A 72,089-nucleotide genomic window follows, 5' to 3' on the forward strand; every position below is an offset into this window, starting at 1 on the left:
GCATAGCCAAGAGCTGTGTAACATTTCGGTTATAATCTCTACAACCATCCCATGCACATAGTACATTCCCACTGCATGATTGTTAATTGATCAATAGTCCATGTGAAAATTCTTTCAATAGTTAGACATGACATATAATTATTAAATATTATTTTATATTTGTAAACATATGAACATTTCATGGTTGTTTTTTTAAAATAGATCTTGATTAATACAATTTATTTTCAAATACACACAGGATGCACTAATGAAAAATTACAAGAGCACAAGCAACACAAGCCAAAAGACAGACTTTCAGCCACATTTGGACTGCACCATGGAGCTGCCAAAATAGCCGCTAGGAGCTAGATGTCACTGCTGAGGAAATACTTTCACTCCCATGCATTTAATTCTTACATTACTAATTAGCCTTAGCCCACACAGAACTAAAATTATCCCCTGAGAAAGATGCTTTGCCTACTTTAGTTACATTTAAATTTCACACTGTCTGCTATTGCTTTTGTTGCTGCATCTTCTGCTTTTTGTGCTTCCTTCCTCTCTGCCTCCATTCTTTACTCAGCTGTTTGTGGGTGGACCTGACAAAATGTCCTTGTCTCCACTTGGGTATTAGTAGTCCTCTCAAATTTAGCGAGTCCAAACACAGCTTCTGAGTCTACGCCCATCCCAAGCTGTTCCCACACTCAATATATAACAACTTCATCGTTTCCACTTTTCAGAGACAATAAATCCTTTGAAGCACTCTTACTTTTTATTTATTTCCTTGATGACAGTCAACACATTCAAACATTTTACTCTAGAAAAATATTCTGGAAACTGAAAACTCCTATTGTCTGGATTACTGCAAGAGACTAAGTCATGTGATGAGAAAAAAAATTGAGTTGCTTGTTAGTCATTTTGCAGTAGGCAACTCTGCTCACACTTGGAGTCTTAAATGAGGACCTGAGCTTAAGATTGTGGCCACAAGTTTCTATTGTGCTTTTACCTGAGCACCTTTTAAAATAACCACTTGAGAGTTGAGCCAGCAAAACGTTCGTGACCTCCACCCCAACCACCTTTTAAATAATGTGTGTTTGTTACCTGTTCTCTATCTCCTTCTCCTTGTGACCTGGGATGGAGGACTGCCCTTCCCCTTGATCATTGCACCTCCTCATTTCTGGGGTATGTAAGCAATAAATCTTGTGACTTTACTTTCTTTGTGAGAGAACACTAAAGCTCTGCTTTTAATGAAAATCATCCTAGGGTTTTCATTTTCCCAAAGTAGGACCTCTGAGCTGATGAAACTCCTTGCCCACTCATATGGGTGGTTTGTGCCTCATTCAGCAGGTCATAACCTGCATATTCTTAATCTAATACTGGAGCTCTGGCTTCCCAGATATTACCTCATGCTCTATTCTCAACTCTAAAAATATTGGCCTTTGAACATTTCAGTGGCTTTTGCCATTCCTTCTCTCATAATCCTCATTTGGATTCTCTTCTCAAAGAAACACAGCCTCAAGATTGTTGTGAGAATGAAATAAGAAACCTTTATGAAATTGGGGTAGGTATATCTGGGACACGCTAAAACCCAAGGGCTGTTCTAGTTTGTTATGATGACTGGTGAGTAGTCACGGCCAATCTCTCCTAATATTTACCCCCATTTTCTGGTCAACTCCACCTCTCCCTTGGACCCTTTCTACCTAATCAGTGTGCATATCCAATGATCATTGAACATTTTGATTATCATCTAATTACAACAATGCTATGCACACAATACATGCCCAGTGAATGATTGCCAATGGGTCACTATCTGTGTGGAAAGTACCTTTAATAATGATACATGACATATGATTATTAAATATTATTTTATATTTGTGTATGTAAAGTAAATTTGAGGGGAGAAACCAAATCCTCTATTATACCCTATGAGGGCATCTCTGCATTTTTCCACTGGCTTTCTCCCACTCTGCAGGGAGCTCCTCATTCTTCCTGATACCAGCTAAGCACACCCTTGGTACTTGCTATTTTTATGTATTAGATATTTTCCCCCAGACAGAATCACTTTCCTCAGATACCCATTCAAATGTCACTTTAAAGACAAGGCCTTTCTTCTCTACCCTACACATAACACTGAGCCCCCACATAGCAATGCATAACCTTCCCCATGCTTTATCTTTTCCAGAATGCTTATAACTATCTCAAATATTATATAAGTACTTATTTGTAAATTTTTTAGATTTCTGTTTTTCTAATAGAATATAAGCCCCAGGAAAGAAGGCAATTGTTTGTTGTTGTTGTTGTTGTTGTTGTTTTTACTGCTCTATTCTCAGTGCTTAAAACAAAGCCTGTCATATAGTAATCAATTAGTAAATATTGTTAAATGATGATGTCAATTGCCCACACATATTAAGTATCTTACTTGGTTCTAGGGTTACAGCAATTACAGAAAATGACCTTTTCTCTCACGGTGCTCATAGGTTGCTCTCCCTTGGTCTGTGCTTGGAAGAAGAGAATCATACTTTGTCTGTCTATCCTACTATACACTGGGCTAGTTTTCTGAAAGAAGATGCACCTAGTGTGTACCCCTCAACAAATGGTGCTGACCAGACATGATTCTATTGTAAAGTTGAATGAGTTCTTTGGACAATTTTGAACAGAGAAAATGGGAAATGATTAAATACATTTATTCTTACAAATGTGTTCACAAAATGGATTAAATCACCTCAATAATAGTCAATAAATAATTATAAAAGAAACTAGAGGCCTGGTACATGAATTCATGCACAAGTGGAGTCCCTCAGCCTGGTCGGCGATCAGGGCCTATCATGGCTGTGGGAGGTTGGCCAGCTGGGTGGAGGGGCTGCAAGAGGTTGGCTGTGAGAATGCACTGACCACTAGGGGTAGCTCCTGTGCTGAGCGTCTGCCCCCTGGTGATCAGTGCACATCATAGCGACTGGTAAATCGGTCATTCACTTATTCAGTCGTTCTGTTGCTTAGGCTTTTATATATATACTAGAGGCCCAGTGCATGAAATTCGTGCACGGGGGTGTGTGTCCCTCAGCCCAGACTGCACCCTCTCCAATCTGGGACCCCTTGAGGGATGTCCGACTGCCCAGGTAAGATCGGGCCTAAACGGGCAGTCGGACATCCCTCTCACAATCCAGGACTGCTGGCTCCCAACTACTCACCTGTCTGCCTTCCTGATTGCCCCTAACCGCTTTTGCCTCCCAGCCTGACCACCCCCTAACCACTCCCCTGCCAGCCTGATTGATGACCTAACTGTTCCCCTGCCAGCCTGTTTGCCCCTAACTGCCCTCCCCTGCAGGCCTGCCTCCCCCAACTGCTCTCCCCTGCAGGCTTGGGTCCCCCTCAACTGCCCTTCCCTGCAAGCCTGGTTGCCCCCAACTTCCTTCCTCTGCCGGCCCGGTTACTCCTAACTGCCCTCCCCTGCAGGCTTGATTGCCCTCAAATGCCCTCCCTTGCAGACCTGGTCCCTCCCAACTGCCCTCCCCTGCTGGCCATCTTGTGGTGGCCATCTTGTGTCCACATGGGGTCAGTCATCTTTGTCCACATGGGGGCAGCCATCTTGTGTGTTGGAGTGATGGTCTATTTGCATATTACTCTTTTATTAGATATAATTATTAGATAGGATAGAGGCCTGGTACACGGGTGGTGGCCAGCTGGTTTGCCCTGAAGGGTGTCCAGGATCAGGGTGGGTGTTCCCTTGGGGTGTGGGGTGGCCTGGGAAAGGGTCCTGTGATGGTTTGCAGGCTGACCACACCCCCTGGCACACCCAAGCGGAGGCCCTGGTATCTGGGGTTTATTTATCTTCTATAATTGAAACTTTGTAGCCTTGAGTGGAGCCAAGCCTCCTGCTCGCTATGTGGCAGCAGCTATTTTTGTTGGGATTTATTTATCTTCTATAATTTAAACTTTGTAGCCTTAAGAGGAGGCCAAGGTAGGCCAGGGCTGCAGAAACTTGGCTTCCTCTATCACCAGGGGCAAGTCAAGCCTCCTGCTCTCTCCAGCTCTGTGACTGCCACCATTTTTGTTGGGATTTATTTATCTTCTATAATTGAAACTTTGTAGCCTTAAGCGGAGGCCAAGGCAGGCCCGGGCAGGCAGAAAGCTTGGCTTCCTCCATTGCTGGGGAAACCTAAGCCTCCTGCTCTCTCTGTGGCTGCAGCCATCTTGGTTGGGTTAATTTGCATACTTGCTCCTGATTGGCTGGTGGGCGTGGCTTGTGAGTGTAGCAGAGGCATGGTCAATTTGCATATTGATCTTTTATTAGATAGGATAGATTGAAAATATTAAAGCAAATGATATTTGAATATTTGTCGAGGACATGTTTATTTACACAGCTAGTTAAAAGAAAAAAATAAATGTGAATGGAATACTAGATCCGAGTATGCTTCCTCACAAGGTTCTTTTGTGGGTTCCTGACACTGGTTGTGAGAAACTTCAACTTAAAATACTAGAAAAACGATTGTGGGGTCATAGGTTGTATATAATTAGGAAGAACCTGGTCAAATTGGACATGTAGAAGCAGTCACACCAATAATTATTTAATTCAGCATCCAATGTTGAATCTATCAGTCATTCAATCAAGAAGTATGTCCAAAAACCCTCCTTTGACAGTAAACCACTATTTTTAATTCAACTGTTAGTTATTTTTCTTAAATAGACAATGTCTGAATTGAACGTAGGCAACATAAGCATTATGAATTTGCAAAATAAGTTTGCCATTTTTTCTAAGTGAGAAATAATAAAATTGCTATTTTACATTGCCAATGAGTTCTGTAAATCAAAATAAAATTACTTTAAATAATAATGTATTACTATTAAGCTAACCACATTAATTTTGTACATATTTGCAATTTATAGCAAAACCTATGTTCATTTTTGCCACTCAGTTTCCTTAGCACAGTTCCTAAATATGCCTTAAAATATTCAGACAAGATTGAGCACCTGATTAATTCAAATACCTAAACATCATTGCCTGATCTTAGCTAATTTTTCTTGTATTAACAAAATCAAAATACTTAAGAAATAAGCATACAGAATGTTACTTACCATATTGTAAATGCCAACCTTATTAGAGGCAATATTATGTTTGGAATGCTTGCTTGATTCAAATTTCCTAGCATAATTAAAAATGTTTTAAAATAAATCTTACATATTAAAAATAATCTGGTTACAACAAGATAAGGAAAATTACTCTTTTCATAGCATTCTCATTTAAATATTTAGCACTACACTTGTACTCAATGATTGTATCAAGTAAATACTCCAAATTGGCAGTAAAAATGTAATTGCCTGAAAAATAATATAATAAAAAAACCGAAAAGCAAATATATGGAGTCTTCATTATAACTTTAGAACACTTCAGAAACAAAAAGAATGACAGTGTTTCTTCTTTCTTGATATTTTAGAGGTATCATTTTACACTGCTTAGGTTGCAGCTATGTAAATTTATGGGTGATATAAAAAACTGCAATGTTAGATAATGCATTCCTTTCTATACCTTAAAAGCACAGATTAAATTGTCAAACGCTTACTTATGAAGTAATTAAAGAAAATACATTCTTCTTAGGAAAACATAGATTCAATAAAATTCCCTGTATTTGGTTTAACTCTACCCACATATCTGTTCCTTGATCTTTGCTTCTCATGAAAGGGAATCAATTCTTGTTAATATCTTGAAAGTAGATTCCATCCTCAACTTTGACAAGCTGACTAATTTCACTTTACAACTGGACCTTGGAGTAACAGAAAATCCCTCAGAACCTTTCATCTGAGCCTTCTAAGAGAATCACACGTTTTCTTGCCTCTGTAAGAGTACAATTACTAAAGCACCAATTACACTATATTTTAATTTACAGTGAGGCCTTTGAAAGGGTGTACCAAGTGTTTAGAGGTATTTCAATACCAAATGGGAAACTTGTTTTTTTTTTTTTTTAATATATTTTATTGATTTTTTACAGAGAGGAAGGGAGAGGGATAGAAAGCCAGAAACATCGATGAGAGAGAAACATCGATCAGCTGCCTCCTGCACACCCCCCACTGGGGACGTGCCTGCAACCAATGTACATGCCCCCGACCGGAATCGAACCTGGGACCCTTCAGTCCGCAGGCCGATGCTCTATCCACTGAGCCAAACCGGTTTCGGCAAATGGAAAACTTGTTTTAATAATCTCTAGGTTGTTATTGAATGTATTTACTCATTCTAACAGCAGTATGCCAAAAATTATGGGTTAATAACAGTGAACAGATATCTCTCAGACTTGAGTGATAGGATAACAAAATGCAAGAAAAATCTCTGCCATAAGAGCCACTGTCTTTCACTCATATATCCATTAAGAAAGCATTTTCCAAGTTCCTAATGTATGCAGGACATTGGCTCATTTCTGGCAATACAAAAACATGTCTTTCCTCAAGGGTCTTCAAACATACAGACTGTTTGCAATTATGTTACAGTATGTAGCCCACACAGGGTGCTGGGTATCTTCTATAAAGCAGCTATTTTCCCAGCACCTCATTACCAAAGTTAAATTAGAGGGACACACATAACAAGAGTATGAAATACTAAATATTGTCAAACTAAAGTCATCACTGCCAATTGGGTGTGGTAAAGGGGAAAGATTTTATTCACACAAAAAAGTAACTCAATTGTGAAATGGGTTCACTATGGAATAGCATGGCTGTGAGATAGAGCCTGGCTGTGGAGCAGCAGGACCATGGGATTAGCACAGGAGAGGAAGCCCTAGGTATTACAGTGCTGGTATTAACAGCTGAGCTCAGGTGATGCAGCACAACTCAGGGGTGGCTCAGCTCAGGGGTCCCAGCTCAGCTCAGGTGTCAGCTCAGCTCAGGTGTCTCAGCTCAGCTCAGATGCCTTAGCTCAGCTTTGGAGTTGTAGCTGTAGCCCAAGAAAAACAGTCTGATAAAAATTGAAAGCATACCCCTTAAAGGCACAAGTGAAGATGCCACAGGTAGAGAAGAGAGCCTGCCCCTGTTTCCTGATTGGTCCACTCTCATTCAAATGAGTATTCCAAATTCTCACAGTTTGATTAGTCCAAAAAGCACCATCCTGTTTGGCTGGACTAAAGCTGCTCTGATTTGTTGGTAAAGATAACTGCACAGCTCCTATTGGATGAGGAGAGTCTTAATCCTACTGGTAAAATTTTGATCCTAGGAGCTCTCTTACACACGTAAGTGCAGAGGGCAGGAGCACAGTGCAGAAGGCTTTGCTGCTGGGCCTGGGGCTTTGCCCTTAAATGCACTGAGGGGCTTCTACAAACAATGACTGCTAGACTCTGGTTAGGAATTTAAGCCCAATTAACAGTGAGGGGTCCTTTTTAGCAGGCATATTCTTTTTGGGGTCACTAATATAAATTTGTAGACTGATATGGATCCTGAAAATTTCCAGTAAACCTGGGGCTTTCAATAATCATGGCTTTCCTCACCAACATGGTTTCCCCACACAAACTCAATTAGCAGATGCTGACTCTCTGTGGACCAGAGAGCCTTCTACTACTCTGCTCACCAGGCCTCAATCCGGACAGTCCCATCTCAGCAGGAAGCTCTCTCTAGCCTTCCGGTTGCTTCTTAGGGAGAGGACAAGGACAGTTCCCCCAGCTGGCCCCTCCCTTTCTTCAATGACTCCTTACCTTTTTGCTGGACACATGGCCTCTGATGCTCCAAGACTTTGGGTGCAGAATTTTCAATAAAGGCATTCAGTACTAACACCACTCTGTCTTCACTCTGTGTGTCCATGTGTTGGATCATTGGCTTTTCTTTTGTCCTAGGAACAGTTGTTGAATACAGGCAGAGAAATGAGCAGGATAGGAAGTGACCTCTGCTTCTATGATATATGAATTTTTTGAACACAAAGAGCATTGTAGGGCTATTTGCCTTTGCTCCACTATGTTCTCTCTTCTTTGTATTATTTTAAAAGCTAAACACAAATGCCCACTACTGACAAGTGTGTGTGTGTGTGTGTGTGTGTACACACATGTGTGTGCATGTGCATTTGATACCATGTCTATCTTCCAAACACACACACACAAGTACATAATCCTAATAAAGTAAATATATTTCTTTTTTTTTTAATAAATCTTTATTCAGATTATTACAATTATTTCTCCTTTTTCCCCCCATAGCTCCCCTCCACCCATTTCCCACCCCACCTTCTGCCCTTACCTCCCCCCCACTGTCCTCATCCATAGGTGTATGATTTTTGTCCAGTCTCTTCATGAACCCCCCATACCCCTTTCCCCCTGAGAATTATCAGTCCACTCCCTTTCTATGCCCCTGATTCTATTATATTCACCAGATTATTCTGTCCCTCAGGTTTTTAATTCACTTGATTTTTAGGTTCACTTGTTGATAGATATGTATTTGTTGTTCATAATTTTTATCTTTACTTTTTTCTTCTTCCTCTTCTTTAAGAATACCTTTCAGCATTTCATATAATACTGGTTTGGTGGTGATGAACTCCTTTAGCTTTTTCTTGTCTGTGAAACTCTTTATCTGCCCTTCAATTCTGAATGATAGCTTTGCTGGGTAGAGTAATCTTGGTTGTAGGTTCTTGCTATTCATCACATTGAAAATTTCTTGCCACTCCCGTCTGGCCTGCATAGTTTCTGTTGAAAAGTCAGCTGACAGTAGTATGGGTGCTCCCTTGTAGGTAACTAACTGTTTTTCTCTTGCTGCTTTTAATATTCTCTCTTTGTCTTTTGCTCTTGGCATTTTAACTATGATGTGTCTTGGTGTGGTCCTCTTTGGATTCCTTTTGTTTGGGGTTCTGTGGGCTTCCTGGACTTGTAAGTCTATTTCTTTCACCAGGTGGGGGAAGTTTTCAGTCATTATTTCTTCAAATAGGTTTTCAGTATCTTGCTCTCTCTCTTCTTCTGGCACCCCCATAATTCTGATGTTGGTACGCTTGAAGTTGTCCCAGAGTCTTCTTAGATTATCTTCAACTTTTTGGATTTTTTTTTTGCTTTTTGCTTTTTCGGTTGAGTGTTTTTTGCTTCTTTGTAATTCAATTCTTTGACTTGATTTTTGTGTTCCTCTTGTCTGTTTTTGGTCTCTGTATAATATTTTTTATTTCAGTCAGTGTATGTTTAATTTCTAGTTGGTCCTTTTTCATATCTTCCAGGGTCTCGTTATATTTATCGGCCTTTTCTAGGATATTCTTAAAAAGCCTTATAACCGTGGTTTTGAATTCTATATCCAGTCGTTTGTTTTCCTCCATTTCTTTCGTTTGTGATCTGATTCTTTGACGCCGCATTTTCACTGCTTCCCTGAGTTGGTAAGGTAGATTTGTGTGCTAGGTTTCCAATATGGCCCAGTGGGTCTGCCTCCCCAGTTAACCTGAGGTGGACACTCTTGGTGCACCCCTTTGTGGACTGTGTGTACAGCCTTGTTGTAATTAAGTCTTTATTGTTGTTGGTATCACTAGGAAGAATTGACCTCCAGGCCAGTTGGCTGTAAGGATCAGCTGTGTCTATGCTGGGAGAAGTTCGGTGCTGGAGACAGCCTTATAGGATTAGACTTGCCAAATTGCAATAGCCTCTGTGCTCAGCTTGGATGGGGTGGAGTCTCAGTCTTGGCTTCCTGTCAGATTTGCCCTTGCGCGCACGTGCGTGCCTTCAGACCTCTGCTTTCCCGGCTCCCGAGTCTCCGCCCGAGAGTCCAGACTCCCCCCACAAGAGCATGGGTCCCCAGGGGCTCGCCTGGAACTGGGGTTCACTGCAGTCAGAACTGGGGCTCAGTGCATTCAGGAGCCTCTGACTCCCTTCCACTAGGGAAAGCCTGTGGCAACCTCCGCAGCCTTTGTGTGCACTGGCGCGCGCGCGCTTTCAGTCCTCCGCCTTTCCTGGCTCCCGAGTCTCCGCCCGAGAGTCCAGACTCCCCCTGTAAGAGCGTGGGTCCCCAGGGGCTCACCCGGAACTGGGGTTCAGTGCAGTCAGAACTGGGGTTCAGTGCGGTCGGGGGGTCCCTTCCCCCTTCCACCAGAGAAAGTCAGCCAGGCTCTCAGCCGCCCTTCCTCTCTGCGTGCACAAAGACCCTTTGCAGTACCTCCAATTCTCCATGAGCTTTTCTCTTTTCTTCTAATTGTAGAATTTTCACTCAGCCAGCTTTCCTGTGGTTCTGGATGGTGTCCGTTCTGTCTTTTAGTTGTAGTTTTGAAATTGTTGTGCGAGGCAGCAGTTTAGGTGTTTACCTATGCCACCATCTTGGTTTCTCCCTCTTTTTCTATAAAAGTTTTCTCACTACATGTAGATCACATTTTCTTTCTCTTTTTCCCATTACAGGATATAACACAGTATCTGGAACATAGTAATTCTTCCATGAGCACCTGATGAGTGATGAATCTACACTAATAAAAGAGAAATATGTAAACTGACCTGACCGTTACTTCGTGACACCAATCAGACAATCAGGAGTGAGTATGAAAATTAGTGGGACTAAGATGGCGGCGGCCATGGAGCCAGCCAGAGCGGGCGGGAGGCTTGGGTTGACCTGGCAATGGAGGAAGCCAAGCTTCCCACCTGCCTGGGCTGGCCGCCAAAGGAGAGGCCTGTGGACGGTGGCCATGGAGCCAACCTGAGCACAGAAGGCTTGGGTCACCTGGGCCAGCTGCTGAGGGAGGGGCCTGCAAAGGGCCCTCAGACCCTCACCCAGGCTGGCCATGCCACTATTGGTGTGAGGGTCCCCACTGGGGGGGGTGTGGCCCACTTGAAAACTGCCCTCAGCCCCTTACCCAGGTTGGTCATGGCCCCAGGTGGTAAGGTTCCCTGCTGGGGGGCTTGGCCAGCCTCCAAACAGCCATCAGCCCCTCACCCAGGCTGGCCAGGCACCCCAGCAGGGACCCCCATCCTGAAGGGGGTGTGGCCAGCCTGAAAACGGCCCTCACCCTATCACCCAGGCTGGCCACGCCCCCTCCAGAGGTGACACTCACCCCATGGGGTCATGGCTGGCCTGCAAACTGCCCCAGCCCCTTGCCCAGGCCGGCACCATCCCCACCCCCACCTAAATGGGGGCATGGCTGGCCTGCAAACTACCACAGGCCCCTTGCCCAGGCTGTCCCGCCCCTCAAGGGAACACCCACCCTGATCCAGGACACCCTTCAGGGCAAACCAGCTGGCCCCCACCCATGCACCAGACTTCTATCTATACTAATAAAAGGGTAATATGCTAATTAGACTGGGAGACCTTCTGGATGTTCTTCTGGACAAAGCCATGGTGGCGGGGCGGAGGTAGAGGCGATTAGGGGCCAAGAGGGGAGGGCAGTTGTGGGTGATCAGGCTGGTGGGGGGGCAGTTGGGGGTGAGCAGGCCAGCGGGGGGGCCAGTTGGGGGTGAGCAGACCATCAGTGGGGGTCAGTTCGAGGAGATCAGGCCAGTGGGAAGGGACATTTGGGGGCAAACAGGCCAGTGGGGAGGGCAGGTGGGAGCAAGCAGGCCAGCAGGGGGGGCAGTTGGGGGCAAACAAGCCAGCATGCAGAGTGGTTAGGGGCAATCAGGCAGGCAGGCAGGTGAGCAGTTAGGAGCCAGCAGGCCTGGATTGCGAGAGGGATGTCCGACTGCCGGTTTAGTGGGATCAGGACTATAGTTGGACATCGCTCGAGGGGTCCTAGATTGGAGAGGGTGCAGGCCAGGCTGAGGGACACCCCCTCTTCCCCATGCACGAATTTCATGCACAGGGCCACTAGTAAATAAATAAATAAACAAGTAAACAAATGATCCACCTACATTTGCAATTATGGGAGCAGTTAATTTTTTAAATAAACTTGATAATTTGTGATAGAGTACTATTTCCAAATATTGATTGTTTCTGTCTGTATGATGATTATATTTTCCCACCCCCTTGATGTCAAGCTAGGTCATATGACGCTTTTTGGCCACTAAAATTAAGTAGAAGTGGGGCTATTGACCCTTGAGCAGAAATGCTAAAAATAGATGCACATTTCCATGACCTCTCTCTTTCCTCCCTGTGATCTGTGACAAGCACGTCCCAACATTTGGTTCTAGGCTACAGGAGATATGGAACAGTGCTTCAGCTACACTCACTTGCTGTACATGTACATAGAGCAAGGATTCATGCATGAATACTGCCAGGATAGAGTCACTCTGTCCAGGGAAAGGAAATGGAGCCAGGAGGGCACAAAGTGATTGCCTATCCACACACCATTTATGAACCTTTGAATAAGCTGTGAGGCCACATCCTGACCTTGACTTTCCCCACCATGGTAACCAGACCATCTGCACTGTACAACTGAAAGGAGTCATTCAGTTCATCAGCTCCCAATCTCCATTTGCATACAGGACCTAAATGAGGTTGGAACTATCTTACTTTCTTGCTTACTGTAGAAATATATCCTGGAACTTGCTTACCCTCAGAGTCTCACCACCCAGACCCAACTAATTCATGTTTTAGTTTATTTTTATTTATTTATTGTCTAAGGTTTTACATATGTCTCCTTTTTCCCCAATTGACCCCCCTCCAGCCATTCCCACGCCAGGCAAGCCCTCACTGCCCCAGTGTCTGTGTCCATTGGTTATGCTAATATGCATGCATACAAGTCCTTTGGTTGATCTCTAACCATCCCCCTCCCCTGCTATTTATCTGTGGATCTATTCTTGTTCATCAAATTATGTTGATCATTATATCCCACATATTAGTGAAATCATGTGATATTTATCTTTCTCTGATTGGCTTATTTCTCTTAGCATAATACTCTCCAGGTTCATCCATGCTGTTTCAAATGGTAAAAGTTCCTTCTTTTTTATAGCAGCCCAGTATTCCATTGTGTAGATGTACCACAGGTTTTTAATCCACTCATCTGCTGATGGGCACTTAGGTTGTTTCCTATCTTAGCTATTGTAAATTGTGCTTCTATGAACATAGGGGTGCATATGTCCTTTCTGATTGGTGTTTCTGGTTTCTTGGGATATAATCCTAGGAGTGGGATTACTGGGTCAAATGGGAGTTCCATTTTTCACTTTTTGAGGAAACTCCATACCATCTTCCACAGTGGCTGCACCAGTCTGCATTCCCACCAGTAGAGCACGAGGGTTCTTTTTTCTCCACATCCTGGCCAGCACTTGTCGTTTGTTGATTTGTTGATGATAGCCATTTTGACAGGTGTGAGATGGTATCTCATTGTTGTTTTGATTTGCATCTCTCAGATGATTAGTGACTTTAGCATGTTTTTATATGTCTCTTGGCCTTTTTTATGTCCTCTTTTGAAAAGTGTCTATTTAGTTCCTTTGCCCATTTTTTTTTATTGGATTGTTTATCTCCCTTTTGTTAAGTTGTATGAGTTCTCTGTAATTTTGGAGATTAAACGCTTATCTGAAATATCATTGGCAAATATGTTCTCTCATGCAGTGGGCTTTCTTGTTGTTTTGTTGATGGTTTCTTTTGCTGTGCAGAAGCTTTTAATTTTTATGTAGTCCCATTTGTTTATTTTCTCCTTAGTCTCCATTGCCCTAGGAGCTGTATTGGTAAAGATATTGCTATGACATGTCTGCTATTTTGCTGCCTATGGAGTCTTTTAGGATTTTTATGGTTTCCCATCTTACATTCAAGTCCTTTATCCATTTTGAGTTTGTTTTTGTGTATGGTGTAAGTTGATGATCTAGTTTCCTTTTTTTGCATGTATCTGACTAAATTTCCCAACACCATTTATTGAAAAGACTGTTTTAACTCCATTGTATGCTCTTGCCTCCTTTGTAAAATATTAATTGAGCATAATGGCATGGGTCGATTTCTGGGTTCTCTGTTCTGTTTCATTGGTCTATATGTCTGTTCTTATGCCAGTACCAGGCAGTTTTGAGAACCGTGGCTTGGTAATATAGCTTGATATCTGGTATTGTGATCCCTCCAACGTTGTTCTTCTTTCTCAGGATTGCTGTGGCTATTCAGGGATTCCAGATGAATTTTTGGAGAGTTTGTTCTAGAACTTTGAAGCATGCCATTGGTATTTTAATGGGGATTGCATTGAATCTGTAGATTTCTTTGGGTAGTATGGACATTTTAATGATGTTGATTGTACCAATACATGAACATGGTATGTTCTTCCATTTGTTTATGCCTTCCTCTATGTCTTTTTCCAATGTCCTGTAGTTTTCCAAGTACAGGTCTTTTAGCTCCTTAGTTAAGTTTATTCCTAGATATCTTATTTTTTTTTTTGGTGCAATTGTAAATGGGATTGTTTTTTGTTTGTTTGTTTGTTTCTCTTCCTGTGAGTGCTTTTTGGTGTATAAAAAGGCCATAGAATTCTGGGTGTTAATTTTGTATCCTGCTATATTGCCGAATTCATTTATTAGGTCTAGTGGTTTTTTAATAGAGTCTTTGGGATTTTCTATGTATAATATCATGTCATCTGCAAAGAAGGACAGTTTTACTTCTTTTCCAATTTGGATGCCTTTTATTTCTTCTTCTTGTCTGATTGCTATGGCTAGCACTTCCAGTACTATATCAAACAAGAGTGGTGAAAGTAGGCATCCCTGTCTTTTTCCCGTTCTCAGGGGAAATGAGCTTAGTTTTTGCCCGTTGAGTATGATGTTGGCTATAGGTTTGTCATATAAGGCTTTTATTATATTGAGGCATGATCCCTCTATTCCCACTTTTCTCAGAGTCTTTATCAAAAAAGGATGTTGAATTTTGTCAAATGCTTTTTCTGCATCATTGATATGATTATGTGATTTTGGTCTCTCAATTTGTTTATCTGATGTATCACATGTATTGATTTGTGGATATTGTACCATCCTTGTATCCCTGGAATAAATCCCACTTGGTCATTGTGTATGATATTTCTAAAGTAATGCTGAATCTGATTTGCTAGAATTTTGTTGAGGACTTTAGCATCTATGTTCATCAAGGATATTGGCCTGTAGTTCTCCTTTTTTGTGGTGTCTTTATCTGGTTTTGGAATTAGGGTAATGCTGGCTTCATAGAAAGAGCTTGGAAGTGTGCCTTCCTTTTGAACTTTTTGGAATAGTCTGAAGAGAATAGGCTTTAGTTCTTCTTTGAATGCTTGGTAGAACTCTCCTATAAAGCTGTCTGGACCAGGGCTTTTGTTTGCTGGAAGATTTTTTATTACTGCTTCAATTTCTTCAGTAGTTATCGGCCTATTCAGGTTTTTTTATTCTTCCTGATTGAGTTTTGGGAGCTTGTATTTTTCTAAAAATATGTCCATTTCATCTAGGTTGTCCATTTTGTTGGAATAGAGTTTGTTCATAGTATTTTTTTCATAATCTTTGGCATTCCTGTGAGATCAGTTGTTACTTCACCTCTTTCATTTCTGATTTTGCCCTCTCTCTTTGCTTATTGATGAGCCAGGCTATAGGTTCATCAATCTTGTTTTTCCTTTCAAAGAACCAGCTCTTGGTTTTGTTGATCTTTTGTATTGTGGGTTTTTTTGTGTTTTTTTGTCTCTATGTCATTTTTTCCCCACTCTGATCTTTATTTCCTTCCTTCTGCTTATGGTGGGCTTTTGTTGTTGCTCTCTTTCTAATTCTTTGAGTTGCAGGGTTAGATAATTTATTACCATTTTTTCTTGTTTTTGTTGTTGTTGTTTTTTGTTTGTTTTTGTTTTTTTTTGTTTTGTTTTTTTGAAATAGGCCTGTAGAGCTATGAACATCCCTCTCAAGACTGCTTTCACAGTGTTCCATAGATTTTGGATTATTGTGTTTTCATTGTCATTTGTTGCCATGATTCTTTTTATTTCTTCTTTGTTCTCTTTGGTAATCCAATCATTGTTTAATTGCTTGCTATTTAGCCTCCAGGTGTTTGGGTTTTTTTTTTCATTTTTATGCCATTGTGATCTGAGAAGAAGCTTGATATGATTTCTATCTTCTTGAATTTGAAGAGACTTTGTTTGTGTCCCATTATGTGGTCTGTCTTTGAAAATGACCCATGGGCACTTGAGAATAATGTATATTCTGTGGCTTTGGGGTGAAATGTTCTGAAGATGTCAATTAATTCCATCTGACCTAGTAAGTCATTTAGGATTGATGTTTCTTTGTTGATTTTCTATTTAGAGGATTTATCCAGTGGTGTTAATGGGGTATTAACATCCCCTACTATGACTGTATTGCTGTCAATCTCTCCCTTGACATCCTCCAGAAGTTGTTTTTGTTTTTTCTTTATGTATTTGGGTGCCTCCTGTGTTAGGTGCATATATGTTTACCAGAGTTATATCTTCGTGTTGAATTGCTCCATTTAGTATTATGAAGTGGCATTCCTTATCTCTTGTTATGGCCTTCACTTTGAGGTCTAATTTGTCAGATATAAGTATTGCTACCCCAGTTTTTTTGTGTTTTTTTTTTCATTTCCATTAGCCTGAAAAAACATTTTTTGATCCCTTTACCATCAGTCTGTGTGAGTTCTTTGTTCTGATGTGGGCCTCTTGTAGACAGTATATATATGTGTCATGTTTTCTTATCCATTCAACTACCCTATCTTTCATTGGAGCATTTAATCCATTTACATTTAATGTTATTATTGATAGGTGTTTTTTTTATAGCCTATTTTTATTCTATATGCCTGTATTCCTTCTTCCCTTCTTATTTCTTCTTTTTACAGAAGTCCCTTTAGAATTTATTGCATTGCTGGTTTGGTAGTAATAAACTCCCTTAGTCCTTTTTTGTCTGTGAAGCTCCTGATTTCAGCCTCAACTTTGATTGATAGCCTTGCTGGGTACAGTATTTTTGGATTCAGACCCTTGCTTTGCATGACTTTGTATATTTCATTTCATTCCCTTCTGGCCTGATGTGTTTCTGATGAGAATTCAGTGAATAGTCTGATGGGAGATCCCTTGTAGGTAACTTTCTGTCTATCTCTGGCAGCCTTTAAGATTCTTACTTTGTCATTGGTGTTTGCCAATTTAATTATAATGTGTCTTGGGTTGGTCTTTTTGAGTTCATCTTGTTTGGGACTCTGTGAGCTTCTTGGACTTGTGTGAGTTTTTCTTCTTCCCAATATCAGGGAAGTTTTCTGTCATTTCTCCAGTTTCCTCTCCTTCTGGTACCCCTATTATGCGGATGTTGTTTTATTTCATGTTGTCCCAAAGTTCCCTTAGACTCTCCTCCTGTTTTTTTAAGTTGTTGTTGTTTTTTTTTGTTTGTTTGTTTTTTGTTGTTTTTTTTTTTCTCCAGTTGCTGCTCTGCTTGGGTATTTTTTCCTACCTTTTCTTAGCTCACTGCTGTGATCCTCTGCTTCTTCTAGTATACTGTTGATATTTTCTATTGTGTTCTTTATTGCAGCAATGTCATTTTTCATTTCTCCTTTGTTCTTTATTTCCTCTTGGTTCTTACACATATTATTGAATTTGTCTTCCATCCTTTTCAGCGTCCTTATGACCATTGCTCTGAATTCTTTCTCTGACATATTGCTTGCTTCTATTTCGTTTACTTCCTTTTCCAGTGACTCCTCCTTTCCTTTCATATGGGGTCTGTTTCTTTGTCTCTCCATGTTCGCTCCTCTCAGGGTGTCTGGTTATGTAGCTCTCTCTCTTTCCTGTGTTGACTTAGAAGCACAAAATAGAACATGACAAGACACAACACACAGAGCACCAAATACAAATGTATTCATGATACCAATAACCCTAAATAAAGATGGCCACCAGAGAAAAGAGAATTAGGGGAGAAGAAAGAGTGCAAAAATGATATTGAAAAAAAAGGAAAAAATGTAAGATAGAAAAGAAAGAGAAGAAAAAAAGAAGGGGGAAAATATATGTATATGTGGAGAAAACTCCACAAAACCAACAGATAATCCCAAAAAATGCAAACAACAAACACCCAGCTGAATCTGAGGAGGCAGAGTTCTCTCTCCAGTGGTTCTCAACCTTTCTAATGCCACAACCCTTTAATACAGTTCCTCATGTTGTGGTGACCCCCAACCATAAAATTATTTTTGTTGCTACTTCATAACTGTAATTTTGCTACTGTTAATGAATCGTAATGTAAATATCTGTGTTTTCCGATGGTCTTAGGTGACCCTGATAGCAGTTCTCAACCTGTGGGTCCAACCCACAGGTTGAGAACCACTGCTGTAGAGCCTAAGACCATCGGAAAACACAGATATTTACATTATGATTCATAACAGTAGCAAAATTACAGTTATGAAGTAGCAACGAAAATAATTTTATGGTTGGTGGTCACCACAACATGAGGAACTGTATTAAAGGTCGTGGCATCAGAAAGGTTGAGAACCACTGCTCTAGGCCCATGGTTGGCAAACTGTGGCTCATGAGCCACATGCGGCTCTTTGGCCCCTTGAGTGTGGCTCTTCCACAAAATACCACAGCCTGGGTGAGTCTATTTTGAAGAAGTGGCATTAGAAGAAGTTTAAGCTTAAAAAATTTGGCTCTCAAAAGAAATTTCAATCGTTGTACTGTTGATATTTGGCTCTGTTGACTAATGAGTTTGCCGACCACTGCTCTACGTGATCTCTGACCTTTCCGTCAACAGATTGCCTCACCAGCTGTGTTTAATTAACCAATTCTGGGTGGATGTTGTTTGATTCAGCTGTTTCTTCTATTTGCTCTGTGAGAAGGCTCAGGGCCCGTCTGCGTATTTGGTGCCACTTTGTCTCCCCCTGGACAAAGTTTTGAGGTGCCTGTGGTTGGGGAGGCTGATGTCTTGGTGTTCATGGGTGATGTGGTTGTAGGGTCCTGGGAGGTATCTGAAGTCTCCCCGGTTGAAGGTAAGGCTGGGCTTCTAATCACAGCTGCTTTCCCATTCAAGATGGCATGGTCTCTGTGGCAGAGCTGGCCACTCTGGGAGAGATTTCAGCAGTAGTAGAGGATGCCCAGCCAGGGGAGCCTGGTCCACCAGTCCCCAACAGTCCTGTGGATTATAGCTGTCCCTCACTCATAAATACACACACTCCCCACATGTCCACACACTCTCCTTTTGCTCTCTCAATTACACACTATATCTTTCAGCCTGCTGTCCCATCGACTTCCATCTTCACAGCTCTTGACCAATTAATTTTTTTAAATATATTTTATTGATTTTTTACAGAGAGGAAGGGAGAGGGATAGAGAGCCAGAAACATCGATGAGAGAGAAACATCGATCAGCTGCCTCCTGCACACCTCCTACTGGGATGTGCCCGCAACCAAGTTACATGCCCTTGACCGGAATCGAACCTGGGACCTTTCAGTCCGCAGGCTGACGCTCTATCCACTGAGCCAAACCGGTTTTGGCCCAATTAATTTTTAACTACTCATCACACCACAGTAGATAGCAAATAGGAGAAGTTTCTTTTGTTACAAACTTTCTGTGTTTTCCTATATAAACCCTGCTATTTTTGTCTTCCCCAGAGTACAGTTCGAGTTGTTACATGAATCTGTGTCTATTGGATTGCAATCCTTTGCTCAAATAAATGCTTTTTATTCTTTATTATAGCATAATTTTTTTTTTTTTTTTTTGGTTGACAAAGTAAACCTTTGCTGTTTTAAGCCATTAAGATTTGGAGGGTTGTTTTTTACTGTAGCACAATTGAGTCTATGCCAAATGATTAATGGAATATCAGGGACTTATTTATTTGACTGATGAATTATCCAGAACTCCTAACAGTCTAAGACCTTCAAATTGCTTAAAGGGAAAACATATTAATATTCCCTGAGAATGTACTGGGCATCAAGCATATTAGACACTTTTATATTTATAATTCTTACAAATACATTGAGTGAGGATCTATCATAATTTATAGATGAAAATGCAGGAACAATTAATAAGGGTAATTACATTTAGACCCAGCCAGTATTGCTCAGTGGTTTAGCATCGACCTGTGAACCAAGAGGTTATCATTCAATTCCCAGTCAGGTCACATGCCCAATTGTGAGTTTAATCCCCAGTGGGGGCCATATAGGAGGCAGCTGATCAATGATTCTCTTTCATCATTGATGTTTCTATCTCTCTCTCCCTCTCCCTTCCTCTCTAAAATCAATAAAAATATACATATTTTTTAAAAAGAATAATTACATTGTTGAGCTTTTGCTATGTTTCTATTCTATATAAGTTTTGATTTTTAAAATTATTGTAGAGGTTCTGACTTACATAAATACAGAGCCTCTATTCCTTAGCTCCGTGTTTGGCAAACTGCGGCTCACGAGCCACATGCGGCTCTTTGGCCCCTTGAGTGTGGCTCTTCCACAAAATACCATGGCCTGGGTGAGTCTATTTTGAAGAAATGGCATTAGAAGAAGTTTAAGCTTAAAAAATTTGGCTCTCAAAAGAAATTTCAATCGTACTGTTGATATTTGGCTCTGTTGACTAATGAGTTTGCCGACCACTGCCTTAGCTATACATTCTGTATGCTTGTGAAGTATGTGTCTGTGTGTGGATAAGGGCTTGTGGGGGAGGCATACAACCATGGCTACTTATGCCCATAACACTATGGATTTTGTAGAGTAGTTACTGTTACATACTTTGGTTTTTTTAATGGGTAATGGTATTTCCTACATCATAACACAATTGTGAAAATAAATACCAAATACTACATGTAAAAATCTTTTGAAGATACAATTTATCCTATGTATGTTGTGTTCCTTTGTTTTTATTAACAAGGGAGAAGGAACATGTCACTTCTGATTTTTCCTAGTATTTTCAGCTTAGCATAGACAGAAAAAGGCAAACATTTTTACATGTGCATGTCCCTCATGGAGCAAAAACGTAAATATAATTTAAATTTAAAAGTAGTTCCAAGAAATTATAACTTCCCAATATCAAATAGATAGAAAAGGATGATTCGTGAAATATTTTATATTTAAAAAAGGGGAAACAGAAAGCAAATAAAATTGTAGCCTTCAATGGCATACTAGCTGAAGGAAATCTCATTGGGACTTACCAATGTCAGCATTGGGAAATACATTTGAGACTCACAGACCGATATCGTCATTTCATAGTGTGGAAAACTAAGGAATAAAGAGAGGAAAGTGTCATTCTAGTAATTATTTCACGTAAGATATTTTAACAAATTTCATGACATCAGAGTTTGGTTGAGCTGGAATTTTAGCCTTGATAAAATAGCATTAAATTAAGTTTTATTTTTCTGTCACTGGCAGTAATACAAGAAATGGTTACAAGTTATTTGAGTTCTGTACTTCTTGAAATTCACACCATTCAATTTATATATTTTATGCACTCTAATATCTGTCCAGTTAAATTCTAATTTATTACATCATGTAGGAACAGAATTCTATTAGGCAAATGGGTACCATATCATGAGGCAAAGGAATACTTAAACAATAATGCTCCTGTGTTTACTTTTTATAATCCTGTTTTCAACTCTTGATTACATTAGATTAATAGTCTAACTTTAGAGCTTAGATGACAAATTTATTTTATGCCAACACAGCTAAGAAGCTACTTAAACAGAGGTTAAGTTTTAATGAACATTAAGCAGGCTCCTCTGAATGAGAATACGTGAAAAGAATTATTGAGTATTTTAAGTGAACATGTTTGCATTGATTGATTACAGTAAAGCATCAGATGCCTGATTTCCTTTGAATTTTATTAGAGCATCAGGCAAGTGGGCATCCACTAACACTGTAGTGTGAATTCATGTGCTCTGTTAAAATACTAATAACACCTCAAAAGTTGTCTCTGCAAAGGGAACCAAACACTAGACCTTTTAGAAAAGGCAAGTCTGGATCAGATTCTAGAGTGGAGGCTCCTGCAAGGTAGTCAGCAAATGCCAGGACATAGGAGAGGACCACAACAGCAAAGTTGGGATGGGGTTAAAGAAAAACTTCAAAGATTTGTCTAATCTCTCTCAACATGAGGAAATCTAACTAAAATAACTTAGCCACAAAACATTCAAGTAGCCCTGGCCAGTGTGGCTCAGTTGGTTAGAACACTGCCCTGTATATCAGAAGGTCGTGGCAGAAAGTCTCGGTTCAAATCCCTGTCAGAACACATACCTGGGTTGCTGGCAATGGCAACTGATCGGTGTATCTCTCTCACATCAATGTTCCTCTCTCTCTCTCCCTATCTCTCTCTCTCTCCCTATTTCTCTCTCTCTCTCCACTCCTTCCTCTCTAAAATAAATAAAGAAGCAATAAATAAAGTATTCAAGCATGCATTTTGCAGTTTTGCCTTCAAAGTAAGAACAGCCAAAGAAAGACATCCTAAGTCCTCTCATTTCAAGAACCAAGAAGAATAGTAAAATTATACAAAAAATAAAAAATAAATTGGGATCTGGGATTATTAAGGAGCTTCTTTTATTCTATTATAAATATTTATTGACATTTCTCTGTTAAAATAGAAACCACCCCTGGGTTATATTCTTAAGAGCCCTAATATAAAATGAGATGAGTATTTGATAGGAGCCAGAGGGCTGCTCCGTGAGTTCAGAGGACACAGGGAACCCTCCATGTGGATAAATCAGGGCTACTTCATGACAACAATGAAGGCACCAGTGAGGAACTATGGTGTAGTTTTCAAGAATACAGACATTTTCTGGAATCAACGTTTGTGGATCAGATACTGGTTACATAACTTAACTAGTTGTTTACCACAGGGAAATTGGATTGGTGAGTACCTTCAAAGCCCTAGAACAGTGCCAAGCATTTTTCTCCTTCACTGGGTAAGTGTCCAGCAGTCTGAAATAGTGATGTGAGTTATAGAAAAGAGGGAGATAATGACCAGAAGGTAATCTGCATAAAAATGCCCTAAGCAGAGTCTCAAAATGGCCCTCAGCAGGGAAGAAGTTGAAAATCAAGGACAGGCTGGGGTCTCTGAGCTGCTATTATATTTACCTGTTTCTTTTTTATGGGATAGCTCTCTTCTTGCTTTTCACATCACACTAGTTTATGGGTATGTCATGGCCCCTAACAAATGACACCTGAGAAAAGTTCTTCAATACTCATTGAACACATGGGGGGTACTTGTCAAATCACAATAAGACACTTGGTTAGGGCTTTGCACAACCTCCAAAGCTGAGGTCTGGACTGCCTTTTAAGCTGTATGTTTTACTTTGCTTCCTGCTCAGTTTGATTTCAGTCTTCTGCACCATTTATCCTCCCTGCTAGTTGTTCTCCTCATAGTAAGTCCTTTTCTTTACCTGCTTCCTGTTCTATTCTTCCATGTGGATGCACTTTCTTACTAAATTACGAGCCTACCCCCAAAGCTTCAGTGAAGCCCAGTTTCTCTCATAGCTGTGGTGCATATCTTCCCTTGGTCACAGCTCTGCAGGATGAATTTCCACGTGGCACAGGCGTGTACAGACTGATCTGGCCATAGCATTTTTTTGTGACTCATCTGATTCCTGTACCTGTGATTGGCCTCCTTAAGAGGTTTTGTGTGACCTTCTTTCCATTGGCTCTCTCGTGCAGACGCCAGGGCAGGGTGGCTCAAAGAGATGAATGTGAAGTATCTGTCTGTTCTCTCAGCAATGCAGCTAGATACTGCATAGGTAGGCCAATAGTAGGGTCTAATTTCAAACTTTAGTAGCAGCTCAATATATAAAAAGAGCCATAAAAGTCCCTAGAGTTTCACCATTTTTAGTTCTAATTCAAAGGAGAGCCATGTCATTGAGCATATAACACAGGCAGAGGCTCCTAGAAGCTGGCCTTTGCAATCAGACACTACAGTTCCTGCCCCCAAATCACAACCCCAGAAGCCCACTGCATTGTGCCAGGGGCCAAGGAAGCCCCAATCAAATGTGGGTTATCTTTTGGAGTGTCAAAGAGTTGGAGGAACTATTATTTCTTTCATTAAAATCAATTTAACCTGAAACTTAAAAGTCCTTAGATTCTAGCCCCATGTGCTCAAAATAACTTATTCCCCTTGAATGGGTAAGAAGGAGTTGGGAAGCACCCCATGGAGATGTTTCTATCATGTGGAGAATGCATTGAGTCTCCAGTTGGACAACTTCTGTTTGGTTAACTGGTATCACCAGGAGCTTCCTTGACAGCATGTGAAAAAACGGTCTTGCCCTAGAGCAGTGGTTTCAACCTTTTTAATGCCGTGACCCTTTAATACAGTTCCTCATGTTGGGGTGACCACCAACCATAAAATTGTTTTTGTTGCTACTTCATAACTGTAATTTTGCTACTGTTAATGAATTGTAATGTAAATATCTGTGTTTTCCGACGGTCTTAGGCTCTACAGCAGCGGTTCTCAGCCTATGGGTCGTGACCCACAGGTTGAGAACTGCTAGCAGGGTCGCCTAAGACCATTGGAAAACACAGATATTTACATTATGATTCATAACAGTAGCAAAATTACAGTTATGAAGTAGCAACAAAAACAATTTTATGGTTGGGGGTCACCACAACATGAGAAACTGTATTATTAAAGTGTCGCGGCATTAGAAAGGTTGAGAACCACTGCCCTAGAGAGAATATCTGAGGAAGTAATTTCAAGATAGAATCCTCCAAACCCAGCTGTGTGACTAAGTTGTTGAGCACGGACCTATGAACCAGGAGGTCATGGTTCAATTCCAGGTCAGGGCACATGCTCATGTTGTGGGCTCGATCCCCAGGAGGGGGCAGGCAAGAGGCAGCTGATCACTGATTCTCATCATTAATGTTTCTCTCTCTCTCTCCCTCTACCTTCCTCTCTGAAATTAATAAAAATCTATATATATAAAAGGTTAAGCAACCATATGACTGCCCGACTGGTAGCTATGATGTGCGTCACCGGAGAACCACCCTTTTGCAATCCGGGACCCCTCGGGGGATGTTGGAGAGCTGATTTCAGCCCGATCCCTGCAGGTCAGGCCGAGGGACCCCACATGCCAGAGGGACTCCACTCACTCCACAGACATCCTTCAAGCTGCGGTGCTGCCCCAGGTGCAGCCGGCTGGGGAGGGACTGCAGGAGGTTAGCTCCAGGGAGTGTCCAGCTCATCTCTCCCAGTCCTCCTTCTCCAGTCACCTTCTAATTGATTTCTTTTTAATGTGCATGAATGCGTGCACTGGGGCACTAATATATATATTGTCATTAGTCAAACTGTTTTTGCTTAATTAGAGTAAATATGTTTGGAATGCTGTAATTACTTGTCAGTAAGGAAGATAATTGCTCTAATTAGGTATTCGTTAAAATTTTTAAAACTACTTAATATTAGTAATTAAAACTAAGACTGTACTTTGAGATTGAATTTCCCATGTCAGTAAACTAACCAGTCCAACATGCACTGGTTTCAAAATTTGCTTAATTGACTAGAGTTCTGAGCAGAAAGTGGTGAAGGGGCGGACAGAAACAGAAAGAAACAAACTTAATTGGAAAACTGTGGTGGGTTGACCAAGATCTGGAACAGCCAATCCCCTCAGAAGTCACAAATTTGAGGGCTGGGCTGCGGTTTAGTGAACCATGTGTATAGAGCAGAGTTTGGGCAAAGCAGGGCGGGGAGGAAGTGTGAGGGAGGAGAGGAAGAAAGCAATAGTTATTCATTCAACAAATAGCATGCAGAACAGCCCATGTTCACACAGAAAGCAGACTTGCAAGAAAATCAAGACTTGGTGCAAAACAATGTGATAGCTAAAGCTTGAAAAAAGACATGGTACAGCCTTGGCAGGGATAGCTCAGTTGGTTGGGCATCCATCCCACACAGAAAGTTTGCTGGTTGGATTCCTGGTCAGGGTATATGTCCCAGTTATAGTAGGGGGTGTGCAGGAGGCAGGAAGCAGGAGGCAGGAGGCAGCCAATCAATGTTTCTCTCTCTCTAAAAATTAATAAAATTATTTTTAAATCATCGTACAATACTATAAATTGTGTTGGGTAAAATATGACAAAATGTCACTTTAGTGTTTGAGACTATGAGGATTATCAGCTATTTTCAAGGGGCAGCAGTGCCTCAGGCAGAAAACAACCAGGCAGCGTTGTCAAATGGGTAGGGGGTAGGGTGCTTGCTTTTTTTAATTGAGGGGAGAGAACACTGCATTCCCGGTAAGAACAGAGAGTCATATATATAATATATTTGGAAAACTTCTATTTTCACTTGCATTAAGAATTCAATTCATTAAAATTTTGACCAGATGGCTCCTTGCCACATTGTTTGAAAAACAATATTTGGTTTTTCTTTGAAGGACAGTTAAATATATTTTCGTAGATCTAATAAAATAGTAGCAAAGTGTAAAGCTAACTATACAAAATACAATTATGTTTGGCTGTGGGCTAACACATCTCCTAGTAAGGACTTCAATTTCCCTATTCATTTCTCCTCCTGCCCCCAACCTTCCTTCTCATAAAATCTTCCAAAGTTGCCGTATTTTTCCATGTATAAGATACTATTTTTGTCTAAAATCTTTAGACTGAAAATCGAGGGTCATCTTATACATGGAAGTTGGCCAAGGAGGGAGCCTCATGGTTGCACAGCTGCCCATACCTTGTCAAACAGGCTTCCTCCAATCACAAGCCTTATTGTTACTGATGTCAGCTGATGCCATAATTGGAGGTGGAGATGGAGAGTGTGCAGATGCAACAAGGACCAGAACGTTCTGAGCCCATAAGGATGTCAAAAAATAAAAACATAAATACCGGTAAGCGATTGTCTTACTCTGCAAAATTCAAACTGAATGTAATCAGTTATGCAAAAGAGCATGGAAATAGAGCTGCAGAGAGACCATTTGGGCCTCCTCTCACTGAGTGTATGATCAAACAGTGGATAAAACAGGAAGAACAACTCCTTAAGATGCCAAAAAAAGAAGAAGGCCTTAAGAGGAAAACCAGAAAAATGTTTAAAATATTGATTTCTTAATTTTGGGTTGGAAAAGTGGGGGACATCTTATACATGGGGGCCTTTTATACACGGAAAAATGCGGTATATGTTTCAATACCCGGAATGAAGCTAGCATATTTTGGTTTTCTTTCAAAGCTATTCAGACCTTCAAAGGCAATTCCCATTCAATAAACTGTGTTTTTTCACTTTAGACAGATGCCACATCTTTCATATTACAGGGTACTATTGTTCCATTTTCTAATTCTTCCCTTTCCATGTCATAAATCTTGGCAAAGGAAGGTTTTGTCTACATGCACACTAATTTGACTGGTTTGACTGACTGAGAGGCTATTACCTGCTTCTGATGAGTTAGTTAAATAACCAGCTGTCAACACGATCGTGTTGCCTGGGTGTGGAAGCACAGCGAGGTGCAGAGAGGCTGTGCTTACTGCTGGCTGTGGCTCCAGTGAAGGAGCCATGGGTTCTATGCAGAGGCCAGTCCTCCCTGCAGGTGTCAGCTTAAGCACCACATATTTCATGATTCAATTTCCATGCTGATTAAATGAGCATACCAAATTTTATAACTTGCCTTGATTTTAGATATTTGTTTTTCCCATACACTCACTTAGTTACTCATTTAATTAACCCTTTTCCATCTATTTCTGTTTCAAATTCTCTGCCTGCATCAAGGGACTCACAATCTAATGCAAAGAGACACTGGCCACTTCTCAGCCCCCATCCCAGGCTGTGCTTCCTCTCCTTGTCCCATAAATGCCCAGAGCTCTCAGGAGTCCCTTCTCAGCCCTTTCTTCTTATTGTTTGAAAGTTATTCCCTCAGTCATTTCAATATATCCATTACCACCTCAATGCTAATGACTCTAGCATGTGCTTCCACTCTACTCTAGCATGCATCTGGCTGTCTTGAGAACATTACTGCCTGTATGTTTCTCAGGCACTTGAAGTGTAACTCCTCTTACCTGCCCTGGCCTTCCTACCCAGACCTGCTCTTCATGGCAATGCCTGCCCCTGAGCAGCTTCTTGGCACGTGGCTCCCTCGGCCCAATCCCAGGGGAACAGCCTCAACTCTTCTCAACCTCAGGCTGCACTTTTAATGCATTGTCTTAACAATTTTATCACATCCCTTTACATATCTCAAATCTATCTGCTTGTTTCCTTCTCACTGTCATCAACTGCTTGTGCTACACTACTGCTGTTTCAGGAAACCTAAAATTTACTAACATAGTAAGCAAATTTAAAATATGCAGAGGTCTTCACAGCCTATTTATTCACCAATTCATACATTCTTCACTGTGCTGAGTATGCTTTAGCATGTGCTTAATATCATAATATTTACATTATATTTATAAACATAATGTTTGAAATGTATAAAAATGTAAGGGTCTCATAAGCAAATCTCAGGTCAAAAAGTAAGTAGAAATCTAAATTGCACAATTTCTAGAAAAAAAATGATATTAAAAACACTAACATTTCAGAACCAAGATAAAGCAAAAGAAATGCACAAAAGAAATATAACCTTAAATACTCATACAAATACAAAGTGAACGAATTATACCTAACATTTTCTAGAGATAATTATCTCCTTAGAAATTAGAACCAAAGTTGAAAAATAGCCAAATTAACTGAATAAGAGAAGAAAGAAGAGAAATAGCAAAAAGTGACTATTTTCATGAAACTAGGGACCACAAAGTTTATAATGTTTAGAAGGAATAAAAGAAAATCCTGTCATGGCTTTGCAGCTGGTACAAAGTCTGAGGACATGAATATAAGGCCAATGGACACACTGAGGAACAATCTTAGAAGCAAATTTTGAGAAAATGGTTATGAAAGTGGAAGCTTCCATGGAACATATTTTGCACTAGGAATGAGAACAGGAGGTGGGGATATAGGAGACTGTGTATAAACAAGCTGTACACTTGAAAGGTAGAGTTTGGTTAAGGGGTGGGGTGCAGAGTGAACAACACACAGTTGTGAAGGAACCTATACCTGCTCTACTGAAGACTCCCTCATACAGACACTATAACCTATTAGGCTGGACATTGGCTGTGGATTTTCATATGTACCACCTTCAAATGTGGCTCAGAATATCTTGCCTAATGCAAGATGGATAATAATAAAAATAAGTACTGGATTTATAAAAAGACAGCACCATTTACACATACACGTATTCACATTTGGCAGGAAAAATATGTGCAATAGAGTGGGTAAAACCTGTTGTTGCCACTGCTATAAAATAAAAGGGAAATATAAAAACTTTAATGAAGTATCACTTAGAAAAATTGAGGACACAAAACTGTCAAATAACATTTGAGGAAAATTATGAAGCAAAAGAAGGGCATAAAACATCATTAGGAGTACTTAAAAAGCAAAACAAAGCAAAATATTAAAATGTGAAATAAAAATATAAAATCAACAAAAATTTGAGAAAATTTTGAAAGTAGTAAAGGGGAAGAAAAATAATATAGATAAACACATATATATCTATAATAATAAAAGTGTAATATGCTAATTAGACCGGACAGCCAAACGACCTTCCAGACATCCTTCTGGACAAAGCCACAGTGGTGGGGGCCAAGTCAGAGGTGGTTAGGGGTGATCAGGCAGGCGAGTAGTTAGGGATGATGAGGCAGGCAGGCAGAGGGGTTAGAGGCCATGAGGCAGGCAGGTGAGTGGTTGGGGCGATGAGGCAGGCAGAGGGGTTAGGGGTGATCAGGCAGGCAGGCAAGTGGTTAGGGCCAATCAGGCAGGCAGGCAGGTGAGCTTAGGAGCCAGCACTCCCAGATTGTGAGAGAGATGTTTGACTGCCAGTTTAGGCCCAATCCGGACATCCCTGGAGGGGGTCCCAGATTATGAGAGGGTGCAGGCCAGGCTGAGGCCCCCCCTGCACAATTTTGTGCACCGGGCCTCTAATATATAGATCCTAAATAATAAAAGCCTGGGTGGTGTCACGCATGATGCCCTTGCATGATGTTGTCACAAGATGGCCTCCATAAGATGGCCACCACAAGATAGCTGCACACACAGTGGAGGCAGGGCCTGGTGGCTGCTCCACGTGGTAAGGCCTGGGGTTCCTGCGGCTTTGCGTGGTGCAGAGGAGGTCTGTCCCGGTGGAGGAGGAGGGTCACGGCAGGGGAGGGCAGTTGTGGGCAATTGGACCAGCAGGGAAGGGCAGTTGGATGCGATTGGGCCGGCAGGGGAGCAGTTAGGCATCAATAAGGCAGGCAGGGGAGTGGTTAGGGGGTTATCTGGCTGGCAGGGAAAAGCAGTTGGGGAAATCAGGCAATCAGGCAGGCAGGCTAGCAGTTGGGAGCCAGCAGTCCCAGATTGTGAGAGGAATGTCTGAATGGGATCAGGCAGGGATTGGGCCTAAACCAGCAGTTGGACATCCCCTGAGGGGTCCCAGATTGGAGAGAGTGCAGGCTGGGCTGAGGGACACCCCTCCGTGTATGAATTTCATGCACCGGGCCTCTAGTATATAATAAAAGGTTAATATGCAAATTGACTGAAGAGTGGAACGACTGGTCACTATGATGCGCACTGACCACCAGGTGGCAGACACTCAATGCATGAGCTGACCCCTAGTGGTCAGTGTGCTCCCACAGGGGGAGTGTGGCTCAGCTAGAAACAAGGCTTATGGCTGGCAAGTGCAGCAGCGGTAGTGGGAGCCTCTCCCACCACCACAGCAGTGCTAGGGATGTTGGACTGATGGCTTAGGCCCGCTCCCTGACATCCCCTGAGGGATCCCGGACTGCAAGAGGGTGCAGACCAGGCTGAGGGACCTCCCTCCCCCCTGAGTGCATGAATTTTGTGCACCGGGCCTCTAATATATATCACAAAATTAATGAAAATAATTAAAATTGTAAAAAGAACTAAAATGATATATGATATGGAAGTGAAATAATAATAACAGCTATACAAGACATATTCTTATATTAATTTGTTTTTTTTATGAAGAGATTTAAAAGATACAAAATATTTAAGGTATAATTTAACATAGTTCCCAGATTTAAAAGAAAACTTGATTTTAGCTCTTAAAGAGTATATTGAGTCCTGGTGGAAAAAATTGACTTATAACAACGATTAAATATATTCCAGTCAAGACACTGGATAGTAAAATAAATACAAAATCATTTAAGCTAATATTTCTTGCACTCCAATGCCTCAAATCATAAAGAAACAAACAAAAAAAGTCCTGAGCATTTTATATCAGGCATAATGGGGTTTAAGAATGAAGGACAACAAAAACCACACTGTCTTGAAGTGGGGGGAAATGATGGCTAGGAGTGCAGTGTCACCATCACCCAGACTCGCCTTATACACTACCCTGGAACCATGCAGTGAGCTGCATGCCAGTGGGACCTTGAAGGAACCCCTGCTGAAGGTTTTGGGACCCCACAGTGAGTCGCACACAACTCCCACCCCGGGCTCCAAGACCACACCTTGAGTCATACAGCTGTACACCACCCTGGCCACTGGCTCTGGGGTGATTGAGTCACACTCTAGTTGCAATCACAGGGACCCCCTTCACAGGATCCAGGACCTCAAGCATATTTACAACAGCTTCCACCACAAGGACAAGAGTGAGCCACAGAGTCAGAAAAACTGTGAGGAGACTCCATCCATGAATGGGACGATAACATTCAAGACCCAACCACATCAGGAGAACCCAAATAACTCAGGTAGGGGAGCTTTCCTAGAACACCCAGCTCAGGAGACCTGAGACACTGCATTAATGGGTCCCACAAAACACCTACTACATAGGCCCACCCCAAAAATCAGGGTGGCATAACAGTTTGATCTGACATAGAAATAAATACAAAGGGATGGCAAAATGGGGAGATAAAGAAATAATCCCCAAAGGAAAGGAAAGGAGTAATTACCTGAAAAGGAACTAAATGAAAAGGAAGCAAGTAATTTGTCAGATAAAGAATTCAAAGTAATGGTTATAAGGATGTGCAAACATCTGAATGGGATTTACTAGAAACTCAATAAGAATTATAAGGAGCTAAATGTGGATAAGAATAAAGAGGAAATGAAGAATGACATAGCTGCAATAAAGAACAAATGTAGAAGATTTCACAGTAGAAGAAGCTGAGGACCTAATCAACAACTTTGAAGACATGGTAGGATAAAACACCCAGTCTGAACAACAATTGGGAAAAAAATTAAAAAGCAGGAGTTTAAGGGAGCTTTGGGAAAACTTGAAATGAAGCAACATCTGCATAATAGGGTAAGAAGCTGAGCAAGTAATAGAAACCATGTTTGAAGAACTAATGACAGAAACTTCCCTGACTTGGGGAAGAAAAAAGTCACACAAGCACAGAAAGTCCCAAAGAAGATGAACAAAAAAAGACCCACAATAAGACACACTGTAATTAAAATGGCAAATGTCAATAACAAAGAAAGAATCTTAAGGGCTGCAAAAGAGAGACAGAAAGTTACCTACTAGGGATCTCACATTAGACTATCAAATAATTTCTCAACTGAAACACATCTGGCCAGAAAGGAATGGAATGAAGTATATAAAGTAATGAAAAACAAGGGACTGAATCCAAGAAAACTCTATCCAGCAAAGCTATCATTCAAAATTGATAGTGAAATCAGGATCTTTAAAGACAAAACAAGGCTAAAGGAGTTTATTACCACCAAATCAGCAATGCAAGAAATGCTAAGGGACTGTTGTAAGAAGAAATAGAAAAAGCAAGAAGAACACAGGCATAAAAAAGAAGAATGGCTACAAATAAGTACCTATCAACAATAACCTTAAATATAAATGGATTAAATGCTACAATAAAAAGACAGGGTATCTGAATGGATAAGGAAACATGACCCATATACTATATATGCTGTCTACAAGAGATGCACGTCAGAACAAAGTAGTCACAGAGACTGAAAGTGAAGGGATGGAAAAAAAATTCTTCAGGCAAATGGAAATTAAAAAAAAAAGCTGGGGTAGCAATACTTATATCTGACCTCAAAGTGAAGGCCATAACAGGAGATAAGAAAGGCCACTTCATAATACTAAAGGGATCAATACATCAAGAGGCTATAACTCTGGTAAACATATATGCACCCATTACAGGAGCATCCAAATAAATAAATAAATAAAACTTCTGAAATATATCAAGGGAGAAATCAACAGCAATACAGTCATAATAGGGGACTTTAATACCCCATTAATGTCACTGGATAAATCTTTCAAACAAAAAAATCATCAAGGAAACAGCAATCCTAAGTGATTCACTCAATCAGATGGAACCAATTGACATGTTCAGAACATATCACCCCAAAGCTATGGAATATACATTCTTCTCAAGTGCACATGGGATATTTTCAAAGATAAACCCCATGTTAGGACACAGGCTAAGTCTCTACAAATTCAAGAAGGTTGAAATCATCCTCCCAGATCACAATGGCATAAAATTAGAAATAAACTACAACAAAAACAGTCAAAAACAATCAAACACAATGTAGGCTAAATAGCATGTTATTAAACAATGAATGGGATACCAAAGAGATCAAAAAATAAATTAAAACAAAAACATCCTAGAAACAAATGACAATGAAAACACAACAACCCAAAATGTATGGGATGCAGTGAAAGCAATCTTGAGAGGGAAGTTTGTAGGACTATAGGCCTACCTCAAAAAAAAAAAAAAAAAAAAAAAAAAGAGAAAGAAAAACTTTTAATACATTATTGAACACTACAACTTAAATCATTAGAAATAGAGCAATAAGAAAAACCCAGAGTAAATAGAAGGAAGGAAATAATAAGGATCATAACAGAAATAAATGGCATAGAGACTAAAAACACAATACAAAAGTTCAATAAAACCAAGAGGTGGTTCTTTAAAAGGAAAAACAAGATTGATGAACCTATAGCCAGATTCACCAAGAAATAAAGAGAGAGGACTCAAATAAACAAAACCAGAAACAAAAGAGATGAAGTAACAACTGACCACACAGGAATGCAAAGCACAGTAAAAAAATAAATAAATAAAATACTATGAACAATTCTATTCCAAGAAACTGGACAAACTTGACGAAATAGACATATTCCTAGAAAAATACAATCTTCTAAAATTTAATCAGGAAGAATCAGTAAACTTGAATAGGCTTATAACTACTGATGAAATTAAAGCAGTAATAATAATAATAATAATAAAAAATAATAATAAACTTCTAGCAAATAAAAGCCCTGGTCAAGATGTCTTTAGAGGGGAATTTTACCAAATATTCAAAGAAGAACAAACACCTATTTTCCTCAAACTATTCTAAAAAATCCAAGAGGAAGGAATACTTCCAAACTCTTTTTATCAGGCTAGCATTACCTTAACCCAAAACCAGATAAAGACATTACCAAGAAAGATAATTACATACCAATGTCCCTGATGAACATAAATGCTAAAATCCTCAACAAAATATTAGCAAATTGGATCTAGCAATACACTAAAAAGATCATACAACATGACCAAGTGGGATTTACTCCAGGGATGCAAGGCAGGTACAATATCTGCAAATCAATAAATGTGATACAGCACATTAACAGATTGTAAGACAAAAATAACATGATCATATCAATTGATACAGAAAAAGTATTTGACAAAATCCAACACCCTTTTATGATTAAAAACCCTCAGTAAAGTGGAAGTAGAGAGAACATACCTCAACATAATAAAACCTTTATATGGCAAACCTATAGCCAACATCATATTCAATTGTAAAAAACTAAAACCATTTCCCCTAAAACCAGGAACAAGACAGGGATGCCTACTTTCACCACTTCTGTTCAACATGCTACTACAAGTGGTAGCCATAGTGATCAGACAAGAAGAAGAAATAAAAGGCATTCAAATTAGAAAGGAGGAAGTAAAACAGTCATTATTTGCAGATGACATGCTATTATATATAGAAAACCCTAAAGATTCCACCAAAAACTACCAGATTTAATAAATGAATTTGGCATCATTAGAAGATATAAAACTAACACAGAGACATCTATGGCATTTTTATATAACAATAATGAACTTGCAAAAAGAGAAATTAAATAAACAATTCCTTTTACCATTGCAACAAAAAAAATCAAGATACTTAAAAATAAGTCTAACCAAGGAGATAAAAGACCTGCACTTGGGAAAGTACAGGACATTGCAAAAAGAGATAGAGGAAGACATTAACATGTAGAACAATATACCATGTTCATGGATTTTCAAAATCAACATCATTAAAATGTCCATACTACTCAAAGCAATCTATAGATTCAATGCAATCCCTATGAAAATACCAAAGGCATATTTCACAGACCTAGAACAAACTCTCCAAAAATTTATATGGAACCAAAAATCCATGAATAGCAGCAACCTTGAGAAAGAAGAACAAAGTTGAAGGTATCACAACACCAGATATCAAGCTATAGTACAAAACCACGGTTCTCAAAACAGCCTGGTACTGGCACAAGAATAGGTATATAGACCAATGGAACAGAAGAGAGAACCCAAAAATTGACAAAAGCCATTAGGCTCAATTAACTTTTGACAAAGGAGGCAAGAGCATACAATGGAGTAAAGACAGTCTCTTCAATTAATGGTGTGGGGAAGTTGGATAGATACATGCAGAAAAAAAGAAAGAAACTAGACCACCAACTTACACCATACACAAAAATAAACTCAAAGTGGGCAAAATATTTAAATGTAAGACTGAAACCTTAAAAATCTTAGAAAAAACCATAGGCAGAAAAATGTCAGATATCTCTCATAGCAATATGTTTAAGGATACATCTCCTAGGACAATGGAAACTAAGGAGAAAATAAACAAATGGGACTACAACAAAATAAAAAGCTTCTGCATAGCAAAAGAAACCATCAACAAAATAACAAGAGAGCCCACTGCATAGGAGAACATATTTGCCAATGATACATCCTATAAAAGGTTAATCTCCAAAATTTATATGGAACTCATCCAACTTAACAAAGGAAAGATAAACAACCCAATTAAAAAATGGCTAAAGGACCTAAATAGATACTTCTCCAAATTGGACATACAGAAGGATAAAAGGCATATGAAAAAAAGCTCAAAGTCACTAATAATCCAAAAGATGCAAATTAAAATGACAATGAGGTACTACCTTACACCTGTCAGAATTGCTATCATCAACAAATCAACAAAGGACAAGTGTTGGCAAGGATGTGGAGAAAAGGGAACCCTAGTACATTTCTGGTGGGAATGCAGACTGGTGCAGCCGCTATGGAAAATAGTATGGAGTTTTCTCAAAAAATTAACAATGGAATGCCCATTTGACTCAGTGATCTCACTTCTAGGAATATATCCTAGAAACACCAATCAGAAAGGATATATGTACCTCTATGCTCATAGCAGAGCAATTAACAAGAGCTAATATTGGGAAACAGTATAAGTGCCCATCAGCAGATGTTTGGATTAAAAAACTATGGTGCATCTATACAATGGAATACAATGCAGTTGTGAAAATGAAAGAACTCTTATCATTTGCAACAGCGTGGATGGAACTTGAGAGCATTATGCTAAGTGAAATAAGGCAGTCAGAGAAAGATAAGTATCACATGATGTCACTCATGTGGAATCTAATGAACAACGTAAGATGATGAACACAAAATCGACTCAGAAACATAAAAACAGGGAACAAACTGTCAAACCTCAGAGGGAAGGCAGGAGAGGGTGTGTGGGTGGGAAGAGATCAACCAATGAACTTGTATGCATATATACATATCCCTTGGGCACAGACAATAGGATGGTGAAGGCCTGCAAGGCAGGGGCAGGCTGTGAGAGGTCAATGGGGGGAAAGGGGACATATGTAATATTTCCAACAGTAAAGATTTAAAATGAAAAAAGAATTAAGGTAATAGCTGGCTGGTATGTCTCAGTTGGTGGTTGAACATGGATCTATGAACCAGGAGATCATGGTTCGATTCAATCCCTACTACAGTGCATGTAGGATTTAGACAATGAATGGTTCTCTGTCATCATTGATGTTTCTCTCTCTCTCTCCCACTGCCTTCCTCTCTTTGAAATCAATAAGCACATTAAAAAAAGAATAATAGTGGTAGACATATTGTTTGGGACTTACAAGAGCAGGGTGAAGATTCCCAATGAGGCCTTGTAGGTAACTGTATGGAATAGAGAGATGGATGGAGAAATGAGTGAAGAATTAAGTGCTGAGCACTGAGTTTAGTTCACTATAGAACAAAGACTGAAACCCAGAATGTGAAGATGCTAAACTCTTGGTGTTATAGGAATACATAGCCATAGAGGAGACTTCCTTGTGTTTTATAGCAGGTCTTTAAAAAACTTACTTAAAGGAGATAAAATAACTATGAATACTTAAAAACATAAACCTAAACACACACACACACACACACACACACACACACACACACACACACTGTAATCATTAAATTTGGAGATATAGTGAGTTTTATAAGCATACAGAATAGAAATATTTTTTATATTTATGGAGAGAACATAGAAAATGTTATTTAAAAGTGGCAAATACAATACTCATAACCTCACTGTTATAAATGTAGTAACTAATTTGAAACATATATAAAGGAACATAAACAATAGCAAAGCAATCACAAAGGGCATAGTGGAAGATAAATCAAAATACATGCTCTAAATCATAAACAATAGCATTAAATAAAAAATTGTACTGAAATAAAACTACCTGTGAATCAATAAATAAAAAGGGTTAATAATGTCAATGAAAGATAAAATAAAAATAAAGTTTGAATCATAAAATTAAATTTTAAATATTATTTAAAATATATAAGACAAAGTAAGAAACACTTAAAACAAAATAAACAATGGAAAATATTTTTTGCAAAGTCAAGCTAAAGGAAGAAACATGTGCCATTTTAATATTAAAATGTGATTTCAGAAGAGAAATAATTAAATGAAAAAATGAACATAAATTTAAAGCTAAAATGGGAAATATAAAATAAAAAAATATATTTTGTAAAATATTAGTGACACAATAACATAAAATCAACAGCAATGAGTAACATGACAAAATACTTCATTCAAAATAAAAACCGTTTAATAGAAGACTTCGATTAATCATTTACAGCCCATTTAACTTAGAAATAAATGAAATTAATTAATTAAGCACTTAAGATACTTCTAAAGATATAAATTAACTAGTGACCTGGTGCACAAAATTCAGGCACATTAAAAGAGAATTAATTAGAGGAAATATTTTAACGTTATTTGCCCTTTCTCTATAATAGAAGTGTTAGAGATGAAAGAAAATTAGTAAAATGTATATGAAAATCTTCCTCCTGACAGAATCTGGGGTGCGCCATGGGAACCAGAGTCAAGGCCTTGCCCATCCATGTGCGCCTCAAAATTGCATGAGACCAGACCTGGCCGGTTCCACCTCCATCAAGCCCCGCCAGGTGCGGAGGCATGGCCTGAGGTCTCCTAGCCTGGCGCTGGGGTGGGGTGTGCAACCTCAGGACCCCCGGCCCGGTGCCAGGGCAGGGGCCATGGCCTGAGGTCCCCAGTCAAGCCCCACCAGATGAGGGGTACAGCCTCAGGTCCCCTGCTCTGTCCCAGCACCATGCAGCCTCAGGTCCCTAATAATTGCTCATTTAGGCTCATTACAAGAACTCAGCCTCCACTGTGGATGCAACCATATTGTGTTATGAAATCCCTGGCTCTGCTGTGGGCGCATCCATCTTTATGATGGCATGACAGTCAATTTGCATATTCCCTCTTTATTAGATAGGATAATGTCCATTTAACTATATACATGTCAACTTATATGACACAAATCAGAGAATATATATATACTAGGGGCCTGGTGCACGAAATTTGTGCACGGGAGAGGGGTCCCTCAGCCTAGCCTGCCCCCTCTCACATACTGGGAGCCCTTAAGGGATGTCCTACTGATGGCTTAGGCCCGCTCCCCAGTGGGAGCGGACCTAAGCCGCAGTCTTGCCTCTGTTTGTGGGAGGCGACTGGACTGATCAAGGGAAGGCACCAGCCCCATCACCCCACTGTTGCAGCTACTGCCAGTCACTGCAGCCGCCAAGGTATTTTCATCAACATGGACTCCAGTCCCTTCACCATGAAAAAATGACAACTTTCTTTAAGCATTTTCAAGATGTGTCTTTCATAGGATATGACATTTCTTCCTTTATTTTTCTTTTTATCCTCACCTGAGGATGTGTTTCCATTGATTTTTCCCCCTTCCCTCTGACCCCAGGCTTGGCCCCTGCCCAAGCCTAAAGCCTCAGCCCCAGGCTTTAGGCTTAGGAAGGGGACACCCCCACCCTTCCGATCGCAGGCTCGGCCCCTTCCCCCGCCCCTCCGATGGCCAGCTGGGAGTGACCTGGGTGATGAGGAGGTTCCCAGGACCCAGATATGTATGCAAATTAACCGCCATCTTTGTTGGGTTAATTTGCATACTCACTCTGATTGGCTGTGGGCGTAGTGGAGGTATGGTCAATTTACATGTTTCTCTATTAGTAGGTAAGATTTTTTCATGGAGTTATGGAACATTTTTAAACATAAAAGCTCTGTAATTTCTTTTTTATTTGTTTTTTAACTTCTAAAAATTATTATGTATTGGTTTCAGGTATACAGCTTAGTGGCTACACAACCATATATTTTACATAATGTTCTCCTTGATATTTTCAGCACACCAACTGGCCCCTGCAAAGTTATCACATATTATTAACTATTTTCTTTATGATTGACTTACTTCCTCATGACTATTTTGTACTATAAATTTGTGTTTTTTAGTCCCTTCACCTCTTTCACCCAGTGCCCCAATCCCATCTTTCCTCTGGCAATCACCAGTCTCTCTTATATCTATGAATATGTTTCAATTTTTTGTATGTTCATTTATGTTGTTCTTTAGTTTCCACATGTAGGTAAAATCATATGATGTTTGTCTTTCTTTGACTGACATATTTCACTGAACATAACATACTCTAGGTCAACCAATGCTGTTGCATATGTTAAGATTTCATTCTTTTATACGGTTGAGTAGTATTCCATTGTATATATCTACCACCACAATTTTATCCACTCATCTACTGATGGGCACCTAAGTTGCTTTCATTGCTTGGCTATCCTATATAATAAAAGCTATAATATGCAAATCGACCAAACGGCAGAATGACCAATCGCTATGATGCACACTGACCACCAGGGGGCAGACGCTCAATGCAGAAGCTGCTCCCTGGTGGTCAGTGTGCTCCCACAGGGGGCGTGCCACTCAGCCATAAGCCCTGAGCTGGGCTCACTGCTGGCAAGTACAGCGGCAGTGGCAGGAGCCTCTCCTGCCTCCGCAGCAGCGCTAAGGATGTCTGATTTCCCTGTGAGGAGTGGGCCTAAGCCATCAGTCAGACATCCCCCATGGGCTCCTGAACTGTGAGAGGGTGCAGGCTGGACTGAGGGACTCCCACCCCAGAGTGCACGAATTTTGTGCACTGGGCCTCTAATTATAAATAGTGCTGCAATGAACATGAAGTTGAATATATTCCTTTGAATTTGTGCTTTGGGTTTCATTGGATAAATCCCCAGAAATGGAATGACTGGGTCATAAGACAGGTCCATTTTTAATCTTTTGAGTAACCTCCATACCAATACTGGGGAATAGTATTGGTTCTTTATAAATTTGTATATTAATTATTTATCAAACATATTATTAGTGATTATCTTATTCCATACAGTAGGTTGTCTTTTCATTTACTTGATGGTTTCCTTTGCTTTGCAAAAACATTTTAGTTTGATATAATCTCTTTGTTTATTTTTTCATTTGTTTCTCTTGCCCAAGGAGATATAACAGAAACATATTGCTCAGATAAATGTCAAAGATTGCACTGCCTATGGTTTCTTCTAGGATTTTTATGACTTTGAGTCTTACATTTAAGACAATCTATTTAAAAAAATGATTTTTGAGAGAAAGAAAAGGAGAGGTAGAGAGAGAGAGAGAGAACATCAAAGTTAGAAAGAAGCATCAATCAGCTGCCTCCTGCATACCCCCTACTGGGGTCCAGCCCACAACCCAGGCATGTGCCCTGATCAGGAACCAAACCAGCAACCTTTTGGTGTGGGATAACACTCAACCAACTGAGTCACACTGTTCAGGGCAAGACTTTAATCCATTTTGAGTGTATTCTTGTATAAGGAGATGGTCTAGTTTCATTTTTTTGCACATATCTGTTCAATTTTCCCAACACCATTTATCAAAGAGGCTGTCTTTTTCCCATTGTATGTTCTTGCATCCTTTGTCATTTATCGGTTGACCATATAGACATGAGTGTATTTCCAAGCTCTCTATTCTGCTCCATTGATTTATCAGGGGTCCTCAAACTACAGCCCACGGGCCACATGCGGCCCGCCGAGGACATTTATCTGGCCTGCCGGGTGCTGCTGCCTGTCCTGCTTAGCAGCCAACTCGTCCTGGGCCCGCAGTGTGCATAGGAATTTGTTCATAGTTTTTTTTTTTTTTTTTTTTTTTAACTATAGTCCGGCCCTCCAACCATCTGAGGGACAGTGAACTGGCCCCCTGTTTAAAAAGTTTGAGGACTCCTGATTTATATGTTTGTTTTTATGCCAGTACCATACCATTTTGTTTATTATGGTCTTGCAGTATAGTTTCATATTGGGTACTGTGACACCCTAATTTATTTTCTTCTTTCTCAATATTGCTGAGACTATTTGGGGTTATTTTTAGTTCATATAAATTTTTGGATTATTTTTTCTAGTTATGGTTTGCTTAAAGGTTAATGTATTTTTGACCCATGATTGGGAATCTGCAAATGCAATGGTTGAATTAAGTTATGTACAGATTTTTTACTGTGTGGGTGGTTGCCCCTGAACTCGTATCATTCAAGGGTCAACTCTAATTCTTTTTTGTAATATGTTTTTATTAATTTCAGAGAGAGGAAAGGAGATGGAGAAAGAGATAGAAACATCGATGAGAGAGAATCAGGGATCAGCTGCCTCCTGCATGCCCCCTGCTGGGGATTATGCCAGTAACGCAGGCATGTGCCCTGATGGAGAATTGAACTGTGAACTCCTGGTTCATAGGTCAATGCTCAATCACTGAGACACACCTGCTGGGAAACTCTAGTTATTTTGGAGTGTGGCACACCTCTGCATGAGTCACTTTTTAGTGTCAGCTGAGAATTGAGTCTAGCTTTAGGTCTAGAAGTAGAGAGCGGTGCTGGAGTTTGTCCTGCTGAGACTCAGTGGTGTCATGCAAGGCGCCCTTCAGGGGAGAGCAGTCTCCCCAGGCTAAGCAGGGTTGATCTCATCAGACAGAGGGAGAACAGCTGCTTCTACTGGCAAAGAAGATTCATCAGAATTCAGGGACTCAGAGCTGGAGTCTTTCCATATGTTTCCATTCTAACTTCCTGAATTTCATATATTCCCAATCAATGCCCTCACTTTAACGATAGAAATGCAGTGAGATTAGTAATTCAATTTATAATGACTTTCTGGTTTTACTTTCTCAGCAATTTCAGCTAGCTATAGTAGATAAAGGTCTCTTTCAGGTTTAACATAAAAGCTTTCAGGTCATTTATACAGAATTTCAAGAGGGAATTAGAATCCTTGAAAGCACCCTTTCCTTTCTCCACTTTGTATATTGATATAGGAGCAACTAAGTAATCTCCTCGTATTTACTAGTTTGACAATGACTTTCAAAGGTGTCATATATATGATCAACAGAACTTTGCTTCTTAATAAGTATTTGAATGTGGATATCCAATAATGTTATCTTTCTTTTCTCTATTGCCACATCACACCATGCACTATTAGTGGTCTCTTTACTACTGGAAATAAAGTCATTTGTGCCTTTATATTTTCTCAGATTAGAAAAACAATTCCAGAAACACCAGAACCAATTTAGAGACTCATTCTTAATAGTCTGTTTCTCTGGAACCACTCTTTGTACCCAAATCCCTGATAGTCAGGGTTTCCCAGAGAAATAGAACAAGTAGCATGTGTGTGATTATAGTGCTAAAATAAAATGCAAATAATATTCCTGATGGATTTAAAGTCCACACAAAATACAGATTTATACTATTAAACTTAATTGACTGAGAACCAAAAAAACTGTGGATCAAATCTAGAAATATTATTAGGGAACAGTGTGAGAAGACAATGCCAGAAGTTATATATATATGGCTAATATGCTAATTGTCCACTCGTGAGTTCAACAGGGAGAGCAGGAGTTCGATCGCTCACTATGTGCTGACCAACAGGGGGTGGCGGGGAACATGATAGGTGACCAGCAGGGTGGTGGGGTGCTGAAGGCGTGAGGGAAGGAGGAAGCGGGAGGCAGGAAGGCCAGGCCTAGGGACCCTACCTTGTACAATTTTCATGCACCAGGCCTCTAGTCCTAATATATAAAAACCCTGGGTCCATCACATCCACAATGACTGGAGGCTCAACCTAATGCCCAGGCTGTGTATGCACCAGGCTCTGGTGGGTGGGGACTTGTGGCAGCCAAGACAGGAATGGGGGAGGTGGAGTTGGCACTCACACTCACTCACAACTACACACATGCACAAACAGTGCCCACCAGCTCACAGCCTTTTCTCCCTTTCTTTCCCTCCCTCCCTGCTCACTCTCGGTGCCTCTCTTAGAATGAGGAAACAAAACAGACTGGGCCTGAAGAGGCCTGGATGGAAGGGAGGGCGGGCAGAGGGTGGAGCAGCCCCCACTGGCCCCATCCTCTCCCAGACAGGAAAGGGAAAGAGGGAGACAGGGAGGCAGGGAGGCCTGGAGGACTGCTGAGAAAAACAAAAAGAGACAGAGACTGGGTGAAATCAGGACAGCAGGGGAGGGCAATTGAGGGCGAGATCAGGCTGGCAGAAGAAGGCAGTTATGGGTGATCAGGCAGGCAAAGGCAGTTGGGGGTGAGATCAGGCCAGCAGGGGAGGGCAGTTAGGGGCCATCAGGCAGGTAGGCAGAGGCAGTTAGGGGTGATCAGGCAGGCAGGCAGGTGAGCGGTCAAGAGCCAGCGGTCCTAGATTGTGAGAGGGATGTCTGACTGCCAGTTTAGGCCCAGTCCCTGTGGGACTGGGCCTAAACCAGCAGTTGGACATCCCCCAAGGTGTACCCGATTGGAGAGGGTGCAGGCTGGACTGAGGGAACTCTGCCCCCCCGTGCATGAATTTTGTGCACCGGGCCACTAGTATATATAAATGGGTGACAGAAGAAATACTAAAATCATTAAAGACAGCCAAGAAGTGACAAAAGCAGCATTAGAATTCTGGACACAAGTTTTCAGGAACTATCACATAGTTATAAAGTTAACTGTTACAATAGTCAGTGTAAGAAGGTAGAAGAGAATAATAAAAGGAAAATCAGCAGATTTCTACCAGAAGGGTCAAGAAATAAAAAGGAAATGCAAACCTAAGCTAGGAATGCTGAATGACCAACAAGAAAGCACATTATCTGACCAGGAGAAAATAAAGGCCTGGTGGTGACAGTCTACTAAAAATCTACAGACATGATACAAAGATGACAGATATCTTTGAAAAGCATTATAAAGAATGAAGCAAGAGCTGTCCTGAAAGTGTTGGGAATAAATAAATCACCAGGGATAGATGGGATTCCAACAGAATTACTTCAAGCCATAGAGACTGACCTGTCAAAATCCTAACAAAAATGTATCAAGAACTATGGAAAACAAAACAATCACCTACAGAGTGTGAACATTCACTATATGCCTCAATCTTAAAAAAAAAAAAAAGTGTATGTCAAGGAGTGCAGTAACTATAGGACCATTGCTGCAATTTCCCATGCAAGTGATGCTTAAGGTGATGCAACAAAGGCTTTTACCTTGTATGCAGCAAAAAATGTCATATGTTCAAGCTGGATTCAGGAAAGGGAGAGACATGTAATATGAAGTTGTGAACATTTGTTGGATACCATAGTTTTATAGACTACAGCAAAGCTTTGGAGTGTCTTCTTTATATATATATATATATATATATATATATATATATATATATATATATATATATATATTTTTTTTTTAAAGCTGTGGGGTTTCTCTGAAATAAACATATGTGCCTCAGTACTTGATTATCCGTTACTTAACCTGTACTGGGGACAGGAAGCTACTGTCAAGACAGAATATGAAGACATTCAAGGTTTTCCTATAGACAAAGGTGTCAGACATCTTACTGTTTAATCTGTATACAGAATATATCATACAAAAATCTGGGTCAGACTCACAGGAAGGGGGAGTGAAGTTGGTGGAAGAAATATCAATAAGTTCAGCTATCAGTAACTAAGCTATTTCTGCCTTGCTGGCAGAAAGTGGTAATGAATCTAAATGACGACTGATTGAAAGTGAAAGAACGTGCCAAACAGGACTGCATTTGAACATCAAGACAAAAATCATGACTACAGAGAAACACAAAGACAATGAAGACTTTGAAATTTTTATAGATTTTGCTTACATTCTTTTAGTCATTGATTCAAATGGAGACTGCAACTAAGAAATTAAGAAAAGACTGAGACTTAGAAAGGCAAAATGGAAGAATCAGGAAAAAGCACCAAGAGCAAAAGTGAGTCATTATAGACCAAGCTAAGACCATCCACATCATTGCATTCCCGATTACTATGTATGAGTGCAAAAGATGGGCAGTGAAGAAAGGTGAGAAGGGAAAAAAATAACTTATTTGAAATATAGTGTGGAAAAGAGCTATACCGATACCCTGGACTGCCAGAAAGACAAACAACTGGGTCCTAGCATAATGACAAAACTGAAGCTTTACTACTTTGGACACAACATAAGAAGGCAAGTTTCTTTGGAACAGACATTAATGCTGGCAAAAATAGAAAGCAACAGGAAAAGTGGAAGACCAAATATGAGATGGACTGACTCCATGAAAGAAGCCATAGGCATAATTCTACAGGAGGGGCATTGTAGGCCTCACTCATTTATAGAGTCACCAGGAGTGAGAGCTGTCTCAATGGCACATAACAAACACACATAATACTCATATATCTACATAGACATGCATTATTGATATGAATATGGATATAAAATAGATATGTATAGATATAATATTTATGTTTATCAATATTCAGAGAGCGAGAGAGGTGGTGGTGAAAATTCTCTTGGAAAGAGTTGGCCAAAATGATTGTGAAGGTTGGAAAATGCAGGATAAAGTGCAAGTGCAAGACCTAGGGAGTTGTTGCAGTTGGACCTGAAAGGCAGAATTACCTCCTTTTCAGGGGAAAGCAGTCTCTTTTTTAAGAACTTCATTGATTGAATCAGATCCACCCACATAATTAAGGGCAATTTGTTTCAGTTAAAGACCACTGGTTTAAATTTTAATTCCTCCAAAAAATATCTTCACAGAAACATCTAAGATAGTATCTGACCAATTACATGGGTAACATGAACCAACCAACTTGACATAAAATTAACCATCACAAACATCAAAAGAAATAGCTAAGTAGTTTTAAGCATGTGAGTTTCCTTATTATAACATAGAAATAATGATTATGTAAATGTTTTGTGATTTAATAAGATCATAGATATAAAGTACAATAACAGATTTGTAGCTCATATTTAATAAACTAGAGGCCCAGTGCATGAATTCGTGTACTCAGCCCTGCCTGTGGGATCGGGCCGAAACCAACTCTCTGACATCCCCCAAGGGGTCCTGGATTGTGAGAAGGCACAGGCCAGGCTGACAGACCCCACCAGTGCATGATCGAGGCCAGGGAGGGACATGGGAGGTTGGCCAGCCAGGGAGAGACCACGGGAGGGCTCCAGGGCATGTCTGGCCCATCTTGTTCAATCCTGATCAGCTGGACCCCAGCAGCAAGCTAACCTACCAGCCGGAGTATTTACCCGCTGGTGGTCAATGCACGTCATAGCAACTGGTTTACTGGTCAACTGTCTGCCCCCTGGTGGTCAGTGCACATTATAGCAATCAGTGGCCTTAGGATATCATTAGCATATTACTCTTTGAATGGTTGAACAGCCGAACGGACAACTGGACACTTAGTATATTAGGTTTTTATTATATAAGATCAGCAATCAGTCATAATTAAGTAATCTTTTATGTTATTTTAATCTAATTTATTCAAATGATAAATGAAATTGTATTTTCTGCTTTTCTTGCTTATTATTATGTCATAAATTTTGTTTAGATATTGTTATATGAAATTGATAACTATAATGGATAGTTATTCCATCAAGTGGAATGCTATGTCATAGATTTTGGAGGAGAATACACACTGCTTTTTATTTTTATTATTACTCTTTACACGACATTGACATGCTCCCAAACACATGTTAGGGTGTGATGTTCAGATTTGAATGCAGACTTTAATTTTAAATATAAAGCCTGAATTCAAAATATGCTTGCTAACTGGTATAAGTTTATGCATGTCTCCTCTACAAGAAAATAGCTCTGACCGTTTCCAATAATATCTGCTTTGAGGGTTAAAAAAATAAACAAACAAAAAACAGGTCTTAAAGTTCCCTTGAGAGCATTTCAGACTTTTATCTAGCCCTTCCTAGTCTTGTCTCTGGGTACCTAGCATATGTTAGAACTCAGAGAGGGGTTAATACACATAAATCAGCAGGGTCACTTCATAAAGTGAATGGTAACTTAAAAGTCTTGCCTATCAGAGATAACATTGGAAAATATGTTCTCTCATGAAGTGGGCTTTTTTGTTGTTTTGTTGATGGTTTATTTTGCTGTGCAGAAGCTTTTTATTTTGAAGTAGTCCCATTTGTTTATTTTCTCCTTACTTTTCATTGCCTTAGGAGTTGTATCAGTAAAGATGTTGCTAAGACATATGCCTGATATTTTGATGCCTATGGCTTCTTCTAAAATTTTTATGGTTTTCCATCTTATGTTTAAGTTCTTTATCCACTTTGAGTTTATTTTGGTGTATGGTGTAAGTTGGTGGTCTAGGTTTTTGTTGTTGTTATTGTTGTTGTTGTTGTTTTTGCATGTATCAGTCCAATTTTCCCAACATCATTTATTGAAGAGATTGTCTTGGCTGCATTGTATGCTCTTGCCTCTTTGTCAAATATTAATTGAGCATAATGGCTTGGATCGATTTCTGGGTTCTCTATTCTATTCCATTGGTCTATATGCCTGTTTTTATGTCAGTACCAGGCAGTTTTGAGAACAGTGGCTTTGTAGTATAGCTTGATATCTGGTATTGTGATCCCTCCAACTTTGTTCCTCTTTCTCAAGATTGCTGCAGCTATTCAGGGTCTTTTTTATTCCAGATGAATTTTTGGAGAGTTTGTTCTAGGTCTTTGAAGTATGCCGTTGGAATTTTAATGGGGATTCATTGAATTTATAGATTGTTTTTATTAGTATGGATATTTTAATGATGTTGACTCTTCCAATTCAAGAACATGGTCTATTCTTCCATTTATTTATGTCTTCCTCTATCTCTTTTTTCCACATCCTGTAATTTTCTGAGTATAGGTCCTTTACTTTCTTGGTTAAATTTATTCCTAAGTACCTTAATTTTTTTTTGTTGCAGTGGTAAATGGGATTTTATTTTTAAGTTTCTTTTCTGTGAGTTGATTATCTATATATATAAAAGGCTAATATGCAAAGTGTCCCCTCAGTAGTTCAACCAGGAGTCCAGGAGTTCAATCACTCACTATGATGGGCGCTGACTACCAGGGGGTGGCATGGAATAAAGGAAGGCCCTGGTCAACAGCTGGAAGGACCTGATTGGCCTTGATCACCAGCCAGGCCTAGGGACTGTACCTGTGCATGAATTTCATGCACCAGGCCTCTAGTTGGTGTATAAAAAAGTCATAGACTTCTGGGTGTTAATTTTGTATCTGCTACATTGCTGAATTCATTTATTAAGACATACAACTTAACAAAAGGAACATAAAAAATCCAATAAAAAATGGGCAAAGGACCTAAATAGACACTTTTTGAAAGAGGACATACAGAAGGCCAAGAGACACATGAAAACATGCTCAAAGTCACTAATCATCTGAGAGTTGCAAATCCAAATGACAATGAGGTACCATCTCACACCTGTAAAAATGGCTATCATCAACAAATAAACAAATGACAAGTGTTGGAGAGGATGTGGAGATAAAGGAATCCTCTTGCACTGCTAGTGGGATTGCAGACTAGTGCAGCCACTGTGGAGAACAGTATGGAGTTTCCTAAAAAAAATTAAAATGTAACTGCCATTTGACCCAGTAATCCTACTTCTAGGACTATATCCAAAACAAAAACAAAAACAGAAACACCCAACAGAAAGGATATACTAGTGTGCACCCCTATGTTCATAGCAGCACAGTTTACAACAACTAAGATTTGAAAACAGCCTAAGTGCCCATCAGCAGATGAGTGGATTAGAAAACTGTGGTACATCTACATAATGAAATACTATGCAGCTGTAAAAAAAGATGGAATTCTTACCATTTGCAACAACATAGACGGAACTGGAGAGCATTATGCTAAGAGAAATAAGCCAGTCAGAGAAAGATAAATATATAATCACATGATCTCACTCATTTGTGGAATATAAAGAACATCATAAACTGATGAACAAAAATAGATCCAGAGACACTGAAGCATCAAACAAACTGTCAAACTACAGAGGGAAGGCAGGGGAGGGTTGTGAGGGATGGGTAAGAGATCAACTGAAGGACTTGTATGCATGCATAACCAATGGATACAGACACTTGGGGGGGGGGGCGTGAGGGCATGTGCCGGGGGTAGGGAAGGCTGGGGGGTGGTCAATGGGGGAAAAAGGAGACATATGTACTACTATTTGTAATACTTTAAACAATAAAAAATAAAAATATAAAAAAAACTCTTGCCTATTCCATATTTGCCTTTACCTCTGTCTTAAAGCTTAAAATGATCACAAGTCACATAACTCAGGAATCATCTTTTCTAGGGTTTATGGGTATAAATTAGGATGCCTTAGAGACTGATTTTAAAATGTTCATGATAATTTCCATAGCACCACCCTTGATATTTGACCATTACTTATTGTTATGGTAGGAAAGTATATGAACAAAAACATCCCCTGGGGATTGCAATTACTGTGTGCCCAATTCTGCTTCCATCCCAAATGAGATCACAGATGCTGCCAAATACTGATATTGCTCAATAAGAACAATTGGTTGCTGCTTTGTGATTTGAATTCGGAACAATTGCAGGTCACATGACTCCCATTCGCATGCTTTTTTGTTCCATTCTTTTACAATGAATTATCTTCAATTCATCATTTGAAATTGTAAATTTATTCTATCAGTTGTAGTCATTAAATTTTAATAATGGCTAGTTTTCTATATTTCCAAAGATAGACCACTCTACAAAATTGAGAAGAGGATGGGGAGAAGGGCTGCTCGAAGGTAGGGTATTTCTGATACTCGGATACACTGCAGACTCTGGGAAGAAGATGGGCTTTGGAAACAATTTACCTAGAGGTCAAAGTCCAACATCTCTACTTGCCAGCTATAGAAACTTGACTAAATTACTTTAACTTTCTCTTTCTTTGTTTTCTTATTGGCTTTATTAGGATAACAAAACCTATCTCATAGTATTGTTAAGATATTTTATATAATTTATAAAAAACTTCTCACTTAGAAATATTGGAAATGATAGTAGTCATAATAGTAGTGGTTGTAACACAATAATTCATAATCTCTTCCTTTATTCTTCTTAACTTGATAGTAGGAAGGAAGAGGGGTAGCATTTGTTTAGTGGTACTAGCAGATGGCATAAAAAAGTTTATTCTAAAAGTGATAGAAGAAACTGTCACATGCTTCATATTTCATCAAGAGTATTCTCTATGGCCTTTACAAATTGTTAGAGAAAATATTTCATGACTATACAGTGAGATAGTGGGACTCGATCACACAAAGGTCCCCTTTTCTCTATCATTACATGTGTCTTTAAGACTATGGTGTCCCCAAGCAAAGGTTCTGCCATGACCATAGTTAATCTGATGATTTTCACTCTTATGAGGCCTGTCTAAATGGCACCCAATACATAATGTGTAACTAAAACAGTACAGGGATAGATAGAAAGGCACGTTTCTCACAGGCAACGATGATCACACCCCACCCTTCCCCACAGACCAGGTAATACACACAGGTGGTTCTGTGCTCTTCAGCATTTATGGAGCTGGAAGAGTGGAAACATTAACAGGCACATGATGAAGTTCAGGAATATTTGGATCATGTTGAATTCTTATAGAATTGCTCATTTCTACTGCATTTTGGTATAGCTGCTGTTGGGGAGAAAGCATGAAAGGCTAACTGCTTCTCCTCCATTTGCCCCCTTTCTAAGAGCATTTCAAACATGAAGATAAGAGGCTCTTCCTTACTAACTCCCTTAACCCAGTGAAGGACCAAAGAACACTTACCACAAATACTAATTTAGATGCCAGCGGTTCAAATACAGTAGCCATTAACCACATGTATTTAATAGATGTAAATGGGGTAGTGATGGTGAAGGGAAAGGACATGCAGCAAATGTGTCCTGGGAGTCTTGGAACCCCATGTTACTGACTGTATAGAGTCCCAGGAGCATGGTAATAGTGGAACTTCTGATGGGACACCTGCCTAGGGAAAATCCGAGAAGTGGGTACAAAGGGCTTGACCTGGGGCACCAGGAGAGCTGCTGCACATGCTTTCTGTAGAAGAGTCTATTAAACTGCACCCAAGACAAGGGATACAGACAAATCCCCCAAGTTATTTGACCATGGCCCTCTTTGAAACAGGATTGTCACTCATGACTTGTAGACAACATATATATACATATATTTATATATATATGTGTGTGTATATATATGTATGTGTATATATATACACATACACACACACACACACACACACACACACACACACACACACATATATATAAAATCTGGCCACTCAGTGTGCACCAGGCCTCTAATATACATATATATATATATATATATATATATATATATATATATATATAGAGAGAGAGAGAGAGAGAGAGAGAGAGAGAGAGAGAGACCCGGTGCATGAATTTATGCATGGGTGGGGTCCGGCCAGCCTGGCCAGTGGGAGGGGACATGGGCGGTTGGCTGGCCTGCCAGCTGGTCGAACTCCTGGTCAAGGGGACAATTTGCATATTAGCCTTTTATTATATAGGATATACACTGAGTGGCCAGATTATTATGCATTCAGAAATCATAATAATCTGGCCACTCAGTGTATATATATATATATATATATATATATATATATATCCATCTGTGGGGCAACCAGTGGAGCGATCAAGGAGTCCCTGCTGGCACCCGCCTTGGCTGGCTTGGGGCCTGCAGGCTGGGGGAAGCTCCTGCATTGCTGCATTGAGTGTCTGCCCCCTGATGGTCAGTGCATGTCATAGTGACCAATCGTTCCACCCGTCATTCCACTGTTTGGTCTATTTGCGTATTAGGCTTTTATTATATAGGATATATTTATTCTTAATGTCTGTTTTAATTTTAATTATTTCATTATTTTATACAAGAATTCTTGTATAATTAGAGGCCTGGTACATGAATTTCTTGCATGGGTAGGGTCCCTAGGCTTGGCAGGTGATCAGGGACAATCGGGGCCTTCCAGCTGTCAGATGGGGCCTTCCTTCATTCCACACCGCCCCCTGGTGGTCAGCGCACATTATAGCAAGCGATGGAACTCCCAAGGAGACACTTTGCATATTAGCCTTTTATATATAGAGATTACACTAGAGGCCTGGAGCACGGAATTCATGCACTGGGGGTGGGGGGGTTCCCTCAGCCAGGCCTGCACCCTATTGCAGTCTAGGAACTGCATGGGACTAAGCTGGCAGGTGAACATCCCTCTCACAGTCTGGGGTCCCTCGCTCCTTACTGCCCACCTGCTTGCTGCTCCTTATCGCTTGGCTCGCTGCTACTTAACACTGCTGCGGAGGCAGGAGAGGCTCCCACCACCACCACTATGCTCGCCAGCCATGAGCCTGGCTTCTGGCTGAGCAGCGCTCCCCCTGTGGGAGCGCACTGACCACCAGGGGGCATCTCCTGCATTGAGCATCTGCCCACCTGGTGGTCAATGCCCATCATAGCGACAGGTCGTTCTGGTTGTTCCACTATAATGGTCACTTAGGCTTTTATTATATAGACTAGAGGCCCAGTGCATGAATTTGTGCACAGGTGGGGTCTGGCCGGCCCTGCCCCAATTGGGGCAGATCAGGGCCGAGCCTGTCAAGAGGAAGAGATGGCAGGAGGTTGGTAAGCTGTCGGGTAAGCTGAAGGGAGAGGCTGCGGGCAATTGGCCAGAGGGCCTGCCCCCAATTGGGGTGCAGGGTCCAATTGGAGGTGGGGCAAGCTGTGGGGAGGGGCTGTGGGTGGTGAGCTGGCCAGCCCCACCCCTAAATGAGATGGGGGGCCAATCAGGGATCAGTGGCTGGGGGAGGGGTCATGGGAGGTTGGCCAGTCAGTCCTGCCCCTGATCAGAATGGGGGAGCCAATAGGGAGCAGAGCTGGCTGAGGGGAGGGGCCGCCAGCTGAATGGGGTGGTGGGGGCCCATTGGGAGTGGGGCCAGCCAGGGGGAGGGGCTGCAGGTGGTTGGCCCACAGGCCCTGCCCCTGATTGGGGTGGGGGGCCATTCTGCACTGGAACTGGGCAGGGGGAGGGGCTGCAGGAGGTTGGCCGGCTAGCCCTGCCCCCTATTGGGGTAGGGGACAATCAAGGGTGGGGCTAGCCTGGGGGAAGTGCTGGGGGAGGTTGGCCAGCCAGCCCCACCCCTAGATCAGGCCAGTTTGCTGGCCAGAGTGGGCATCATAGTGATCAGTCGTTCTGGTAATTACAGTATTAAGCTTGCTGTCTTTATATATATATATATATATGAAAATAATTTTTATTCTCTTAAGTAGCAACACATTTTTTATTGTTTAAAGTATTACTTATGTCTCCTTTTTCTCCCATCAACCTCTCCCCGACAACTCCTATTCCCCAGGACAAGCCCCCACCACCCCAGTGTCTGTGTCCATTGGTTATGCTAATATGCATGCATACCAGTCCTTTGGTTAATCTCTTACACCCCCCCTCCAACCCTGTCCTCCCCTGCCTTCCCTCTGAGGTTTGACAGTTCGATCAGAGTTTCTCTGTCTCTGGATCGATTTTTGTTCATCAGTTTATGTTGTTATAATTTTATCAAGAGTAAATATCACATGTGGTCATGTGATATTTATCTTCCTCTGACTGGCTTATTTCACTTAGCATAATGCTCTCCAGCTCCATCCATGTTGTGGCAAATGGTAAGAATTCCTTCTTTTTTACCACAGCATAGTATTCCACTGTGTAGATGTACCACAGTTTTTTAATTCACTCATCTGCTGATGGGCATTTAGACTCTTTCCAAATCTTAGCTACTGTAAATTGTGCTGCTATGAACATAGGAGTGCATATGTCCTTTCTGATTTGTGTTTCTGATTTTTTGGGACATATACCTAGATCACTGGGTCAAATGGGGGTTCCATTTTTAACTTTTTGAGGAAGCTCCATATTGTTTTCCATAGTGGCTGCACCAGTCTGCATTCCCACCAGCTGTGCAAGAGGATTCCTTTTTCTCCACATCCTCTCCAGCACTTGTCATTTGTTGATTTGATCATAGCCATTCTTACAGGTGTGAGATGGTACCTCATTGTCATTTTGATTTGCATCTCTCAGATGATTAGTGACTTTGAGCATGTTTTCATGTGTCTCGTAGCCTTCTGTATGTCCTCTTTCAAAAAGTGTCTATTTAGGTCCTTTGTCCATTTTTTGATTGGATCATTTATCTTCCTTTGTTGAAGTTGTATGAGTTCCCTGTAAGTTTTGGAGATTAAACCCTAATCAGAGATAACATTGGCAAATATGTTCTCCCATGAAGTGGGCTTTCTTGTTTTGTTGATGATTTCTTTTGCTGTGCAGAAGCTTTTTATTTTGAAGGAGTCCCATTTGTTTATTTTCTCCTTACTTTTCATTGCCCTAGGAGATGTATCAGTAAAGATGTTGCTAAGACATATGTCTGATATTTTGCTGCCTATGGATTCTTCTAAATTTTTTATGGTTTCCCATCTTACGTTTAAGTCCTTTATCCATTTTTTTTTAGTTTATTTTGGTGTATGGTGTAAGTTGGTGGTCTAGTTTTGTTTTTTTGCATGTGTCCATCCAATTTTCCCAACACCATTTATTGAAGAGATTGTCTTGGCTCCATTTTATGCTATTGCCTCCTTTGTCAAATATTAATTGAGAATAATGCCTTAAGTTGATTTCTGGGTTCTCTGTTCTGTTCCATTGGTCTATATGTCTGTTCTTGTGCTAGTACCAGGGAGTTTTGAGAACAGTGGCTTTGTAATATAGCTTGATATCTGGTATTGTTATCCCACCAACTTTGTTCTTCCTTCTCAGGATTGCTGTGGCTATTGGGGGTCTTTTTTCTTCCTGATGAATTTTTGGAGCATGAGTTTTAGGTCTGTGAAATATGTTGTTGGTATTTTAATGGGTATTGCATTGAATCTATAAATTGCTTTGGTTAGTATGGACATTTTAATGATGTTGATTTTACCAATGCATGAACAAATAGATTCTTCCATTTGTTTATGTCTTCCTCTATCTCTTTTTTCAACTTCCTGTAGTTTTCTGAGTATAGGTCTTTTGCCTCTTTAGTTAAGTTTATTCCTAGTTATCTTAATTTTTGTTATTGTTGTTCAATGGTAAATGGGGTTGTTTTATTAGTTTCTCTTTCTGTGAGTTCATTATTGGTGTATAAAAAGCCATAGATTTCTGAGTGTTAACTTAGTATCCTGCTACATTGCTGAATTCATTTATTAAGCCTATAAGTTTTTTGATGGAGTCTTTAGGGTTTTCTGTATACAATATCATTTCATCTGCAAAAAATGACAGTTTTACTTCTTCATTTCCAATTTGGATACCTTTCATTTTTTCTTCTAGTCTGATTGCCATGGCTAGCACTTCCAGTAATATGTTGTACAGGAGTGGTGAGAGTGGGCATCCCTGTTTTGTTCCTGTTCTTAGAGGAAATGTTTTTTTTTGTCCCATTGAGTAAAATGTTGGCTGTAGGTTTGTCATATAAGGCTTTTATTATGTTGAGGTATGATCCTTCTTTTCCCACTTTGCTGAGAGTTTTTATCAAGAAAAGGTGGTGGATAACGTCAAATGCTTTTTCTGCATCAATTGATATTATTATATTATTTTTGTCTCTCAATTTGTTTATATGATGTATCATGTTTATTGATTTGCGGATATTGTACCAACCTTGCATCCCCAGAATAAATTCCACTTGGTCATGGTGTATGATCTTTCTAATGTATTGCTGGATCCAATTTGCTGCATTTTGTTGAAGATTTTAGCATCTATATTCATCAGAAATATTGGCCTATAGTTCTCTTTTTTTGTGGTGTCTTTATCTGATTTTGGAATTAGGGTAATGCTGGCTTCATAGAAAGAGCTGGGAAGTGTGCCTTTCTCTTGAATTTTTTGGATTAGTCTGAGGAGGATAGGTTTTAGTTCTTCTTTGAATGTTTGGTAAAACTCCCCTGTAAAGCTGTCCATACCAGGGCTTTTGTTTGCTGGAAGATTTTTGATGACTGCTTCAATTGCATCAGTAGTTATCGGCCTATTCAGGTTTTTTTATTCTTCCTGATTGAGTTTTGGAATCTTGTATTTTTCTAAGAATATGTACATTTTGACTAGGTTATCCAGTTTGTTGCAGTAGAGTTTTTCATAGTATTGTGTTTTTTTGTTTTGTTTTTTGTTTGTTTGTTTGTTTGTTTTACAATCATTTGTATTTCTGTAGGGTGTGCTGTTACTTCACTTCTTTTATTTCTTATTTTGTTTATTTGGGTCCTCTCTCTTTGTTTCTTGGTATGCCTGGCTAGTGGTTCATCAATGTTGTTTATGCTTTCAAACAGTAAGCTCTTGGTTTTATTGATCTTTTGTATTTTTTTTTGGGGGGGGAGTCTCTATGCCTTTATCTCTGATCTTTATTATTTCCTTCATTCTCCTTACTCTGGGCTTTTTGTTGTTGTTGTTGCTCTCTTTCTAATTCTTTAATTTTTAGGGTTATATATTTTATTATCATTATTTTATGTTTTTTGAGGTAGGCCTGTAGAGCTATGAACTTCCCTCTCAGGACTGTTTTCACTGTGTTGCATAGATTTTGTGTTTTCATTGCTATTTGTTACCAGGATTCTTTTAATTGATTTTTTACATTGTTTTTATTGTAGTTGATTTCTAATTTTATTCCATTGTGATCTGAGAAGATGCTTGATATGATTTCTATCTTCTTGAATTTGAAGAGACTTTGCCTGTGTCCCAATATGTGGTCTATCTTTGAAAATGTCCCATGTGCACTTGAGAAGAATGAATATTCTTAAGCTTTGGTGTGAAATGTTCTGAAGATGCCAATTAATTCTATCTGATCTAGTGAGTCATTTAAAATTGATGTTTCTTTGCTGATATTTTGTTTAGAGGATTTATCTAGTGGTGTCAATGGGGTATTAAAGTCCTTGACTATGATTATATTGCTTTTGATCTCACCCTTGATATTTTCTGGTTTTTTTTTTTTTTTTTTTTTTTTTTTTTTTATGTATTTGGGTGCTCCAGTACTGGGTGCATATATGTTTACAAGAGTTATAGCCTCCTGATATATTGATCCCTTTAGTATTATGAAGTGTCTGTCCCTATCTCTTTTCATGACCTTCACTTTGAAGTTTATTTTGTCAGATATAAGTGTTGCTTCCCCAGTTTTCTTGTTGTTGCTGTGTTTTTTTTATTGTTTTTTTTTTCATTTCCATTTGCCTGATAACTTTTTTCCCATCCATTCACTATCAGTTTGTGTGAGTCCTTTGTTCTTGAGGTGTGTCTCTTATAGGCAGCAGATATATGGGTCATGGTTTCTTATCCATTCAGCTACCCTATGTCTTTTGATTGGAGCATTTAATCCATTTATGTTTAAGGTTATTATTGATAGGTACTTGTTTGTCGCCATTTGTATTCTTTATGCCTGTGTTCCTTCTACCCTTCTTATTTCTTCTTTTTACAGCAGTCTCTTTAGCATTTCTTCCATTTCTGGCTTGGTGGTAATAAAATCTCTTAGCCCTTTTTTGTCTGTGAAGATCCTGATTTTGCCTTAAATTTTGAATGATAGCCTTGCTAGGTATAGTATTCTTGGATTCAGTCCCTTGCTTTTTATCAGTGTGTATATTTCATTTTGTTCCCTTCTGGCCTGATGTGTTTCCATTGAGAAATCAATCGATATTCTAATGGGAGATCCTTTGTAGGTAACTTTCTGTCTCTCTCTGGCAGCCTTTAAGATTCTTACTATGTCCTTGGTGTTTGCCAATGTAATTATGATGTGTCTTGGTGTCAGTCTTTTTGGGTTCATCTTGTTTGGGATTCTGTGTGCGTCTTATATTTGTGGGACTTTTTTCTTCCCAATATTAGGGAAGTTTTCTGTTATTATTTCTTCAAACAGGTTTTCTATTCCTAGCTCCATTTCCTCTCATTCTGGCACCCCTATTATTTGGATGTTGTTTCATTTTCTGTTGTTCTAACGTTCCCTTAGACTCTCCTCTTACTTTTTTTTTTTTTTTTTTTTTTTTAGTTGCTGCTCTGCTTGGCTATTTTTTTATACCTTGTCTTCTAGCTCACTGATGTGATCCTCAGCTTCTTCTAGTCTATTGTTAATATTTTCCATTGTGTTCTTTATTGCAGGTATGTCATCCTTAATTTCTTTTTGGTTCTTCTTCATGTCCTCTTGATTCTTACAGATGTTGTTGAATTTGTCTTCCATCATTTTAAGAGTCCTAATAACCATTGCTTTGAATTCTTTCTCTCACAAATTGATTGCCTCCATTTCTATTTATTCCTCCTTTTTTCATTTGGGGTTTTTTAAATGTTTCTCTCCATTTTTGCTGTTCCTTTTTGGTTGTTTCTATGTATTAGATGAAACTTCTATGTCATCCAGATTTTTTTTTGTTATTTGTCTTATATAGTAGATGCTTTGTGGGACTCAGTGGTGCAGTCTCTCAGGTCTTCTGGGATGGGTATTCTAGGAATGCCCTCTACTTGGAATATTTGGGTTCTCTTGGTGTAGTTGGGTCTTGAGTGTTATTGCTCCATTCATGGATGGAGTCTCTTCTTGGAGTGTCTGGTTATGTGGCTTACTCTCTTCCACCTTGACCAAACAGCACAAAATGTAACTTGACAAGGCACAACACAAAGGGAACAAAACATAGATGTACTCACAACACTGATGACCCCAATAAAAATGGCCATCAGAGAAAAGAGAATTAGGAGAGAGAAGAGAGATCAAAAATGATATTGAGAAAAGAGGAAAAAAATGTAAGAGAGAAAAGAAAAATAAGAAAAAAGAAGGTGATAAATATAGATATATTGGGAGATACTCCACAAAAGAAACAAAGAAACCAAAAAATCCAAACAACAAACACCCAGAAAAAAAGGGGCAGGGTGGGGGACAGAATCTGTAGAAGCAGAGATCATATCCGGAAAGTAAAGTAAAGGAATTATATATACTAGAATTTATGTTTCTTTGCTGATTTTTTGTATATATATATATATATATATATATATATATATATATATATACATATACATATACATACATACACTAGTGGCCCAGTGCATGAAATTCATGCACATTGAAGGGGAATTAATTAGAGGAAATATTTTAATATTGCTATTTGCCCTTTCTCTATAATATAAGTGTCAGAGATGAAAGAAAATTAGTAAAATGTATATGAAAATCTACCTCTTCAGAGTCTGGGGTGTGCTGCCGGACCTAGAGTCAAGTCACTGCCCACCACCCACATGCGCTTCGAAAACACAGGAGATCCAGACCTGGCCGGCCCCACCCCCATTGGGTGAGACCCAGACCTGGCTGGCCCCACCCCCATCAAGCCCCTCCAGGTGGGGGCGCAGCCTCAGGTCCCCCAGCTTGGCGCCGGGTGGGTGGCACAGTCTCAGGTCTCCTGTCAAGCCCCACCAGGTGAGGGGCACAGCCTGAGGTCCCTCATCAAGCCATGCTGGACAGAGGGCGAGGCCTGAGGTCTCCCAGCCTGGTGCTGGGGTGGGGGGAATGGCCTGAGGTCCCCTGGCCTGGCACTGGGGCAGGGGACATGGCATGAGGTCTCCCAGCCAGGCACTGGTGTGGAGGGCACAGCCTGAGGTCCCCTGTCAAGCCCTGCCGGGTGGGGGCCATAGCCTGAGGTCCCCCATCAAGCCCCGCCAGATGAAGGGCGCAACCTGAGGTCCCCATCTAGCCCTGCCAGGTGGGGGGTGTGGCCTGAGTTCACCCATCAAGCCCTGCCGGGCAGAGGACATGGGCTGAGGTCCCCCATCAAGCCCCACCAGGTGAGAGGTGTGGCCTGAAGTCCCCGTCAAGCCCTGCTGGGCAGGGGGTGCAGCCTGATGTCTCCTGGCCTGGCATTGGGGCATGGGGTCACACCCTGAGGTCCCCCGTTAAACCCTGGCGGGCAGGGGGTGCAGACTGAGGTCTCCCAGCCCAGCGCTAGGAAGCGGGTCATAGCCTGAGGTCTCCAGGCCTAGTTCCGGAGTGGGGGGTGTGGCCTGAGGTCCCCCATCAAGCCCTGTGGGGTGGTGGGCGTGGCCTGAGGTCCCTCGCCCTGGCCAGGCACCATGCAGCCTCAGGTCCCTGCTGTTCAGTTGTGATGTTATGGTGTCCTGGCTAATTTGCATATTCCTCTCTCTCTCTCTCTATATATATATAAATAATCAATAAATTAAAAAAATAGTAAGATAAAAAATAATTTTAAAAATGTATCTATCAAAAAATCATCTATTTTTGGAAATGGAGAATAGAGGAGAGAGTAGATAGACTTGAGTTTAGTGAATGAAACTAATTAGCAATTCGGAGAAGAAGAGCAAGCGAGGAGAGGAGCAATAAAAGCATAACAATAAATTGGCTAGTGAAGAGAGAAAAAAGAGAAGGGTTCATGGACCTGGAGCAGGGGAGAGGAAATTAGATATATGGGTAAGCCAAAAAAGAATACAACAATAATAATAACATGTCATTAGAGCAGATAAAGCAGATCAATTTTTAACAAGGGGTAAAAGAAAGGAGAGAGAAAAACTAAAGCAGGGACAGGAGAAGAGAAACTGAATGAAAAAGGGAGAAGGGAGGAAGGAAAAGTGGAAAAAAAGAAAAGCTAAGGTAAAATACAACAATGATATAAACATAAAAATAGAATGAAGAAAATAATACCAAAAAAAAGGTTAAAAAAAGAAAGAAAAATGTTTTTCTCTCTCTGAAGTAAAAGTTAAAAATAAAAAGTGAAGTGTCATTTGCTTCAGCCAAGTTTTAATGTTCCATGGGTGCTGGTTTAAGACCCCTTTCTACTGTTCTGCCTGCCATGTCTCAGTTTCCTGTCAGGTAGTCAGCACCATGTTGAAGTTCCCAATGATCCACTGCTCCTCTGTGTCTGTCTCCACAGCCTTGGTTTCAGGCAGGTGGGACAAATCTGCCAGCTTTGTTTATCTGCCTAGTTTCAGGCTTACACAAGTGTCTATTTCTTACACGGACTATACCGTAGGTGGGGCTGTTTCTGGGATCAAAGGGACTCAACCAGTACCCAAGGGCTCCTTGGGACTATTCAGATTTCTCATTTCCTCTGGAAAGCTTGAGGCTGGGTGCAGCTGCACTAGTTGCCTTGTAGATGCTGCTGGGAGGGGCTGGCTCTTCAGGAGAAAAATGGCTGCTTATTGTTGGAGTTTCCAGAATGCCCAGTACTGGATTCCTGGTCACCTCTTCCTGTCCTGCTCCCCTCCACAGTCTCTCCACAGCCTCCAGAAAACTGCACCTCCACCCATACCCCAGCCTTGGTGAGTATTTGTAGTTAGAAGTTCCATTGGACTGGGTTTAGCGAACAAAAGCAGGGAAAATATAAAGGCAAAAGAACCAGGCCACTGCGAGCTTCTCTCCCTGGTACCGCACATCTCCAGCAGTTCCTCAGGCCGCCTTTCTGGGCGCAGCCTCTCACAGCTGTGGACTTAGATCTAGATTCGCCTGCTGTCAGCAGCCCTGTGCACCCCCTTCCACATTTGAGTGTTACACGTGTCCCCAAGGGACGTGGAGTTGGTGCAGCACAGGTTCCTTCTGACCCTCTAGTCTTGGTGCGACAATAAATTTTTTTTAAATGCTGCTCTACAGAACATAAAATTTTGTATCTCTACTTGATCTAAATCTGGATTGCACCCAAAATAGTTCAAAAAGACCTGTTAAAAAGAACTCCTCCTCAGAAAACAAAACACACACACACACACACACACACACACACACACACATACACACAAACAAAAAAACCACAACACCTCTTTCTTTCTGCAGAGAGAAGGAAGGTACTGAGACAGACTTTCTCAATGTCTTAGAAAATGGGAGGGAAAACCCAGAAGTTACAGTTGGGCACAAACCAGCCTGGACTTAAGTTTTACTGGGTAAAAATGTTGAGTCTAGTAATGCATAAACATTTTATTTTTCAATCATAAGCCTGCTGAAATCCTACATAATGAGGAATAATGTTAGATTACCTGGAGAGTCTCTTTCTCTCCTTTCCTGTTAGCACTGGTCTTGCCCCATGGAAAGGTTTCCTTGTGTTGGGTGAGGGCTGACACCTGGAAGCATCCCAGTTCACACAAGGCTGGTCACATGAATGTGCTTCTCTAAGCATCACTGTTTTGTGATGGAAGCTTCAGAAGGAGAAAGGGAGGGGGGTGTAGCCCAAGTGACAAGCAGCTATTTACAACCTTAACTTGGGGCACTCAACAGAACACCAATATTTACCCCCCAAAGCACAGTTTGTTCATTGCCAGCATTGCTCTTTTAAAGGCTTTGGGCCTGCTGGCACATGCCATGGAAATGTTTACCTTGTTTTCCTGAAGTATTTTCTAGTACAGTATTCCAATAGTCTAAGGCTTACTTTATCAGAGATTAACTGATGGTGCGTTAGTGTGGAATACAACTTGGACATCAGTTTCTTATGCTTCTGTGACTAATTACTACAAATTTATTGGCTTAAAACAATCCAAATATATTCTCTCACAATTCTGGAGGTTGGAAATCCTAACAATAAGGTGTCAGTAGGGCTACATTCAGTCTGGAGGCTCTAGGGGGAATCCATTTCCTTCTCTTTTCCACTTTCCGGAGCCTGCCCACATGTCTGACCTCTTGGACACTTCTCCATCTTCAAAGCCAGCAGCATGGTGTCTTCAGATCTGACTCTGACTCTTATCTCTGCCTTTGTCACCATATCTTTCCTCAGACTCTCTGCCTTGCTCTTACAAGAACCCTGGTGATTACATTCCTCCCACTGACTGATGAAGATTAACTAGGATTTTCTCTCCCTTTCAAGATCCTTAACTTAATCCCATCTGCAAAGTCCCTTTTGATGTGGAAAGTAGTGTATTCACAGACTCCAGGATATTGGAATGTAGACACCTGTGGACAGGCCACTATTTAGCCCACAGCAGCACCTTGACTCCTAACTCAGGTTTTGTTTTCTTGTTATTATTGGTCTTCCAGAGAGGATTCTATCAGATTAGTAGCTCCTTTGATTGGTCCATAAATTAACACTCAAATATCATTTAAACCTGTTTCAGCCATGGGACTAGGAACTCCTGGGACTTCTTTTTAGAATAGGTTTAAAAAAATATATGGTGACCTGAGAATTAGGAATTAACCAAATAACATAAAAGAAAGCAATGGCAAATGGTGGCACATTTTAAAGTCCCCAAAACCATTCTCCACTGATCTTAGAAACTGGCTATGCCTCAATTTGAACCACTTATTAAAAAATAAAACAAAACATAAGAAAAACACCACTGGGATTTCCAATACATTAGAGGTAAAAGCAAAGTGGCTCTGCCCTTTGCATTGCAAAATGGAGGCAAGTTTTCACACATATAATAATTTGGATCTTTTTTGAGCTTATAGGAGAGGAGTTTTACAAGCACCAGAGAGGAAAGAAGTTCCATAGATTGAGGGTGAGGGCAAACAAGAAGTTCCAAGGACAGAGGCTGGATTTCCCAGCTCAGCTTATGGCCTTCCCTGAAGGACATTTAACACAAGAGACCAAAGTGATTTAATGGAAAAGAAGTGGATGGCCTTGAAAAAGTCGAGATTGCTGCATATGTTGAGAAATACTCTGCCACTTCCAGTGTTTGAGGATTGCACTAGAACACAATACATAGAAAACACAAACATAGAAGTTAGCCACAAGCTCCCCCGTCTTTCACCACTCACCTCAGGTTGGAGGCATATTGGAACCTTGTGATCTAGATCCTAATAGGAACGCTCCAGGCTTTGATTCTGTGGGTTAGTAACTCAGAAACTGGCACGAGGCTACAATGAAAAACACAGAAGACCTGGGTATAGAAACAGTTTTGCCACCAAAACACAGGATGATGCCGGACAACACAGTTCACCACTTAAAGGACAAATGACGTAGTGAAAATACATGAGACTCAATATTACAGAGTTCATTTTGACTCTAGAAAATAGCACCACTTCTGAGGAAATCACTCAGGCTCTTCATATCAGGAACAGGGCTGCTATGAGGAACGTGAAACGACACATGCAAGTCCCTGAATGCAGTGCTGTCCCTTAGTTTTCTTCCCACCTACTGGTGAGGCACAGCCTCCTGAAATTTAGGAAATGTACAGTCATGTGTTCCCTCCTGCTCCCACCTGTCAATGAATGGTGCATCATCAGCGGTAAGTGCCTATTAATAGGTCACATGTATAGAATGTCTCAGGTCGAACAGGAACTAGATGAAGTAGCTAGCCTTGCCGCTCAGCTGCTTTAATCACAGGGAACATAGCTCATTCTCTCCACTGCCTCTCAGCTATTGATAGGATTTTATAGCTCCTGCCTCCAATTGTCACTCCACAATTTTCTCTCTTTGAAGAGGGGAGTTTCCACAAGGCACCTTGAAGATGAGTGAACTATAGGGGAGCCAAAGAGACTGCTCAAACCCCCAGAACCTCCCATCCTGGTGCAGGCTGCCAGCAATTACTTAGCTGCACGCAGATATACTTCTCACGTGCCTTATATCTTCCTGCTCTGATGGGAAGTTTATATAATCTGTTCTCTCTCCTGAATTTTATGCTCCTTCTGTGAGTCTCCAGTCACACCTGTTGTGGCTTATGACTTATCCATCCAGTGCCCTTTCAAATATAATTATGCAAAATGGCTGAGACTGTCAGAGAGTGGGAATTTTTGAGCACTCCAGAGAGGCTGTGGACTATGCCCCAGATAGGATTGTCAGTGCTGACACCAGGCCAGGCCTTGAGATATGGTCTCATGGCCCCTTTCCCCTTGCACTTCACAAAATAGCATTGCAAGATAGAACACTGTCACCTTTCTAAAGAACAGGATAACCCTGTAAATAACATGGTCGTCAATAGCATGGCCCTGACATTATTTGGGAAAAACTGTTTTGTCTTGGGTTACTTACTCTGCAAAAACAGGATGTGGTTAATGTGCTTAAAAGTGGTCTTGCACAAAGGGTCAGGGCTGCTCTCTGACCTCCCTGCGTGGAGAGAGGGCAGTCGCCGGCCGGCAATAAAGGCTCCCTAAATTTTAATTTGGTCTGGACTCCAGTGGTCTTTACTCGCGTTCGCTCCACAACAAGACTAAGCATAAAATAAATATATATTTAGTGGGGGTTTTTGTGGGGTTTTTTTTGTATGCACAGTTAAACTGCCCTCATTAAGATAAATTACTCAGGGTTGGATTCCATTCTATGACAGCAGAGAGAAGGGAACATTTAAGCAAAAGAATTACCAAGCACTCTTTCTAAAGACAGGAAAGTCATTGGTTGCAACTGTGCCTGGAATGGGAGCCAGATCCTGCCTCTGCTCCTGTAACCCTTTCTTGACTAGGCATACTCAGGAATTTGATGAACAGTCCCTCAGTGACAGGAGTGCCAAAGGCATCCTTACAAATGATTTCATGGATACTCTCTGTCACAGCCTCTCTCCTTATAGCCCTTGCAAATGTGTCCAGAATTTTACCATTTCTCACTCCCTCAGCTGCTATAGGAGCCACCATAGTCTCTCCCATAGATTGTTGTATAACTTCTGTCTTGGCCTTTGTGGCTCCAATTGTCCCCTCCTAGCCTAGATGACAGATGAAAAGGAATCAGATCTTGTCATTCTTCTACTCAAAACCCTCTGATTTCGTTTTCCAGAATAGAAGCCTGAATTCTTCAAATTGTCAACAATAACATAGTCAGTCTCCTCATCTTGAGGGTGAGACCCTCGCTGACTTTTTCTCTCCCTGCTTATTCCTCTCTGCACTCCTGTCCTCTCTCAGCTCTTTAGACAGGCAGGGCCTGTTCCCACAATCTGCTGACACACTCTCACCTGTTTTAAGACTTCTCCCAGGTATCACCTGCTCACCAGCTCATCCAGGCCTTCTCTGTCAATCTTATTTGGAATTGAATGCTCAATGACAGCATTCTTTTCCTAATGTTTTGTTTTGTTATTGTAATTAGAGTATTTAGCATAATTTAACATGTTTTACACACACACACACACACACACACATATATATATATATATATATATATATATATATATATATGAATTTGTGAGATTTCCTATTCAAAGGAAAGACCATGAGGGAAGAAGTGTTTGTAATTTTGCTGCTTTTCTATTGCAAACACAGCACTGGGACAAAAGAGACACAATGTTCAATGTATTTGTTGAAAGAATAGATCTATAGAAGTTCTCTTCAAATTTACAAGTATATTTTATGCAAGCAGTTCTTCAAAAGGTATCTCAAATGAAAGCTACATATGTAAACAAGTAAGGAGTTCTGGTAAGAGTGAGGCCTTGTGGTTAAGGTGTGATCATCATAATATTAGCTGACAGTACATAGCACTTACTTTATGTCAGACTGTGTTCTAAGAACTTCATGTATAGTTATATTTACAACAACCCAATTATGGAATGACTATTATTTTCCCCATTATACACAGATAGATTAGGCCACTTACCCAATGTCACAAAGCTAATAAAGTGGAAGAACTGGATTTTGTCTGCTCATCACCACTCTCACTGGTCCTTTAAGCTCAGACCTCAAGGGGTGATGCCTGATTAACTCACCAAACCAGTGGAGTTCTCAGAGACCCAGTCTGCCAACCACCCATCTGCACCCTGGAAGTGCAGATGGTGAGGAAGACCTACTGGCCAGATCAGTCTACTCCCACTTGTACATTTATGCAGTTGTAGGTATCACATTTATTTGGAATGGCCATCTCATCTGCATCTGCCTGGCAAATTGCAAGTCATTTTTCAAGTGACTCATTATTACTATGAAGACCCAGAGAGTTAATTTTCCCTCAATACATTGTACACATTTATTAATGTAGTTTCTTCATTGATTTACTGTTACTTGCTTATGAAATCTCATGTTCCTAATAGACTATGAGGTCCTTGAGCATAAAGACTGTCTTTGCTGCCTCTGCATCACAGCAGCATCATGCCAAGAGACTAGAAGGCTGAGCAAACGCTCACTGGTGTATAGTGACCTGACCTATCAAAGGTCAGGAACCCTAAAAAAAGATGGAATTGGAACCCATTCTACTCTATTGTGGGATAGTGATAATCCCATAAAATGATTTTGCTTCTTATTGCAGCTTTCACTTTAGATATTCAACAAATCATTAAAATCCATTCTCTATCCTCATCCCCATAGTGTCTCTATGGCAACTTCAGAAACAAATGGACATATCTGATTCCCTCAGCTGGAGTACTGAACCTAGAGTTCTCACTTACAGGTGAAGTCGATTTCCTCTGCCAGTGACAGAGTGCCCAGCCCTAACTGGCTTAAGCAATAAGGAGGCTATTATCTAATGTAAAAAGAAGTCCAGAGAAAATATGGTTGCAGCTTTATTCGCAACTCAAGATGATCAAAGTGTTTTCCAGAGTCTCCCATAGAAACACAACACACTATCCAGTTAAAAAGCAGAGAGTTTCCTTCTGAAGGAGATGACAAATAAAAAGAAAATCTAGACCTAGGTAAGGGGAGACTCTATTCGAAAGGATGTAACACTGAGGGAGGAGGGCCATTTTCCAGAAGAAACACTGGCATCAGAAGATCTACATGCACTGTAAAGGTCAGGCAGAAAGGCTTTTCATTCATAGGAGGAATAAACAATGTGGAAAGATCCAAAGAATGGATGTGGGATGTGGGATTATCATGCTTGGTGTGAGAGCATTGTAGCCCAGACTATGCTCTCCCTGAGGTTGGCCTGTTCCCAGGAAGGGCCTTAAGGAGTGGTTGTGGCCCAGCTGGTTTGGCTTAATTGGTTGAGCATCTTCCCAATCACCAAGAGTCTCTGGTTCCATTCCTGGTCAGGCAACATGCCTGGAGTTTTGGGCTTGATCCCCAGTAGGGGGCGTGCAGGAGGCAGCTGGTCAATGTTTCTCTCTCATTGATGTTTCTATCTCTCCCTTCCTCTCTCTAAATCAATAAAAAAACATATTTAGAAAAAAAGAAAAAAGAATGGTTGTATGCAGGCTCAGGCTTGGGTGGGGGTTAGGGGGTAAGCGGCAAAATTCCAGGACATGGGGGAAGGAGAGAAACTTTGAACAAGTCAAGGACATAAATATTATGTCCAGATTCGTCACTAGATACAAATAGTTCAGCTAATCATTTATGAGGCAAAGAACGGGAATTTGTAAAGCCTGTGTGTGGCCTTGTCATAGCTCAACAAGGGGCATTGTTAGGCATCTACATCTTATGGAGAAGGGTAAATCTTTGAGGTCAGCAGTTGCCCAGGATATTAAGGTGGGGATTTTCTTAACCATCCCTGCTTTTCAGGATCAGAGGGTCAGGTAAAGTCTACAAATGATAGAGAGAACCCATTTTTCCAGAAGTTCAGTAAGTAGAGGACCCTTCAGGATTCATTAAATAGGACCGGGTTACAGGCCAGACTCTCACGGCAAGGAAGGCTATGGAAAAACTGGGGGCATTTTTAGTGGTTACCTAAGGTCATTGGTCCTGCCAAGGGAAGGGGGAGTGGAAAAATGCTCCAAAGCCCACCACCCAAACGCTCTCCGACTACCTGTTTACCCCACCCATTTTCTGCATGGGTGGAAACCTGGAGAGCAGCACCCACAACCCCCACTGCAGGACTGACCAGCGACAATCAGGCCAGGGCTGTCACCGCACATGCGCCTTGCTCACTGACCTCCTGTAGCATTAACATAGAGCCATCGTATACGCCCAATAACTATTTAAGGCTGTTTATGTACTGATGGAGGTATATTAGTGGAAATTGATTAAAAATCTGGGATTAATTCATTTGTGTGATTAATCAGAGCTAACTAATTGGCTATTTTCAATATATATTTTGCTTAATTCTCAATGTGTATATTTTATTTTTAGTGTATGGAAATGTTAGGTAATGATTCATGAAAATAGATCTTGCAATTATGTAACTCAGGTACACATGACTGGGTATTTTTGTTTGTGTGTTTTTTAATGTTCCCAAAAGCTAACTAGAGTTTCCATTTCCCCCAATTTTTAAAGAGGGCTATCAACAATGCAAATTTCTATTTATAAAAAAAAACTAGAGACCCAGTGCAGGGATTTGTACACTGGTGGGGTCCCTCAGCCTGGCCTGCACTCTCTGGCAATCTGGGACCCCTCGGGGAATGTCAGACTGCCAGTTTCAGCCCAATCCCCACAGGCCAGGCCAAGGGACCCCACTGGTGCATGAATCCATGCACCAGGCTTCCAGTATATATATAAGATCTTTGGTTAATCTCTTCCTGCCTTCCCTCCTCCTCTCTCCCCCTTTCCCTCTGAGATTCATCAGTCTGTTCCATGTTTCCATGCCTGTGTGTTGAGCATCTTCCCCCTGGTGGTCAGTGTGCCTCATAGCTACTGGTCAACTGTCAGTCGAATGTTCAAATGGTTGCTTAGGCTTTTGTATATATAGATGCTATTACTTCCCAGCATGCAGAGAGTAATGCACAAACCACTCACTGGAGAAGGAAGGCTTCTTTTGGTTGACCCCAAGCTACCTTTCTGTACCTGTTCCTCTGTCTGTGGACAAAATGAAACTGTCACTTCCCATTCATTTATTCATTCAATTATTTGAGGACTTGTTCTGTGTTGGGTAATGGATGATCATCTCTGTCCTTATAGAATGACATTCCTGTAGTGGAGATAAAAAACAGACTTCACAGTGGGATAGAAGGTCCTGTGTGTGCTAGACCAAAAGAAAAAAGAAGGAGCAGGGCTAGTGGTATCAGGACTGGTGGGGAACAGTGATAGGATTAAATAGTGTCACCTCCTTGAGAAGGCACAATTGTAGCAAAACCTTCAGTGGTAAGTGGTCCCCAAGCAGGTTTTGAGGGAAGAAAGTTCCAGGTTTGGAAAAGACCTAAGTTTGATGTGTGCCTGGTGTGAGCACAGCACAGCAAGGCCCGTGTGGATGAGCAGAGTGAGGCATAGAGAGAGCCTAGGGAAACAGAGAGCCAGCACCTTCCATGCCAAGAGCAGCTGTAGACTTGGCTGCTGCTCTGAGTGAATGGATGGCCAGAGGAGGTGATACATGGAACACTTGAGATAAGCATCATTTTAAGCTGCAACTTGGATGCCCTTTTTAGAACAACTATAGATGGAGCAAGAATAGAAGCAGGAAACTGTTAGAGGGCTACCACGGTAAACTGAACATCGGTGGTGATGGGGGTAGTGGCAGTAAAGGTGGTTTGGAATGGTCAGTGTCTGACGGCATTTTGAGGTAGAGCCCATTGGATTTTTTGAGGGATGGATGGACACGACTGTGAGAAAAAAAAATGTCAAGAGTGACTCTAAGCTTCTTGCCCTGAGAATTAGAACATGCAGCTACTGAGATAGGAGAGGCTGAAGGGGATCGAACCTGCAACCCTGGTGCAACGGGTCAATGCTACAACCACAGAACCACCCAGCCAGTGCTGTTTCTTTATTTAAACCAGAGTTATTGTCATTTTTTCATCCATTTATTTGTATCCAGTTCACATCCATTCAATGTTGATAGAACATCACTGTGGAACACATGGTTTGAAGGTGCAGGCATAGTGGGGAAGACGACCAGCAAAATCACAGCTTTTGTGGAACTTTCATAATAGTTGGAGGAAAGAAAAGAAAGTCAAGAAATAATGGGAAAGTGATTTCAAAGACAGACAAGTGCTAAAGAGGTCACGATATTGCAAAACAGAGTGCATAGGAGTGAAGGAACCCTTTCGTAATAGTCAGAAAAAGGCTTTATGAGAAAGTGAAAGTGGAGGTGAGACAGGAAGTTGGGAAGGTGTCAGATATGCAAAGATGGGGAAATTGTGGGAAGCCATGCAAGTAGAGTGAAAAGCGAGCACAGTCAGTGACCTGGGGAAGGGCAGTAGGGCTGAATTTAATCCATGAGAGTTGACCTTATTCAATTTCAGAAGGGATCGGGGTATTGTTACTGAAGGTGCAGGAAAGCATCTTTTCTTCCAGTCTTGAACCTTCTTGAACAGAGGTCACAGGAATGATTTTGACTAGTCAATGGCAAGGAGATGTTATCATTAATATCAGGAGCAGCCACTCATTATAGATTCTGGGTCAGCACTATCCATATACTCGAGCCATGTAATCACCAAATCTTCACAAACCCTTAAAAGTTGCTATCCCTTCACCTTATGGACACATGAAGTGAGATTCAGAAGGTGAGGACAGACCTACAGCTGGGGTCAGCCCTGTGTTGGAGAGACACAGCTAATAACCCTGTCATTCGCCATGTGTGCTGGTTCCTGCAGCCCAGCACTGTCTCCTGGGCACAGCCTGCCTCCATGTGCAGGTCTCAGTGTGACTAGGCATAAAATGAGTACTTTTGGATGGCAAAATAATTCTATTTTCTAAAAAGAATAATGAATATATGGAATAAGTTATTGAACAAAAAGAATCTACTGAGGCATGTGCAATTAAAATGTTACCAGAAGGTCAAAGTTAATTTAGAATACATTTATGGAACAGAGAGTTTTACAGAGAAAACTGAGAAAATAAAAATTGCATGAGCCCAATAAATAAATTGGGCAAAGTATCTATCCAAAAGTCTTTTGCCTTTGCTGGAATTCATTAACTTTTATTTTGGCTTTAACTCTTTGAGAAAGTTCTGCCTAAAGGAGTTTCTTAATTTGGACTTAATGTGGCTGTGGAGGCAAAGTGCAGTTTGAAAGGGCTCAGAAGCTAAGAAGATGCTGGCAAGAGTCCAAGACCACCCAGGGACTTCCAAACAGACAGGCTGCTGGGGGCAGCGCAGGCAGGAAGGGCATCTGATGTCGAACAGTGTGAGCCAGGGTACCTGT

Source organism: Plecotus auritus (genome assembly GCF_963455305.1).
Source record: "Plecotus auritus genome assembly, chromosome: 5".
Classification (NCBI taxonomy): Eukaryota; Metazoa; Chordata; class Mammalia; order Chiroptera; family Vespertilionidae; genus Plecotus; species Plecotus auritus.